At 30.1% G+C, this 62,316-nt stretch overlaps 5 protein-coding genes across 5 annotated transcripts; 4 read left to right on the plus strand and 1 right to left on the minus strand.

The window, feature by feature from the left end:
* The first annotated feature begins 9,184 nt into the window (after positions 1-9,184).
* LOC107642569 (plasma membrane ATPase 4) lies at positions 9,185-15,220 on the plus strand. Its single transcript, XM_016345967.3, has 15 exons — positions 9,185-9,500; positions 10,751-10,870; positions 10,970-11,206; positions 11,376-12,137; positions 12,243-12,365; positions 12,458-12,562; positions 12,655-12,964; positions 13,050-13,288; positions 13,383-13,415; positions 13,511-13,592; positions 13,697-13,857; positions 13,952-14,119; positions 14,206-14,388; positions 14,490-14,671; positions 14,807-15,220. Exons 1-15 carry the CDS (start codon positions 9,453-9,455, stop codon positions 14,901-14,903), a joined length of 2,850 nt encoding a protein of 949 aa, XP_016201453.1. The 5' UTR covers positions 9,185-9,452; the 3' UTR covers positions 14,904-15,220.
* An 11,911-nt stretch (positions 15,221-27,131) lies between these two features.
* On the plus strand, positions 27,132-28,194 carry LOC107642579 (transcription factor/transcription regulator). Its single transcript, XM_016345978.3, has one exon. It carries the CDS (start codon positions 27,280-27,282, stop codon positions 27,757-27,759), a length of 480 nt encoding a protein of 159 aa, XP_016201464.1. The 5' UTR covers positions 27,132-27,279; the 3' UTR covers positions 27,760-28,194.
* A 945-nt stretch (positions 28,195-29,139) lies between these two features.
* LOC107642589 (uncharacterized) lies at positions 29,140-30,195 on the plus strand. The gene is made up of 3 exons (XM_016345989.3): positions 29,140-29,342; positions 29,422-29,610; positions 29,699-30,195. Exons 1-3 carry the CDS (start codon positions 29,212-29,214, stop codon positions 29,946-29,948), a joined length of 570 nt encoding a protein of 189 aa, XP_016201475.1. The 5' UTR covers positions 29,140-29,211; the 3' UTR covers positions 29,949-30,195.
* A 23,750-nt stretch (positions 30,196-53,945) lies between these two features.
* Positions 53,946-57,425, plus strand: LOC107642600 (ras guanine nucleotide exchange factor Q-like protein). Its single transcript, XM_016346000.3, has 3 exons — positions 53,946-54,879; positions 56,118-56,368; positions 56,688-57,425. The coding sequence occupies exons 2-3, from the start codon at positions 56,120-56,122 to the stop codon at positions 57,240-57,242; spliced, it is 804 nt and encodes a 267-aa protein (XP_016201486.1). The 5' UTR covers positions 53,946-54,879; positions 56,118-56,119; the 3' UTR covers positions 57,243-57,425.
* Positions 57,426-58,356: 931 nt separating this feature from the next.
* LOC107642613 (Peroxidase superfamily protein) lies at positions 58,357-61,376 on the minus strand. The gene is made up of 3 exons (XM_016346022.3): positions 61,054-61,376; positions 60,557-60,920; positions 58,357-58,874 (listed from the first exon to the last, which is right to left on the minus strand). Exons 1-3 carry the CDS (start codon positions 61,267-61,269, stop codon positions 58,468-58,470), a joined length of 987 nt encoding a protein of 328 aa, XP_016201508.1. The 5' UTR covers positions 61,270-61,376; the 3' UTR covers positions 58,357-58,467.
* Between the last annotated feature and the right edge of the window lie 940 nt (positions 61,377-62,316).

Raw genomic sequence — 62,316 nt, forward strand, 5'->3', positions numbered from 1 at the left:
AATTTTCATGTAAAGTTAATAATAGTTGAAAATAGTTAGGTGAATTTATATATAATTATTAACTGCATATGAATATATATATATAATATGCAGTTAATAATTATATATATATATATATATATATATATATATTACAAAATATATAATAAGATTGGAAAATTTTTAAACATATCGGTATATTGGTGTTTCAATAATTTTTAACCGTTGATCTTAATTATAAAAAATATATATAATATATATAATTAAGATGAACAGTTAAAATTTACTGAAATACTAATGTATGTATTGATATACTTAAAAGTATGATATACTTAAAAGTTTTTCGATAAGATTTTTTCATAACTTAACCGGCAAAAAAATAAAAAAGGAAATGACCAAAGTATCCTGAAGGTGAGAGCACGTGATATACCAGCAATACCTGATGAGAGAATAGATAACATCTTAATGGGAAAAGCTCTTTTATGATAGATTCGATTATTGGTATGATCATGAACAGCACTCAAAGCTTTAAAGGGTAGTTGGAAAAGATTTATAGAAAAAATGCCCCTGCATGCGTTTGTCGTGTGAACACTATTAGTAAAATGATCATTGGTCATGGCTCAACGGTCTTTGTTTTCATTTTGCTGCAGTAATTTCATTCTAACAATTCTCAACTGGTTTGGCTCGATATGTATTATTTGTTATAATAAGATTACTAAGTCAATCTTGTGCTGCTTAATATCCAGCTTGACCAGACACGCAACTTTCACACGACTTTCATAAGCAGGATTAAGGGATAATATCGTAATAAACACCAACATAATAAAAGATTAAGCCGTCATCATTTCAAAGCATGCAAACTTTATTGACCACTTTTCTTCACTTCAATAATATAATAAATTAAAGAATAAATTACCATTTGTATTCATGAAAGATACAAACGCTGATAAATGTATCCATATAAGAATAAAACGACAATTGTACCTACGGAAGATAACTTCAGTGTGCCAAGAATTCCTAACGGACCAATTGTGTAACCAACGTTTGAGTACTCTTGGCACACGGAAGCCACCTTCCATGATTATAATTGTCGTTTTATTCTTATATGCGTACATTTGTCAGCATTTATATCTTTCATGATACAAATGATAATTTATTCTAAATTAAACCTATCTTTGCTTCTTCTATTAAGACCGAATTCGTCTTCTAAAAAACTGTATATAGTTTTAGACTTTGAAGCAGTTGATACTTAGCCATCAAATCAAGTACTGAGAGAAGTTAAGAAAATAAATTAAAAATAAAGAAATAATTTGGATAGTCTTGGTTGTTGGACTATTATTACAGGAGACAAAAAAAATGCAACAATGGTCTTGCTCTCAATGAACCTGTTCAACTCCATTCATCAGCAGCCAACTAGTTTTGTCAATCTAGTGTTTTTGGGTCAACTATTTTCATGATTGAGTGTTATCCTAATTCCCTACCATTTAATGTTGCCAAATTGTGTAAGTTCCAAGTCTCGTAATTAAGGGTGAATTGATGTCCAAAGTAACATCTGATAATGTATTACAAAAGTGCCCACCGTGTTGTGTGATGTGACTTTTATTTGTGCCCTCTCAGCTCCCCAATGGGTAATTCTTCAATGCCTTCCTTTGAGTTTTGAGGCCAAAACATTATGGGATTAAGGGAGGCGCAAAACCCTTTTTTTAATGGTATTTTTAACTGGATAAATTAATATTAATTAATTTGTTACGGACGGAGTTCTATTTAAAAGTTTATTATTGATCAATGAATTACTATATGCACATACACAAGGTAAAATTTAAATCTTTTAACATTTAATTAAATAGATGAGTGAGCTGAATCCAACTAAAAATTAAAACAAAAATATAGAAAAACTACGTTTGTTTGAATAACATAAACAATAATTAAAAAGAGAGTTAATTTTAATTTTAAATTAATTAAATATAATCCTTATTTTAAATACAAAAAATTAATTTTAATTTTAAATTAATTAAATATAGTCTTTATTTTAAATGGTTAGTAAACTATTGTTAACGTAATTCGCACCTCTGATTGCTTTTCTAATTTTGTTAACAATCCCACTACGTTTTCAATAATATATCTGCTAATTTCTATCAACTCTTATTTATAATTATATTTAATAGAAGTGTTTTTATGAATGTATCTAATAAAAATATTTTTTTTATGTTTATGTCTAATAAAAATATCTTTATATATATTTTTTGAATATGTCTTCTTAAACATATATTTAAAATATAATAATTAATTATTATTGATAATAAGTTGGCATACCTATACTTTTCCTTTTTACTAAACAATATCCCACTAAACCCGGCCCTTGGAATTATCTTACATTCTTACATGTATTTTTCATCTATTTTGGCATTAATTTAAATAAAAGATGATCTAAGCTCATCAAAATTACATTAATTCGATTTCTGATTTGAATATCAAAAACACTTCATGACCAGATATTTGTCTTAACTATAACCGAATGACTTAAATAAAAAAATTAATTATTTTTCAGTAATACTATAGAGATAATATATATTTTTTTATCAATAATTAATTAATAATAATTAAAAATATTGACTAAAAATATGATGTTGAGCAAACTACCATATTATAACAAATGTATCACCTTCTCTCCCTTTACAAGAATTTCTTCTTCTTTTTTTAATTATCATTAAGGTATAGTTTTAAATAATTTACAACTCCAGCAAATATGCACTTAATTCCCACGTCAATATTTATATATAATTTATAATCCATCCAATAATATGGAGTGTACGTGGAAAGTACAAATAATTATTATATATGAAGTGGGATTATATTCACTAATTTACCCAAACAATTAATTAAAGGATAGCTAGCTGTGTGAACGTACATCAGCGTCTCATATCTTTCCACATGCTAACATGTTAGTCTGTTTCTTAATTCTTCTACAAATTCAAATTGATTGACCTACATTTCTCACCACAGCCGTCAAACTTATATAGGATAACCCAAACTTCTATGGGACACCAAACAGATCATTACCTAATTTTTTGTTGTAATACAAATTAAAAATTATTCTCCATACACAAGTATTTTTTTAATATAAGTCTTTACAAATCATTTATATTCACACGTTTCATACATATTATTATTGCAAGTTCTTCTTCTTTTTATTATTATACGTTCTTCTTCTTTTTTGTTATTGTCGTCATCAACACCACTTCTTATTCCTCCTTCTCTTCCTCCTTCTTCTTTTATTAGAATTTCTTCTCCTCGTTTCTTTTTCTCTTTCTCCTCCATCATCAGTTATCTCGTTGTTGAAGATAATGAATAATTCAGTTTCAGATTGTCAATTGAACTAGAACGAAATTGATTATTGTTTTGAATCCAATCAGGTGGTTGAAATGTGGTTCAATTCAGAAGAAAAAATATAGCATTAGAGGAAACATTTTTCTGTATTTGCAGCAAATTTAGGTATAACACAAATATATTTGGGTGTAACACAAAGATATTTGGGTGTATTTTTATTCTGATAAGTTCTGCATAATTCAAAACTCTTCCTCTTCTTCTTTCTCATCTTTTGCTGTTTTTTTTTTGTTTTACCTTCTCAAGTTCCTTCTTGTTTTACTCTCTTAACAAGAATAAAAACAAAAAAATTAAACAAAAAAGAAGAAGAAACACATAATGTTGCAAAATTAATTGGAAGAGGATGTACTTACATTCATTTAACTAAAAGAAAGAAAGAAATAAGAAAAAAAAATAAGAAGAAAAAATGCAGCATTAGAGAAAATATTTTTCTGTATTTGCAGCAAATTTGGGTATAACACGAAAATATTTGAGTGTATTTTTATTCTAACAAGTTTTGCATAATTCAAAACTCTTCCTCTTCTTCCTTCTCATCTTCTACCGCTTCTTCTTCTTCATCTTCTTATTTCGTTTTCTTATAATTCTTCTTGGGAGAAAAAATCAAATAAAGAAAAAAAATACATAATGTTGCAAAATCAATAAAAAAAGGAGGAGAAAAAAATGCAACAACAATAACAACAATAAAAAGAACTATTATAAGGATGAAAATACGAAGAAAAAGAAGAAAGAATGCGAAGAAAAATGAGGAGGAATGCAAAGAAGAAGGAAGAGAAGAAGAAGGAGAAGGAGCAGGAGGAAGAACGTAGAATATAAACGTTGAAGAAGAACTGTTTCTCATTTCGTGCTATTCAAAGTTGAGAAAGCGCGTGTTTACACGCTTTTTAAATTGAAAGTTGTTTTTGTTGGACTTGGACTGATTTGTATAGACTTGTATGCCAAAAAGACTTGTATGTGTAGCAAGTCTCTGATATTAAATGTTGCAACAAATGTTTTTAGTAAAGTAATACTAATACATCTTGCGGGGTTTAAATTAGAGGTGTTCAAATCCAAACCGATTTAAATTAAATCGTTCATTCCATTTTAATCTAAACCGAAAATTGATTAAAAACACACTAATTCGAATTTGATTGGATTCAATTTTTTGCAAACTACTGAATCGAATCGAATTTCAAATTTACTTTTCATAATCGATTCAATCCAATCCAAATCACACAATGTGTTATAATATTATTATTTTATTATTATATTTATAATTATACTTATAACATGTTTAATTTGTTATACATTTTTATATTATTTATGTATTATTATTATCTAATAAATATTTTATGTTCAAATGTTATTTATTTTAACTAACCTATAATTTTATTTCTATTGTTATGTTATCGTTAATTTTTTAAGATATTGTTAAAACTTGTTATGTCATTATTGATTATTTAAAATTTGATGTTAAAATTTGTTATATGTATTTAATTTTTTTAATTTATAAAATTACAAATCAAATCTAATCCAAACCTCTTGAAATTGGATCGGATTTTTTTTTTTAACATTATCCAATTCAACCTATATTGCAAGTAAAATTAATGAACTAAGTTATTATTTTCAAATTATATGAAATAATTCTATAATGACATCTATGATTACATCCTAATAATAATAATAATCACTAATTGAAATAGTGATTTTCTTGTAATTTGTCATAATACTTGATGAGCTGCAGCCATGTGATGCTCCAGTTGTTGTCTACAATTGTTTATAATATATAGTATCTCTCGTTTTAAATATCGCTTATTTTAGAGAAATTTTATTGGTTTAAATAAATATCTAGCTATATCATATATTAATGCAATATTTATTGAATATTTTCTTTCCCTCAATGCCCTTAAAATATTCATCAGCCTTGTTCCTTTTTATCTTTTCCACGTTGAAATCCTTTTACATTTTACCGCAATTAAGCTGGAATTAATCGTTTAATTAGTAAAATTTAGGTAAATCATAAAAAAATGCATTCGAATTATTTTATTATCAATACAAATATTTTTAAATTTTGTTATTAATAAAAATATTGTTAAATTATATAAAAACGTGATAAAATATACAACCTGAAACGTTTTACATTATTGCAAAAAAAAAATGGTATAATAAATAAAATTTTTTATGTGATAAATAAAAATCTACAAAAATACTATTTGTACATTAAAATTAGCCACTAAAATTAGTCACTAATGTATTTTTATATAAATACATATGTGGTTTAATTTATTTTCAATGTGTATTTATATTTCAACATGTATTTTATACTGATTACTGATTTTAGTGTGACTTATTTTGGTATACATATAACATTACTCAAAAATATAATATTAATAAGTAAATTACGTTATGTTTTGTTAATAAAATATTGAACATAATTAAATATTTTTAATACATTTTTAAATTATTTAAATATTTTTATTAATAATAAAATTTAAAAATATTTTTGTTGTTATTAAAATAATTTAAGTGTATTTTTAATAATTTAGACTAAAATTATTTAGATAATAAGAGTATATGTCCTAATCCCTATGGAAACCCCTTTTATTATTTTTTTTTCTTAAATTAGTACGGACGTTGGACCTATGTGAGCATAATTACATTGACTTTCGTCATATAAGATGGCACAAAAAAAGAAAAGAAGAATTTAGGGGAAGCCTGTGACAATTTAATTAACTGCATTAATAAAACTGTTGACGTGGCAAAGTTTTACTTCCTAGAAATTGCAAATAAATTAGCATACGTATGCATGTGACATCAAACATTTGTTAGTTGTGAAAAGAAAAACCCAGAAGCAAGTTAAAAAGGAAAAGAATCCGTCTTAAATTCACTCAATAATGATATTCCTTAAAGAAATAAAAAATCAATCAGCCTAACAGAAATCGAAAGAATCTATCCGTTCAATTTACCGTTTGGCATTTGAACGCATGCAATGCAAGTTTTATTACTCGTTTATCTTGTGCCTTTATTTTTAGGAAGGTGGTTCTTTTTAATCTTCTTCCTATTTTTTTTTATTGGCTATTCAAACGTGAAAAATAAAAAATCTCAAGTTTGAAATAATAATAATTTTTTCACTTTATTATAGTTAACTAAATATAATTTATGTATATATTAAATATATTTATGTATATTTATATATATTATTTTATATATTTTTAACTAAATATAAATCATTAAAATAATTAAATATGTCATAAATAAATAATTAAAATTATTTATAGTAATATAATATTTTTTATCAAATACTAAATACATACTTATTTTATACCTAATGATTAAATTTTAGTGAGTTAATATTCATATTAATATTTGAAATTATATTTATATTTTAATTTAGTTCACAAATTAAATTTGGATTCATTCCATTTGGTTTTTCAACTTAGTATTTATAATCAAAGTTGATACTTGACCTTATTTTTGTCATAAAATCATAAATAGTGTATTGAAATGGACTAGCAGCTTAGGACGTTAGACTTTTTAACGACCATTTGATTTGATAATTGAAATTTTTTTACTTTTACATTTTCTTTTTGAAGCTTTTAAAACCCTAATCCAAATTTCACATAAAAGTTTTAAAGACTTTTTAAGTAAAAAATTGAGGTCAATTGTCACATAAATTAGTTATTAAAAAGTCCAATGTGATAATCATTGATTAGTCTATTTTTGGATATTATTAACGATTCTGTGATAAAAATAAAGTCAGACATTAATCGTGAGTCATGAATCTTAAATTAAAAAATTAAATTAAATAATTAAAATTTTAAATATCAAATTAATAAACAAATATAACTTTAAGGTCCAATCGAAATATTAGGTCGATTTTTGGTGTATATATATTCATGTTTAATAATAAAAAATAATTAGTTAAACATAACTAAAATTTATTTTATTTAATACTTATTAATTATTATAATAATAATAATTAATAAATTTTAAATAAGATAAATTATAATTATTTTTTTGTTTTTCCTAACATGATATATATATATATATTAAGAAGATTTAATTATTAAAAAAAAAATTTACTACTAAAATTATTAAGAATGACTAAATTTTTTTATAATATTTAAAAAAAAGAATCAAATTTTTTTATAAAAAAATAAATATATCTTTAATTATTTTTTTATTTTTTTTTATAATCTTTATGTTGATAAATTTTATTTCTTTTAAAATTTTAATAATTTTTATTAATTATTTATTTATTTTTATTTATTTTTTTATTTTTGTAATCTTTATCCAACGAAAAAAAGACAAAAGATCAGAAAAATAAATAAATAAATAATAAAAATTACTAAAATTTTTAGGAAAAATAAAAATGTTTAATATAAAAATTTTAAAAAATAAATAAAAATATTAAAAATATATTTATCTTTTTATAAAAAATTTTATTTTTTTATTAAATATTATAAAAAAATTTAATCCTTCTTAATAATTTTAATATTAAAAATCTATTTTAATAATTAAATCTTTTTAACAGTCTTTTACAATAATTTTTTCTAACAACTAAATAAATAGTAAAAGAAGCAAACTCCCAAATTAAAGGAATTAGAGAAAGGGTTAGTTAAAGATTTGTGTCAAAGTCAAAAAGGTTAAGTATTAGTACGTGTTTTATAAGTAATTTCCCAAATTTATATATTATATAGGGTTTGCTTTGACCGGGTTTGGCACCAAAGGGGGTGGGGAATGAAGCCGCCGAAGAGGAGGCTAACCGTGAGCTTGACCACATGTGATCCCTAGTATTAGTCAATCGCAGACGTTGGAAAGATCAACGGTGTGGAAGAAATGCAAAATTGAGCAACCGGCAAGTGGGTAGCGCGAGCAGAAAGCTGAAACTGAGAACACCCGCAGGCAATTTTCATCAGGATTTCTGGGGCCTTATTGCTAACTATATCTATAATTTCAAAAACATTTTAAAATATAAACATTTCTTATATGGAAATTTGTCGATTTTTATTGGAACCTGAATTCTCAGCCCAAAGTTCCTAAATCCCATTCCTATTCCTATTGATATTGCTTTTAACGTTCTTTTTTAATCATATTATTGTGGGGCTCACGTACTTAAAGTCTTTTTCCTTTTTTTTTTCCCTCATAATAATCAAAATATAATTTTCATGAACAAAAAAATGAAAAAGAATGAGGGAGGCTTCGAGGTTCTCTACCTGTTAGCGTGTTTTCAGATTTGTTTGTCCCGCTTATTTTGTCCACCGATATGCATAATATATTCACATCTAAAATTTTAAAATGAATCAAAACATAAATAATGTATAAAATGAAAAGAGATCAAATCTAGTTAAAATGTTAGAAATATATGACATATATAATTTGCATTAGTTTTTTTTCTTCAAGTATAATATTAGTATCTTAAAATTTAATAAAAAAATCTAATAAAATCTTATCCTTAAAAATAGTAGACTAAAGAGTGATTGTATTAATATTGTAGAAATATAGTTTTAAAATCTCATAGATATTTTCATTTATTTCGTGAGATTCACAAGAATTTTAAAACTTTTCAACATTCAATTATGATAAGATAATAATGATAATATGGTAAATTGATTATATATTAATATATAGTAACAAATCCCAGGACATAAATGTAGAATATAAAATTACAATCATCCTATAATTATTCGGGGGAGAAAGCAGTAAAAATAAACTATATAAACATTTAATTTTGTTCTAAAAAGATTTTTCCTTTTTGAGAAGAGAAAAACTGAAATACAAAAAAAAAAAAAGTCTAAATAAGAAATACGAATACAAGTAGTACAAGTTATAACTAAGAAAAACCCTAGTGACCTGAAGTCACAACTCACAACTCATGTGAGGTAATGAACTACAAGAGAGTCAAAAGGTGTGGACCCCATCAGCGTCAACCAGGAAGCCGCAACCGACAAGTCACCGGTATAGAGGAGAGAGAAACACACACCCGTTGGGCTTCGCATTCGCAATTTGCATTCGCCACTCACCACTCACCAGCGTATATATATAAAGACCTTTGCATTCTGGGTTAGCTCACAATCCTCCTTTAATTTTGCTTCCTCCAATTCCTTCCTTCAATGGCGGCAATCACCCTAGAGGAGATCAAGAACGAGACTGTTGATTTGGTATATTCATATATTCTTTCCTTCACATACTCTCTCCTTTTGTTTTCTGCATTTTCTTTTTCTCTGCAAATTCTGTTACTGCTATGTGCTTTTGAAAATTTCAAGTTTCAACGCAAGTCTCTGAGAACTTGAGATTTCTTAACGATTATTATTTTCCTCGCTCCGATCTGCATCCGTATAAGAGTTGTAGAGCTGACGTACGTAGGTCGTAGGCAAATGCATACATACATACATACATACGGTGTGAAAGCTAAGCGAGCGTTGATTCCAAAAGCAAGAGTCCATAACCGTAGAGATAGATGGAGTAGTTGTATGCTCTTTCCTTTTGTTTGGATCGATGAGGGGACAGAAAGTATACGGTTTTGAATACGAATCAAATTTTCTCATTCGTCCAAGCTGTGAAGATTATTTTTCGTCTGTCTCTTTCTGTGTCTGCGCCTTGTTTGGTTTTCAGGAATTTTAAAAGTACTTTTCCGTGGTACTTTCACCTTTTCCTCATGTCTGGCCGCCCCTCCCACCATCTTTATTATTAACTCTTTTTATTTAACGCCCCTCAGTCCCAGTCAGGGACCACAGCTTTTTCTATATTTATTTATTTATTTATTTTATTCACTAATTTTCCCGTTATTTTTTATTTCTCCACTTTGCCCTTTAAAACTCCTATATTATACAATTCTCTTAATTCTCAATATATTAAATTCGTACTAGTGGGTTAATTATGGACTGTGTTAATTATTCGTGAGATCTAGGGAATAGGGTAATTGATTCAAGGTGTGGTGAAGTAAAATGTAAACCAAACAGGTCCTTAGTGGTGCAAGCTGTTGGAGGCACTTTTTCACGTGGAGGCCAGGGACGGTTGCTCTGTCTCGTCTGACACTGACACAGTAATAGTTTAGGGTGCTCTATAGTCAACGCTTTCAATTCTTCGTTCATAACACCGTCTTCACAGCCAAATACATTTTCTCATCTATTCACATCTTATTCATTATCATTAAAACGTGACACACTGACACATGCCTATGTACCAATAAGTAAGGGTTGATATAAGTAAATAGAAAGCTTAAAGCTATCATGTTATGCATGTATATTAAAAACTAGAGTATGCAATTATGCTTGTATAATCATGAATCTTGAAGTGACTAAGAATGTAGCATTATTTGTTGAGGAGGGGGACATGCAGATGCAGGGTATCTGTTTAAGGAATCCAATCCAATTTTATAACATCACTTGTTCGCTTATAATCATTACAGGAGCGTATTCCTATTGAGGAAGTGTTCCAGCAACTGAAATGTTCGAGAGAAGGTTTGTCATCGGACGAAGGAGCCAATCGGCTTCAAATATTTGGCCCAAACAAGCTAGAAGAGAAGAAGGTTCCTTCCTTATGATACATTTGCCTAAAGTAATACTTTTCTAACACACAGTTGCTAAGTGCATTTGCTGATGGAAGCAAATTTCAATGTTGTATGTAGGAAAGCAAACTCCTCAAGTTTCTTGGGTTCATGTGGAATCCCCTGTCATGGGTCATGGAAGCTGCAGCTATCATGGCTATTGTACTTGCAAATGGTGAAAGCAAGCCTCCGGATTGGCAAGATTTCGTTGGTATCATTTGCTTGTTGTTTATTAACTCCACCATCAGTTTCATTGAAGAAAACAATGCTGGAAATGCTGCTGCTGCTCTTATGGCTGGACTTGCTCCCAAGACTAAGGTAATCAATTCAAATACTTTCATGCTTATTGAATTTGTACTCCGAGAGATACGTTTAGTTAATGTGTCTATTTAAACTAACCATACTCATGAAAAGGAGAGCTTTTACATCTCAATTGTTGAAAAATAAATATAAATGATTATGAACTCTAAATGCAATGTGGTTGCAGGTCCTTAGAGATGGAAAATGGTGTGAGGAAGAAGCGGCAATTCTGGTCCCTGGAGACATCATTAGCATCAAACTAGGTGATATCGTTCCTGCTGATGCTCGTCTTCTTGAGGGTGATCCTTTAAAGATCGATCAATCCGCTCTTACCGGAGAGTCCCTTCCGGTCACCAAGAATCCAGGGGATGAGGTTTTCTCTGGCTCAACTTGTAAACAAGGTGAAATTGAAGCCGTCGTCATTGCAACTGGTGTCCACACATTCTTTGGCAAGGCGGCACACCTCGTGGATAGCACCAACCAAGTTGGACACTTCCAGAAGGTTCTCACAGCAATTGGAAACTTCTGCATATGTTCCATTGCTGTTGGTATGTTGGCTGAGATCATAGTCATGTACCCTATTCAGCATCGCAAATATAGAGATGGAATTGACAACCTGTTGGTCCTCTTGATTGGTGGAATCCCCATTGCTATGCCAACTGTGTTGTCTGTCACAATGGCCATTGGCTCTCACAGGCTCTCTCAGCAGGGTGCTATCACCAAGCGTATGACTGCCATTGAAGAAATGGCCGGCATGGATGTCCTCTGCAGTGACAAGACTGGGACACTCACCCTGAACAAGCTGAGCGTTGACAGGAACTTGATTGAGGTTTTTGCAAAGGGTGTGGACAAGGAACATGTTATCCTTCTTGCTGCAAGGGCTTCCAGGACTGAAAATCAGGATGCAATAGATGCTGCCATTGTTGGAATGCTTGCTGACCCAAAAGAGGTTTGTGAGTTGTGACTGGTACCAATACCATTGAGTTCCTTGTTAGAAAGAAAATGTTGATGTCAATGCTTATATAATATTTTAACAAATATATTCCTTCTGCAGGCAAGGGCTGGGATAAGAGAGGTGCATTTCTTGCCATTCAATCCAGTTGACAAGAGAACAGCTTTGACTTACATCGATTCTGATGGAAATTGGCACAGGGCGAGCAAAGGTGCTCCTGAGCAGGTAATCTCATTGTTCACACTTATGGAGATTTGTCAATTATTACTAGTAGGCAGTAGCTCCATTGATGCTGATCTAATTTTCTTGGTATACAGATCATTGCCTTGTGTAACCTTAGGGAAGATGCTAAGAAAAGGTGCCATGCTATTATTGACAAGTTTGCAGACAGAGGGCTTCGTTCGCTCGCTGTTGCTAGACAGGTTAGGCCATATATGATCTTCATGTTTAATTTTAAGTAGGTTCTGAGGTTTTGCATTCTCTTTTGCTAATCCCCTTGGTGCTACTTCTGCAGGAAGTCCCAGAGAGAACAAAGGAAAGTGCCGGTGGTCCATGGCAGTTTGTTGGTTTGTTGCCATTGTTTGATCCCCCAAGACATGATAGTGCTGAGACTATCCGACAAGCTCTTAACCTCGGGGTAAATGTCAAGATGATTACTGGTGATCAACTTGCCATTGCTAAGGAGACCGGCCGGAGGCTTGGGATGGGAACAAATATGTATCCGTCTGCTTCCTTACTTGGTCAAGACAAGGATGCAAGTATTGCTGCACTTCCAGTGGAAGAGCTGATTGAGAAGGCTGATGGATTTGCTGGAGTATTTCCAGGTTCACACTTTACCATTTCGTTAAAATTTTCCATTTCCTTCTTTTTGAGATATGTACTTATCAACTCCTATCTATATACATACAGAGCACAAATATGAAATTGTCAAGAAGTTACAAGAGAGGAAACACATTTGTGGAATGACCGGAGATGGTGTCAATGATGCTCCTGCTTTGAAGAAGGCTGATATTGGAATTGCTGTTGCTGATGCCACTGATGCTGCAAGAAGTGCTTCTGATATTGTCTTGACTGAACCAGGATTGAGTGTTATTGTTAGTGCAGTCTTAACCAGCAGAGCTATTTTCCAAAGAATGAAGAACTATACGGTTGGTTGCTCTCTTATTTCTTAATTAACATAATCTCCTTTGCTCTTGCTTTATATAAATTGATTTAATTTGTTTTGTTTTCTTTGCATTTCAGATCTATGCAGTATCTATCACCATCCGTATAGTGGTAAGTGGATAGTAATGTTATTACCATATGTATTTCATATGAAAAGGATTGAATGAATATTAATCAATTTCGGTTCTCTTATTTTCTGAATGCAGTTTGGCTTCATGCTCATTGCACTTATCTGGAAGTTTGACTTCTCGCCTTTCATGGTTTTGATCATTGCCATTCTAAATGATGGTAAGGCTTCAACTAGATATTCCTTTCGAAATAGACTTGAATTCTATTAATGCCTATGCTTATTGACACTGGAGATCTAAACATATTCATTTTCATACTATTAGGAACAATAATGACAATTTCGAAGGATCGTGTGAAACCATCTCCCTTGCCTGACAGCTGGAAACTGCAAGAAATATTCGCCACTGGGACTGTTCTTGGAAGTTACTTGGCATTGATGACTGTCATATTCTTCTGGGCAATGAAAGAAACTAGCTTCTTCCCTGTAAGAAATATATAACTGCCATATATTCCAGCATTTATCTTGTTAGAGTTCTATTTCGAACCAAACTTATAGCCCCCATGATTATATTTTTCAGGACAAATTTGGAGTTAGACACCTTAGTCATGATGAAATTATGTCTGCTCTGTATCTACAAGTCAGTATTGTTAGCCAGGCTTTGATCTTTGTAACTCGTTCGCGCAGCTGGTCTTTCGTTGAACGCCCCGGATTGTTATTGGTCTCTGCTTTTATTATTGCTCAGCTGGTAAGTGTGATGCTGATCCAAATAGAATGTAACTAGTTTCTTTCTAGGGAATAACATTTCTAGCTTGTTGCATATTGTCTTTGCAGATTGCTACAATCATAGCAGTATATGCGGATTGGGGATTTGCAAAGGTGAAAGGAATTGGTTGGGGTTGGGCTGGAGTCATCTGGCTCTACAGTGTTGTCTTCTATATTCCTCTGGACTTCATGAAGTTCGCCATCCGCTACATCTTGAGCGGCAAGGCTTGGGTAAATCTGCTAGAAAACAAGGTATTTTCTTTGCTCATTCAGTTATTCCTCTTTGTGCAATGTTGAAATGAGAATTTCCAAGAGTAGATTTTGAACTCTTGTCTAAAAAATGTGCATGGCAGACTGCCTTCACCACCAAGAAAGACTACGGTAAGGAAGAGAGGGAAGCTCAGTGGGCTCTTGCTCAGAGGACTCTGCATGGTCTTCAACCACCGGATACTTCCGGCATCTTCAATGAGAAGAATAGTTATAGGGAACTCTCCGAGATTGCCGAGCAAGCCAAGAGAAGAGCCGAAGTTGCAAGGTTAGCAACCTCACCCTTTACTGAATACTTTTGCATGCATACTCATGAGGCACGTTTAATGCTTGTTTCATTTTGGTTTTTGTTTGCATACAAATACATGAAAATTTTCTTTATAATTTCACCTATGTTTTACAGGCTTCGTGAGCTTCACACACTAAAGGGACATGTTGAGTCAGTGGTGAAGCTAAAAGGTTTGGACATTGATACAATCCAACAGCACTACACTGTCTGAACAACACTCCAAAATTGTAGATAGAGTTCAATTCAATGGCATACCTACAACAAAGAGAAGAGAAGAAGACGTAACTTTTTTTTTTAAATGGTTACTGTTGTTTACCTTTTTAATCTGAAATGGGGCGGGTGTTTTTATTTGTCTTCTTTTTTTATTCGATGACAAGGGCAAAGTAGTTTTAGATTCAGTCCTTGATTTCATATGGTTTAGGGTGCTTTTGGTCAATTACCTGTTGTTCGCTTCAACTGTATGTCGTATTTAGGTGGCTATTACAAGAGAAATCATAAATGTGTCAATATTGGGATTCTTTTTCTTCATATTGGAGAATAACTGTTATTCTTAGCTCCTATCCATCCATCCACCATCATGCAAAATTCATTTGTTCAGTCTCGCTTTAATTTCTTACTTCTTTCCTATCAAAAGAAATCATCTGAATTCAGACTAAATCAAAATATAAAATCTGATTAGTGAATAACTACTTCTGAAAAGGACGAGGGTACCAAACCATGCTACCGCTCTTTAAGAAGAGTCATGTGTTACAATAATAATAATAAATTAAGAGTAAAGGACAAATAGATTCTTGACTTTTTTTTTGTGTGGATATTTTCGTTCTCAACAAAAAAAATATATTTAAGTCCCTCACCCCAAAAAACGTGGACATTTCAATTCTTCCGTTGAGTTTAGGCGTTTGGACTGGATGGAAAAGTCTGACCTGGCAGAAGTGACGCTGACCTCGCCGTCATGGAGGCCACGTGGCAGGGATTAATTCGAAACAGGACATATAAGTCCCTGCAACGAAAACGACGCCGTTTGGTAACCTCCCCCAATCTTTCAAATTTTTCTGCCATTTTCTTCTTCCTTCGTCCTTTTTTTCCTTTCATTCTTCTTCCTCAGCCCTTGCTTCGATCACCGCTGCGCCTCTGTCAGCCACCATCAACGTCGGCGACCTCCTCCTTCCTCTCTTTTCGCGTCTTCTTTTCTTTCTCACTCCCTTACTCCCATTAGTCTCTCTCTCTTCTCACTCTCCTTCCACCCACCGTTCGTCCACGACAACCTTCTCGGCGACCCACTACCGCCGCGCCGCCGCCTCTCTACCGGCGCACTACTAGGGCCCAACCATCATTTCCTCTCTCTCTCTCATTACCACCCCCGTGCTTCCCATGTCTTATTTCTCTTTGTTTAATTCACTCTGTTATTGCAATTAGTTAATTAATATTGTTTAGTTAGTTTTGTTTAGCTAATTTCAATTATGTTAGATTAGTTAGTTACATTAGGTTGTTAGAGAATCTGGCGTGGATAGTGGATTAGGTCTTGCTTGCTTAATGCTGTTGTCTGTGCAATCATTGTTTGTAGTTCATTATATTTAGTTTGTTCAATTGTTCTTGAGTTGTTAGGATTAGGGTTGGTTAATGGAAATTGCTGAGACTGATGTTTTACATTGCTGCTGTGTAAATTCTCATTGTTAGGATTATTAGTTAGTTTCTTAATGCATATTGAACTTCAATTTTGATTCCGTGAGACTTGATTATTTGATCTACACTCTCTACCTATAATTGACTGTTGAATTCATTGGAAAGAGTGTTGACTGAGTAAATTACATGTTCTTTGTACTGTTTGTTGCTGCAACTTGGATTGTTAATGCTGTTTTGCTGCTAGAGCGATGTGCTTTTCTTGAAATTTTAACTGTCAATTGCTCAAGCTCAATCACCCACTTTGTTGTTGCTTCATGTTTAGCTGCTGCTGATTTTTCATCACATGTTGGCTTGTCCATTCCCTCCCTATGAGTGTACATATAAAAGAGATATCACCAAAATCTTTCATTTCGGATTTGTTCGATAGAAATTTCTTAGTTTCATGCAATAAGCCTATATCGTTACTGACAAGTAGAACGTCATCAACATGTAAGACCAAAAAGATGTATTTATTCCCACTGAACTTGCGATATACACACTCATCTATGATATTTACCTCAAAACCATGAGGTAATGACTTGATGAACTTGTGATACCATTGACGGGAAGCTTGTTTGAGACCATAGATGAATTTTCTCCTTTCTCTATTGGATCTCCTTAATGACACTTCTTGAGGTTGTTGAGCTTGCTGTATGGATTGGGGTTGAGGAGGATTCTTATTATTTTCTGGTACTGTAGCAGTATCTTAAGTAACAACAATATTCTTATTGTTCTCTTGTACTGTAACTAGATCTACAGTAGGATTCTCATTGTACTCTTGTACTATAACTGCATCTTAAACAATAATAGGTACAAGGTCCTGATCATTGTCAGTTATAGAATCCTCATCAAAAGCAACATTTCTAATATTTCCTTCCCCCCAAACTCAACATCCTCAAGAAATCTCGCATTTCTCGTTCAAAAATAGACCTTGATGCAGGATTGTAAAACTTGTACCCCGTGAACGCTCGACGTAACCAACAAAGTAGCAACTAATTTTTCTTGAGTCCAATTTTCTTTCATGCGGCCTATAAGGTCGCGCCTCCGCTAGACATCCCCAAATATGCAAATGCTTTATACTTTGCCTTTTTCCAGTCCAAATTTCATATGGGGTTTTGTTAACTACTTTGCTTGGCACCCTATTAAGGATGTACATTGCGGTCTTTAAGGCTTATCCCCAGAGTGACTCAGGCAAGAAAAAATGACTAATCATACTTCTCACCATGTCCTTAAGAGTTCGGTTCCTTCGCTCTGCAACACCATTCATGCTAGGTTTGCCTGGCATGGTATATTGCGGAACAATACCACACTCCTCTAGGAAAAGAGCAAAAGGCCCGGGACGTTGCTCACCTGAACCATCATATCTTTCGTAGTATTCACCACCACGATCAAATTTGACAACTTTAATTTTCTTTCCAAGTTGAAGTTCAACTTCAGCTTTGAAAGACTTGAAAACATCCAAGACTTGAGACTTTTCATGAATTAAATATAGATACCCGTAACGAGAGTAATCATCTATGAACGTAAAAAAGTACCGTTGTCCATTCCAAGAGACAGTAAAGAATGGGTCACATATATCGGTATGTATTAGTTCTAAGACATCTTTAGCTCTATCGGCACCTAATTTTCTTTCGTTTGTCCTTTTTCCCTTTATGCACTCAATGTAGACTTCAAAGTCCGCCAAATTTAGGGGTCCAAAAATTTCATCCGACACGAGGCTCTGAATTCTCTGTTTAGAGATGTGACCTAGGCATTTGTGCCATAATGATGCCGAATTCTCATTTAGTTTTTGTTTTGTACCCGTTTGCAGTACTTCATTATTATAAGAATTTAAGTCAAGCCTATATAGATTATCCACCAAATGACCAGAGCAAATATTATTCGAATTATAGAAGACACTGACTTTATTGTCTCCGAATGAACAAAAATAACCTGATTTGTCCAAACGAGAAACAAAAACCAAATTCCGTCTAAATGAAGGTACATAAAATGTCTCTAATAAATCCAAGTAAAATTCACTCGTGGAACATAATCTAAAGGTTCCTATAACTTCGACTGCAACTATATTGCCGTCTGCCACATAGATGTATCTTTCAGCATCACTTGGCGGTCTGCTCCACAGGCAACTTTGCATAGTAACACTTACATGAGTAGTAGAAACAGAATCTACCCACCAAGTATCAACAGGTGCATAACTTAAACTAGCCTCAGAACAAACGAAAGTAAGAATTATACCATTCTTTACACGTCAGGTGGCATATTTGGTACAATCCTTCTTCATGTGTCCCACCTTCTTATAGAAGAAACAAGTTGAAACTTTATCCTGTTTCTTATCTTTTTTTTGCTGAGAAGGCACATTCGCAGTAGTATCACGCTTTCTTTTATACTGAGGAGATGAGGCCATGTGAGCACTTTCACTTTTATCTTGCTGTAGCCTCTCTTCTTCTTGCACACAGTGAGATATAAGCTCATTTAAGGACCAAGTGTCCTTCAGAATGTTATAACTCACTTTGAATTGCCCAAAGTGTGCAGGAAGGGAGATCAAAATGAAATGCACGAGTAAGTCTTCAGACAACTCTAATTTTAGTGCTTTCAATTTTGAAGTAAGATGAGACTTTTTCATAATGTACTCCCTTATGTTCCCTTTACCTTTATACCTCATGGAGACTAGTTTGCTAAAAAAGCTACTTGTCTCTGCCTTTTCATTCTTAGTAAAGAATTTTTCAACATCCTTTAGGAACTGTTTGGCATCTTTATCCTCAGTAATTAAGCCCCGAAATGCCTCAGGAATTGAGTGTTTCATGATCATAATACTCATTTGATTGGATCTCTCCCACTTCTCTATTTTAACCTCATTAAGGTTTTCCGGAGTGGAAGTGGGTTTATCCTCTCGAAGAGCTATATCTAGATCCATACAACCGAAGACAATCTCCACGGTATCCTTCCAAACTTTAAAGTTTGAACCATTCAGCATAGGAATACTGCTAATTTGTGCAGAAATATTGGTAGCTAAAGTCATAGTTTCTGGATTAGAACAAAAAGAACATGCAGTAAACATTAATTAAATAGTGAGAAAAATTCATATTGAGATATCTAGAACAACATTAATTTTCAATCTTTGGATAAAAAAATTAAATGTAAGTGATACTCTCATTGCAGTAATCAAATATTGTCAAAATTCCTATCACACATTAAACCTTTCTTTGGACCAACTTAATGCGCACATGGAGACTTAAACTTCGCAACCTATTTATTACCGCATATATTTTCTATTAATTGGCCAAACAATAACCTTCTTCCTTTGGCCGATTATTGACCGCATAATTAATAAAAAATAAACAAAAGTGTAAAATGCTTATTATTTGGCCAAACAATAAACTTCCTTTGGACTGATTATTGTCCGCATAAATAACAAGCATTACTTTATTCTTAATTAGTTACCGAAATATTTATTTACCATCAATATGTGTATGTAATTCGGTCAAATATAGGCCTTTCTTTGGGCTGATCAATATTTGCATGAATTCCATATCACCATATTCCTAATATTTTAAATAAATCAATTTTCACAAAAGATGCTACTTTGACAGCATAATGCTCAATCAATTTATACTAAAAACCAAATCTTTATAAAATAAGTGAGTATAATAATTTAAATTGTTACTGATTTTCTTATGTAACAATAAAAAAATATTTAAATCTAAAAAAAAATTAAATCTTAATAGTATCTTTTCAGACCTTAAAAAAAACATGATTATAACTCATGTGCCAAAAAATCTTGATCCATTGAAATTAATGAGTATTATCTTCTATTACTCAATTTTTTTTATTATTAATATATACATATAATTTGGCCAAATATAAATCTCCTTTTGGATCAATTAATATTTATATAAATGACATATACATATTAATCCTTATATCCTAAAAAGATAATCAATTAATTTTATACCAAATTAATGACACACACAATTAAATTTAAAAAAATTATAATTCAATAATACTCAATTGATTTAACAAAAGATGAAAACCGTATATAAATCATTAATTTATAAACATCATTCTATATATAAAGAAAAATTAACCAAAATATGCTTCGCTTACATTATAAGCACGCAACAAAATATATATATATATCCAAAGGATCAATAATATATGTATGTAAATGGTCATGTCAGAATGTATATAAGAGCACTATAACCCAAACAACATCCACAACCGTATATATTATATAAGTGCAACAATAATTGTGAGGATCGTAGAAGAATAGTGTTCATCCATAATATATATAATTTTGCGGTGCGATAATGTTAACGTAAGCTACGCAATATTAACATGTACCGAATAAAATAATAATAAAATTAAATATTTTCGGTGCCCAAATTATGAATGATTCTGATATCACTTGTTAGAATAAATTATTTTATTACCTATATTATTCATATTGAATCACCAAAAATATATCATAATGCGAAACCGTACCTTTATTTATAAAAGTCAAAAATTGATGAAAGGATTTGGATCTTGTGATTCTTTCGATCTTCATCAACCAAAGGCTTCTGTATCTTTAGGCGGCTGAATTGCAACTCTATTGATGGGGAAAGAGTAACAAAAGGCGGCTTTGGTATATTGGAGACCGAAACCTTGAAGGCCTATTTATATTTAAGCATGGCATCCATTAAACCCTAAAACCCAAATAAAATAGTATCTAAAGTCCAAAAGATAATATATCTAAAATCCAAGGCCTGCTACACATACAAGTATTTTTGGCTTACAAGCTATACAAGTTGCTCCAAGTCCACGCGCCCCTTCCACAACACGTTCACTCTTCCTCTTCTTCCTCAATCAAAACGCAAACCATCAAGATTCAAGGGACATTCGAAACAAATTACTACGATTCTGCAGAAACGTTCCAACTCCTCGCGAAGAGTAGAAGAAATTAAGAAGAAAAGATACAAATCTCCATAAAAATTTATCAGAAAAAAGGAAGAAACATTATTCAAGGTACTGTTTTACTGTTCTTCTAGGTTTTTCTTCTAGATTATTGTCTCTGCCATGTGTCTCATCCTTAACCAGTAAAACATTAAAAGATTTCAAGAAGAAATATACTGTCTCCCCTTGTTTTGGGTTTATTTCTTAAATCATTTGGGTGTATTTCTGTAATCTTTTGGGTGTATTTCTGTAACCGTTTAGGTGTATTTCTGTAATCATTTCTGTAACCGTTTAGGTATATTTCTATAACCGTTTGGGTATATTTATGTAATCATTTGGGTGTATTTCTGAAGTTCCATTATCTTCAAAACAATTTCAAAGCTTGATTTTAGAAACCATGAAAATCGAAAAAAAAAACGAAGCAAAGAGAGAACGCACGAAGGAGATCCAACAAATTTGGCAAGAAACTCAAAAAAAGAAACGAAATCTTTTGAAAAATGGAAGTTATATATTTGCGCATTAATTGATTTGAATTGATTTAAAATTCTGTTAAAAAGGCACGTAACATAAGCAGCGCGTTTTATGGATGGGTTTCGTTCAGACTTGTAAAGCTTGTAAATGCAAAACACTTGTATGTAGAGATTAATCCTTATCTAAAGAACAAAAGATAATATTTGGTTTTATTCTCATTTAATTCAAAATCAAAAGTAATAATGACTTATTCAATTTAGCATTTATAACAACAAATGAGATCACCATTATATAAGTCATTTAATTTGAATTATCATAATTTATTATTATAATTAATATATGTATTACCCACAAACAAATTAAGAAATTAAAATAATTTTCTAACATTAAACTGGTGCGATATATTGATTTATATTTTAATTTGGTATGTTAAATTGAAAATAATATTCTTTAATAATAACTTTTCAAACTATCATCCTCATAATATTCTTGAACTATAAAGAAAAAAACCTAAAAAAGAATAACATATATTACTATAATAGTAACATGTCAAATTTATAATAAACTTTATATAAAAAAACTAATAAAAATTTATCGACAACCTGGTATTGTACTAATCTCATTAAAAAAACAATTGGCATATAATATTGTGCTCTCTATTACACATTTTATTTCAAATTTAAAAGTAAAATTACAGATAAATTAATTATATCTATAGTAAATATTTATACAAAAATATAAATCATAATATGTTATTAAAATAAGAGAATGATGACTAAGTTCATGTCAATATTTTTTTTAACATACAATTAATAAATATTTAACAATTAATTATAAAAACAACTATATTTTTATATAGGTATATTAAGAATATTTATATATGAATAATATTTTTTTAAAATAATCTTTAAAAAAACACCCACTTCGTTGTTGAACTGAATAGATCAAATTATCTGTAATATCGATGAGAGAGAAATAAGATTCAACGTTTTGGTTGAACTTTGCCAAGGAGCAAAGATCAAACTCAACATGTGATATCATTTATGATTTATGAACAATTTTGACTATAGTTTTGACTTTTGACAAGCAAGCAATCAAGCATGTTTTCGTGATGCAACACAAAATGAGAAATGTTAAAATCTATCAGAATTTAATTTTTTTATTTAATAATCAAATAATATATTTTGTTCTATAATTTTTAATATTAATAACTAATTAATAATAAAAAATAATAAATTTTAATGATTATTTGATATTTCTCACCCAAAATATACAGCATGTATGTATAATCACATGAATATAAATAATTAGGTTCTTGTGAAATCATTGATTACATACCAAATCAAAAGTAAGCATAGCAAAATATATTAATAAACCTGGTTTTGTGGCCTCTCATCATCATATGAGCATCAGCTAGTGGGCTAATTTTTTTTGTTATGAGAGTAGGAATGGTAATATATCTTAACATTGTAATTTTTGGTGTTTTTTAAAATTGTAGAAAGTACATAAATCGAAGGGTCCGATTTTATTGCACGGAGAGAGAGGTACAAATCGGATCCAGAATTTTCTGTCAGTACACAAATCGGACCCAGAGTTTTTTGTCAGCACACAAATCAGACCCAGAATTTTCAATACTTCTAATTGGACGGTCCGATTTCTCTTAGACAACCACCATATACTAGTGAATCACTATACACCCCCATAACTCAGGTATATACCATTCCTTTCATCATATTAAAAATAAAAAATTCTCAGCTAGTGTGACAAAGCAAAACCTGGGGATTGTCGTTCTCAAATGTCATCCACCAAAACTCAAATATCAAAAATGAAGAGTTGGAATCCGTACGGACAGCTATCTGAATTGTGATGCAGAAATAGTGAAGGCCGTGGAACAATGAATGCCTATCGTTTTTCTTTAAGCATATTTTTTTATTTTTCTAAAAATAAATATACATAATATTGAAAAGAGAGATGCTAGGGAACAATAATTTTTATGGTTTGTAATCATCAAATAGCCATGATGATTTTAATGGTATGAGATTAGTGTAAGATTTCATCTAATGACTCATTTTTCTTTGCTGGTTACATGCTGATCAAAATTTAACAAAGTTGCTGGCTCTTTAAACTTTTTCTATTAAAAATTGAAATGACGATATTTTTGGGGTAATATTGGTGCGACTTATATGTGTGTATGTGTAGCTTCCACGTCATGCATGGCCCTGTTACACGTCACACCACCAACAAATTAAGCTAAACTACAAAATCCAACTGCATAATAACCAAAATCCCCATGTGGTGCCCCTCAAAATCCAATCGTATCTTGTAACTATTTTCCTCAAAATATGAAAATAATAGTCATTGTTGGTATTCTTTAACACTATTCATTCCGATCCATACATAATATACTCCAAGTCCAAGATTCAATTAATATCGACGACACCTGACAATGATAATTGCACGCTTGCCCTTCAATATTGACATGCATGGCTATTTCTGTATAACAAGAGACCCTATCCTGTGCAAATTAATGAATTATTACACACTACTGCGAGAAGAAACAAAAAGTAAATGTACAATCATAATGTATGTCTATTCTATGTGTTTCAAATAGATTTTTCATTATAGTATACAAATCTGAATATTATTACTACAAACCATGAGAGTCACAAGCTACCTGCTAGAGTACCCTAATTAGTGGTGGCAATGAGTAGAATAAGTTAGGATTTGGAGTCAACCTTAATTCTATCCGTGAGTTGAGATTTTTATATAAACTCAACTCTATCCTACCTACGGGTTGAGAATATCTCGATCATAACCCTATCCGCTCTTAACCCGCAAGTACCCGACCCTACCCGTGGGTTACAAAAAAAGATGCAACATTATTATATAACTTGATGATAATTTAAAATAGAACTGACTTTTATGTAAAAAAAAGTTTATTAAATTATCAATTAATAATCTTCTTTTAATGAATAAGGATCTTTTACATTTAGTGAGAGGTCTTTAATTCAACATCTATTTAAAACATATTTTTATATAAGTATATGACATATACATATATAGGGTATGGATTGGTCAGATAGGGTTGAGGCTCAACCTGTACCCTATTCGACTCGCACGAAAATCCTACCTGCATCCTATCATATCCACTGCGGATCGGATTGGCAACTCTACCCAACCGGATAGGATCAAGTTAGGTACTCGTGGGTAGGGTATATATTGCCACCCCTAACCCTAATCTATGTGAACTGTGTGTTCAATAATAATAAAAAAAGGTTATCATATGTATAACGAATAGAAAAAAGTTTATTGTTTGATTATCATTTAACTGTAAATTTAATTTCTTTAGTTTAGTAATTTAATAATATATTTTATTTTATATTTTTAGATATTAGTGACTAATCGATAGTTATCTAATATTTTTTAAATTATTAAAATAATAATATTTTTGAAACACTTAGATTTTTTTCTAATAATAAATATTTCAAGAAATAAAAATATGTTTTAATTGTGAGATTTATAATAAGTAAATATTGAAATAAAAATGTTATTTGTACATTAAAATTAGTCATCAATATATTTGTGTATAAATATAAGTATAGTTTAATTTATTTTTAATATATATTTATATTTTAATATATATTTAATACTAATAATTAATTTTGATGGTTGATTTTGGTGTACATGTATCATAATTCATATTAAAAACGTGGTTGGCATTAATTTTTGCTATAGACTTGGAATCCATGAGGTGGGACAGTGGTACGGGATTGGTCCTCTAAAATTAGAGAATCGGAAGACTTCTAATAATCTAATCCCATAGCTCACACTTTTTCTTAGCTTGTGGATTAGCTTAAGTATTATATATTCTTATTCTTCTTCTTACTATCAAGTTAGTTACCTGATTATGATGATGAAACGTTTTGTTTTCGCTTTTCTCAATGAAGACAAGATTTTGACTTTGTTTACACCGCTCCAAGATTTTTCATCATTGCTTTAGTTTGTAATCATCATCTCACAAGAATGCAGACAAATGATATGTTGGATTTTGTGTCTCACCCAAATGTATATTTATCTTCAATTTTTATGACAAATTAGTAGCTGGTCCCATATACATTTTGTAACATATAATAAATGTATATATTGTTGGTTGATTTGGTGAGGATTGTCCATTGAAAACACTAGTAACATAAATATTATTGTAAACGGGTAAAGGGAAGAAAGTGTAATGATATGAGGCAAAGAAACGGATAAGATAAAGAGAATAATGGAAAGTAAAAGAACTTTAAAGAGAGGGATGAGCTGGTTGATTTGAAATGAGGGGAAGGAAGGAAGAGTGAGTCATGTGAGGAGCATTTAGTGAGTGAGTGAGTGTGTTTGTAGTGTAGCGCACATGCTGAGAGTCCGTTCTGTTTTGTGGGCAGTTGTGAAAAAGCAAAGCTGCCATGTGACTCCATGTGCTTTTTTTCCCTCACTATATGTCTTTCTTTCCTTTTGCCTTTCTCACTGCTCACTCACTCATCATTAACGGATATTATACGCTACATCCATAGAAAAAGATATTTCTTCATTTCTCACATGTCTAGCTATATTTTCTTTAGAGGGAATATATTCAATAATGCTCCGTTTATAAAATATGTAACATTGTTTAAGTTTTTTTTTTTGAAAGAGCAATATCATTATTGCTTGGCTGGGATGCTAGTAGTATTTCTGTTCTCGTAAACCCACCAAATTATATTAGCTTGTTGCCTTAATTAATTATAACTTGAATTGAATAACCTCATTTTTTGTTGTATGTTGAAGACTATCAAGATTTATTATTTTAATTTTGGTTATTATTTTTAATTATTAATTTAATTTTTTTATTTAATAATTTAATAATATATTCTATTTTATATTTTTAAAATTAATAATAAAAAATAAATTTTAATAATTTTTTAATATTTTTTATATTAAAAAGCATGGCTTCTTTCGTTCATTTTTCTCTTCTGTTTAATTTTTTATATACTCGACTGATATGAAATTATTTTTATATAAAGACGATAAATAAAAATTTTAAATAATTTAATATATTTAACTAAATTATTATTTAATAATTTTTAATTATCATTTTTATATAAAAAATATTCATATATATAATCACTGAATGTTCTAGTTTCTATTATTATTATTATTATTATTATTATATTAAAAAATCAACAAAATTTATTACTTTTAGTTCTGTAACATCCTTCTATATTATCATTGCTTTGCTTTGTCCTTTTCTTTTTATCTTCTTTATTTATTTGCACATTGCTTCGCTTTTTTCTTTTAGCATTATTTTAATATTACTATTATATATATATATATATAACACATGTCGATGTCGTTCGACTGCAACCAACAAGAATCCTTGACGCTGCTTCTTCTTCCTCTTCTTTAATCCTTTCTTTTCGCTACACTCAATCTCATGAGTGCAGCATTATTATAACAGATAATAGAATAGGATTAAAATTAATTAATTAATTAATTAATTAACGGTAATGGAGGGAAATGCAGCAGGTAATAAACGCAGACGTGTTTATTCTGTGGAAGCAAAGAAAGTAGCACAATCTGCATTCACCAGAAACTATGTCAACTATCTTATTCCAGCGTTGACCAAGATCAAGAACCAGAACAGCACCACCACTTCCTCTGATTTCAAGAATGTTAAGTATGAAGTGGACATGGCTATGGCCTTCTCAGCTCAAGGTTTTGCGTGGAGCCATGGTCTGAAACTCAAGCTTCTTCAAAGAGATGAAGACGAAGCACCTACCACTACTGAAAAGGCTTCTTCAAACCCTAGTTTAAAGACATCATCAGATGAAGATGAGAAGATGAAGAGTCAGTTGAGTAGCCTGAGAAAGCTGATACCAGGAGGAGAAGAGATTGTTGATGAAGAAATGGTTACAGAATTAGAGAGTTATATAAGCTGTTTGGAGATGCAGGTCAATGTTCTTCAATGCCTGCTTTCTCTCTCATAGTCTCAATTTTCAAACTGCTTCTTCATTTATTTGTTAATTAATTTCTACTTGTTGCTTCTTCTTTATGTTCAAATTGAATTCAAGATATATATTTATTTTCTATAGAACTAATTAATTTAGATTCTTTTAACAAATTACTGTAATGATTCTTCTTAATCATATATATCTCGCACAATGGTGCACGGTTTAATTAAGGGGATGATAATATCACGCATCAGTTTGGTTAAATTAAGTTCCTTAGTAGTCATTTTAGATGCGAAGGACAACATGTATTTACAACAGTTTATGATGGTTGAAAATCATTTGCCAAATTAGTTAGGGAAATACATGGAGCCAATGGAATATTAGTACAATGTGTACAATTGAGGTTTAGGGATGTTCGATTCAGTATTAGAGATATAACTATTAGTATTACCTTTTTTTATCAGTTTAAAATTTTGGGATGAGTGGTTTCATGACATGGTATCAAAGCTCTAAATTATTATTCCTAGTACTTGAATGATTATTCTAGATAGTATAGATGATGTTCGTTTTTTAATTCATAGTCCATTATATACATTGTACAAATATTTCATTGGTTTTCTAGCGGGATTCAATTAGTTAACATGTATTTATTTATGTATATTGACATATATTATTTTACATACAATAAAAGCATCATAATCGATGCTTTTAAAGCACAGAGCTTTTAGGAAAAGTTTTACAAAGGAGTATATATAGTCATGTATTTTATGAAAACAGAAATAAAAATAAAAAATACTAATATATTATTATTTAAAATTTAGAGAAGCTCGTCTTATGATTTTAGAAATAAACGAAAATTTAGGAGTTTACTAAATTCAGTGAGATATGTGCTTAATCTATTTTATATATATAAAAACAAACTTTGTTTGACTTTGATATAAAACCTATATTTGTTCAAATAAATAAATTCAATATAAATCAACTTAGATCTGTGGAGATGTCGAATGATCCACTTAAACTAAATATTGGAGGATTCGTATTTTCGTCTTATATATTAACAATAAATTTTTAAATAAATTTTAAATTGAAAGTGAATTAGTTCTTAATAAAAATTTAAAAATATTATTTTTATATTAAAATTAACCATCAAAATTAATATATATATATTTGTGCACAAATATATGTAAAGTTTAATATTTTGAGGTCACGGCTATATATGAATTTACTTTTTTTTATTTGGACCCGTATCAAGGCTTCGTTTTGCTATAAAATGAGGTACCTAAATGTGCAGGCCCATTTAAGAATGGGCCAGAATTGGGCTTCAATGATGCCATGTCAGCAGCGGGGAAGTGTGCCGCGTGGAGAAACGAGAACCAGAAAGTAGATGAGGAAGTAAGTTGATATCCACAAACTAAACAGGGCAAAGATGGTAGAAACTAGAAAGAAAGAAAGAATAAGGGAAACACAAGAAAGGAAGAGTGTGCAGAAATGTGCAGCATATTGCAGCAAAGCTTCCTGACTCCATTACCTCTCAACTTCACCAAGCCAGCTACTAATACTAATTCTACCTTCAGGACTCTTACTCCCAAATCTCTTAAAATCCCTCCTCCAACTCCAAGGTATTTATTTATTTATTTATTTATTGTTTCAGTTAATTCAGTTATTGATGTGGATTTGACTGTGTTATTGAAAAAACAGGAAGAATAATAATGAGAATAATAAGTTAGCAAAGTTAGCAATGGTTGCCCTCACCGCCGGGATCTTAACATTCGGCGCCGTTAATGTCAACGATGCTTCAGCCGCCAAGACTGGTGGCAGAATCGGTGGTCAGGCCTTCAAGTCTGCTGCTCCTCGTTCCGCACCAAGAATCAACAACAGAAATTCTAGGTTAACTTCATTCAATCCTTCTCCTATTCTGTTCTTAAGGTCAAGCTTCAAATTCTTAATAATATTATTATATTATATGAATTGACAGGACGAATATATATGTGAATCCTCCGGTGGCGCCTCCCCTAGTGGGTGGTTACGGTTACGGTTACGGGATTCCGTTCTATGGTGGATGGGGATGGTCTCCGTTTTCTTTCTTTGCGCCAGGTCCATCGGTTGCCGTAGGCATCGGAGGTGGATTTGATACAATACTTGTGTTTATGTTGATTGGTGCCGCTGCTGCAGTTTTCAGGAGATTTTTTGGAACTAGAAATGAAGACGACGATGATGACTATTAGCTAGGGTTTCAGATTTTCAGATGCTATGAATTATGAAATGGAGGTTTTATTTGTGGAGTGGTATATATACTTATATAGTGACCATAACTTGATATAATTTTTATACATGAAACAGAAAAGCAATCTTGTGCTTCTTCATATTTTTGGTTTCTACTCTTTAATCTGCATCATTATTGGTTAGAACATGAAAGTAATGAAGAAAACATGTGAGATTGCAATGCTCAATCCACATCCTTTTTTTTTTTAACTTGTTGATGACTCTTCTTTATGATTGTTTTTTACATGTGCTTATGTGAATAGTTATCGCTAAATAATTAGACATTATAATACATGTTAACATATTAATTATTATATTTACATAAAGAATCAAAATGTGTGGCAATTATAAATGAGAATGATAAAATGTAACAGGAATGAATTCTAAGATTGCATAGCAGGCTCAATATTAAAAGAGTATTATTGTTTTTTTTTTTAATTTAAAAAAGAGTATTATTGTATTGGAACTGAGACAACACTTTGTAATAGTAATGGTTTTTGTTCATATTTTTGGTTGGACTTCTTTAACGAGGCCCATGTTTCCTTATACCCTTGCTTTACAAAACACTATTTTTTTTAATGGAAAAAAAAAGGAAGAGAGGACTATTTACTTTGAAAAATATAGTAGTTACCTAATAAAAGTATCTAATATTTTTTACAATTATGCTATAATTATACCAAAATCAGTCACTAAAGTTAACTATCATTATAAAATACATATTAAAAATAAATCAAACCACACATGTATTAATATATATATATTAATGACTGATTTTCGTATACGAATAGCATTTTTGTTATTATCAAATCGTAGTAAACTTTTATTATATATATAAGAAAAATATTATATTGAAGATAGGTGATAAAATTGTGAAAGAATAAGAAAAGAAGAGAGGAAGAATATTATATTTTATATTTCTTGATTGATTGAATTGAATTTTGTAAACTATGAAGGTAAAACTAAGTATATATAGAGCATTGACCTATGAAAGATAAAAGCAAATAAAGATAAGATAAGATAAAGACTAAAATTGTAATTGAATTTGTGTATTCTATTGGGCTGAATTTGTGGGCCACGAGACTTCTTTATTGTTGTCATGGGCTAAGGTAGAAGAGTAGTTTAATACGCTCCCACAAGCTGGTGGATGGAAGATGTCAATAATCCACATCTTGGATAAGTTCCGATGAAATTGTTGAGCGTCTGACGTGGTGATGCAAAGGTAGATGTGTGCGGCGGAGCTTGAGCTGCCGGCGGCAAAAATATAAAAGAAGATGCTGTGCTTGAGCAGCAATCTTCAAAAAATGCGTGCGGCGGAACTTGAGCTGTCGGCGGTAAAAATATAAAAGGAGATGCTGTGCTTGAGTAGCGATCTTAAAAAAAATAAAAAAATAAGCGCGTAGAGCGCAATAAGATTGATCTTTAGAGGGCGCGTATGGCACAATAAGAGTGGTCTTTAGAGGGCGCGTAGAGCGCGATAATAAAAAAAAAAGGGAAACTGTTGCATTTTCTAAAGACTAAGAAAGTGAAGGACATGAACAGTGATCATGCTTGTATGAAGTTACAAGATTTATGGGAAGAAGTTGAGATTAGATTTGATGATTTGAGTTGGTTGGAACCACATGTTAAATCTTCTTTGAGCTGATTTGAGAATGCAGCCAAGGTGAAAAAGCTTAAGGCTAATGTGGTTGATTTAGAAGAAAAAACCAAGACCTTGAAAGCAGAGGTAACTGATATAGATGATGATCTTAAAACAACAAATCAAATCAACAAACGTCAGTACAATTCAATCAATCAACAATCAATAAAAATTTTGTCTTTTATTTTCCTATTCTTTCGCTCATATATATATAAAACTAAGATTATAACTCGGCACCCTTACTTCTCAACATAACGAGATGGAGGTTCAAAATAATGCAATGGTGGTAACAACTGTGAAGTTCACATGGACCGTCAACAACTACTCTAAACTGATCAACAGTGAGAAGCGCTACTCTCAAACATTCTTTGCTGGTCCTCATCCCTGGAGGATAGTTATATTTCCGGAATTTGATGACAACAACGCAGAAAAGGATAAGTATGAGGACGATTTATTTTAGTTCGACTCAGAAGAAGAATGTGTATGTTTGTCAATTTATTTGGCTGCTCTGAATCCTGCTAATCTTCCTGATGACTGGTTCCGATTCAAACATTCAAGCTTCAAGTTGTCCTTAATTAATCAGTATGATGAAAAAAATGACAAGAACAATGACAAATGATGATTTCACCGTCAACTTAAACAGTAGCAATGCTACAATTGGTTGTTCATCGTTCATGGATATCGACAAATTTTTTCACTCCGAAAATGAGTTTCTTGTAAACGACACATGCATCATTGTTGCCGAAATTTATCTCAATGACAATAATGCTTCATTTGATAGTAAGTTAGTAAGTTTCAAGGGATTATGCAAAATGAAGAAAGACTATGTTCAACTACTAGAGAAATCATGTTCAAATACCCTTCTCTTATTGAAAGTCATAGAAAGAGAAAAAGGAGCCAAAGGTTCAATCAACTTTCATTCACAATTTTATCATGGTATCAGAAAAATGGATCCTCTCCAGTGAAAAAAATACTTGAAAGAATAAAGTGTGATCTTTTACTTTTAATTCTCTAAGTGGGACCAAAATTAAATAGGAGAGATAAAGCAATTAAGGGTTAGATTAAACACTGGATAGCATTCAGTTTTTTTTCCATTGGAGAGGATTCACTCCCTGGTACCAGAGCCCATGACAACAATAAAGAAGTCTCGCGCCCCACAAATCCAGCCCAACAGAATACACAAATTCAATTACAATTTTAGTCTTTATCTTATTTTATTTTTATCTTATCTTTATCTTATCTTTATTTGCTTTTATCTTTCATAGGCCAATACTCTATATATACTTAGTTTTATCTTCATAGTTTACAAAATTCAATTCAATCAATCAAGAAATATAAAGTATAATATTCTTCCTCTCTTATTTTCTTATTCTTTCACAATTTTATCATGGTATCAGAGCTTTGGTATCCTCCTTGAAGAGGATACATAAGCTATCATCTTTCCGGTGAAAAATCACCCTACTTTTTCAACCTCCTCCCTCTTTTATTGCGCTCTGATACCATGATAAAATTGTGAAAGAATAAGAAAAGAAGAGAGGAAGAATATTATACTTTATATTTCTTAATTGATTGAATTGAATTTTGTAAACTATGAAAGTAAAACTAAGTATATATAGAGCATTGGCCTATGAAAGATAAAAGCAAATAAAGATAAGATAAAGATAAAGATAAGATAAGATAAAGACTAAAATTGTAATTGAATTTGTGTATTCTGTTGGGCTGAATTTGTGGGCCACGATATTTCTTTATTGTTGTCATGGGCTAAGGTGGAAGAATAGTTTAATAATAGGAAAACGAAGGTTGAAGTTAGGGGTGTACATGGGCCGGGCCACACCGGGTTTGATTTAACCAAGACCCGACCCGAAATATAGACCGGACCTAATTTTTAGACCCTAACCCGATCCTAGACCCGATGAAACTTATGCACCTTCGGGCCGGGTAAAAACCGGGTCTTTAGCATGTAAAAATCACTTAATCTCCAACCATTATTTCACAATTCACATAGTAAAATTCACTTAAAAATATATAACAAGAACCAACAATTCTCTAAAATTAAAGCATAACCATAATCAATACTAATATTGTCTAATAACACCAAATATTTAAATCAATACAAATAACACAATATTATGCATTAGTCTAAAGTCTTATGCATTTTAAACATAAAACATTAACTTATAATTTTATAATGACTAATAACACAAAATATTAGGGTTTATAATGTTTAAATTCCACATAAGAATAGTCATCATCAATCACTAATAACACAAAATATTAATTGTGTATGATGACCGAGCCACCGGACCGAGTTCGGGTGGCTCGAGCTATGACCCGGATCTGACCCAAAATAATAATCGGGTCTATTTTTGAGACCCTTACCCGACCCTAAACCCGATGAAATCACACTAAATTAGCCTCTAAAATGTTCGGGGCCGGACTAAATTTTCGAGTCGGGCCGGGCCATGAACACCCTAGTTGAAGTGGGAGACCAAGAAGAAGAAGTGTGTAGTTGAGGTAATGGAGGGCAGGACCGTACAGCACTTAGGTCGAAGCTAAGGCACAAGTTGAGTAGTTGAGGCACCATTCTGGTTTGCCACAAACCATAATGGACCTTCACACTTGATTCATTTTCTGTTTTATTTACCCCTCACATTTCACTATCTAAGTCAGGTAACAACATTTCTAGCCTCATTTCTCTTTTTGACCAACAACATCAAAGCAATCCTATCCTTATCTTCTAGTACCATAAAGCAAACTCTTTTCATTCCCCACTCCTTTTCTTCTTTTATTCATTTATTATTTCTTTTCTATACTTTCCCCTTCCTTGTCATCTAAACTCCTTTTCTTTAATATTGTTTGTTAAGATCTTCTATATTGTCATTTCGGTCTGTCTTTGCAAAGTAAAAGGAAGGCACTAATCAATAACAATCCTAAAAGAGTAAATTTTTTGTATGTTTCTTTTTTTTTTAATCCTGCTAGGTGTATATATATTAAAAATATGTATTTAATATCTTATAACTTTTTTTTATTATACTACTATAAATAAATTTAATTATTCTATTATGTCAGGTTTAACTATTATGGTAACTAATTATTTAACTAAAAAAATATATGAAGTAATATATATAAATATATACAAAAATTACATAATAATAATTAACTTTTAGCATACATATAACAATTTTTGTTAATGTCTCTAAGTTGTCGTTATTTTTTTCCTTTTCAGTTATGGTGAATAATTTTATGTTATATTATCTGGATTACAGTATCGATGTCTCTGTATGTCTATAGTTTGTTATTTATTTAAGTAATCTTCAGTTTCAAAATATTTCACCTCTTTCTCGTACACACAAATTATGTTAATTAGATTAGGAAAATACCCGCGCAATCTGCAGATAGTTAAATTAATTATATTATATAGTTTAAATGTTATATATATATATTATTTAGAGATATATTAGATCATATATAAATTAATATTAAACTTAGAAATTAATATATAAAAAATATTATACAATACATTTATTTAATTTGGTAATTTATATATGATTTGATAATATTATTATTAAAAAAATATATAAAAAATATACTGTTTTAATATAGATAAAAATTATACTTAACCATTATTTTATAATTCAATTGAATAATAATATGAATTAAATTTAATTATTTAAAAAATTTAAAATTTTGTTTAGTAGCATATCAAAATTATTTTAAATTTTATAACAGTCGTTGATAAATGATAATTTTAAATAAAAAATTAATTCAAAATTTAATAATTATAAAAAATAAAATTATACATAAATTAGACTATAAATAATATTAATATTCAATTGAAGTTTATTCACTTGATTTTATATAATTATTTTTTATTTTTATTTTAAATAATTACTTTTTTTATTTTTTATCTTTTTTTTAGGTTATATTTAAATACTATGGTACAATAATGAAACTATTAGATAAAATACAAGTATGAATATTATTAATATCTAGATAATTAAACATGATATTCAATTTCCTAATTTTATTTTTCATGAATCATGACAATATGTATTTTTAACAATTGTAACTAAATGATATTTAAAAAAATGTAAATTGTTGAAAAAAAGAAGTGATATATATAGGCGATAAAGACACTATATAACTTATGGATACAATTACACAAAGAAATAGAAAAATTAATGAATACAATTACAAAATCACCTAATACATATGTTTAGCAAATAAAAAAAATAAAAATAAAAACTATGATCATCAACCAAATTCCAGTAGTACAAAAAATTAGTAAGAATGGAGAGGGAGATAAGAAAGAGAAAGAGAAAGAGGTATGAGATTATGTGAGAAGAGATAAAGAAAATGTGCGAAATGAATATTGATTTATATAGTAAATATAAGAATGAGTGATGAGTATGAAAGGAGAAGAGAAAGAATTAGATTTTAATCAAATTTATACCTATTAAAAAAATTAATATTAAAATTAAAAGTAATAATATAACCTACTTTAAAATAAAATGTAAGAAAATACGAAAAATTAAAGTTAAAAAAGAATCTTATAACATATAAAAATATGTTATTATGAAGAGATAAAAATACAATGAAAATTCTAACGTAATGTAAAAATAGAAGATTATATTCGAGTGATATGAATTAGTCACTTAATTTGATGTGATATTATACTAAAAAATTAAAAAAATAATAATACATTTAAAGACTATCTTTAATTTTATTTTAATATATTACTAGGAGATGGAATAGGAGGCTAACCTAAACATTCCTCCTCTTCCTAAAATCATTGCAATTGATGAGTAAGAATGAATATATAAAATGTTTTTAGTATATAATTTTTTTTGTGTCTATTTTTAGTATATAATTAAAGATATGGACAGAATGTGTTATGATAAAATGAATTAATTTGTTTGTTTGCCCCCATAGCGAAGAACAATACAATCAGTACTTGAGATTTTTGTCTGTTGTTCCCCCTTTTCTAAATCGGAATCCAGATTCATCCATGTGATGCTAAATTATCACCAACTTTTGTGGATCATTGAGGTACAAATTAATAAGAGCATTATTTGAAAATGCTAAACGAGACAAGAAACAACCTTTTCTTATGCCTCGCATTTCTCATTAATGCCAATAGCAGCGGCATCCACTAACCTTATTGATTTCATTATCTTCATTTCATAACACAAAATAAAACAAAATAATGGAAACATATGATGCAGTGCTAGTTTATATTGTCCATTTGTTAGTGTTGCAAGTGTGAGAAGTGTTGAAATTAGTCCTACATCAAAGAAAGCAAGAAAGAATGAGGAGTTTATAAGATAAGAGATCCATTAACTTAATATCTTAAAGTTTTGAGTTGGATGTTCTCATCTTATATTCTCTCGTTTAATTCCTCCTTTAAGTCTCTCCGGTGGTCGAGAGCTCTCTGCGGTTGGCCCAACAAGTGTGTTTTGCGACGGTGTAATAGGCGAAGCAAGAGCGGTTGGCCCAACACCATTATCATGTTGTTAAGGATCTCATCCCAACTAATAGGAATGACTCACATCTCTCACTTGGCTGTGTTTATTTTTTTTTTGTAAAGGGATTAATTACAATCACCAATGTAATAATATTAGTGATAAGTTGTCGATGACAATACCAAAAATAATTATAATTTAATTTTCTGTTGTTAATTAATAATTTTATACTTTCTAGCGGTTCTACCTTATTGTGTTGAATTTTTTGTTTTAAAAAAAATCTTTTACAAGTAGCTACATTACGTGTTTTTTTTTTTTTTGAAATATAGGTCATCTATCAAAAATATATTTCTTTTGTAAAAAGATAAAATTCAGCTTTAATTATTGGACAAGTTATACCTAAAAAAATTCATCACACTGAACAATAACTAGAATAATTCAAGGAGCTTACACAATATTATCGAGAAGAGGGCACAATTAAAAAAAAGAAAATTATATGGTACAGATCTATACAGATTTAAAGATTTACTTATTTAAATCACACTTTTTAAAGCCATACTTTTCACTTAAAACCGTAGCTCTTCACAAAGAAAAGCGTCACCTAATGAAAAAAAGTAAATTAGAAGATTTAAGAGAAGAAATAATTAAGTTATCAAAATTAATAGATCAAAAATTAATGATTTTAACTAATGTTAACTGTAATGACACCGAATTCTTAAAATCAATACAAAATGATTTTTCTCAAAATCTTTATTTTATTATAAGTTTTATTGAAGGACTTCAAAAACCTCAAAAAACTTATTTTTCACACGGAATTTCTAAAAAATGTTACCATGGAAATGATTCCCCACATCTTTATCATACTTTTAACCCACAATTAAATTCTATAGTAGATATGCTTGAAGAAATTTTAGTATCCATAAAATTTCAAAGAAATAAGAAAAAAGAGAATCCCAAAGAAGAAAAATTTCAAAATATAATCAACATAACAGATTTAAAAGTAAAACCACCACTAAAATTATGAATATTGAAGAAAAATTAGAAGAAGTTACAATGCTTTTTAAACAATTAAAAATGGCTCAAGAAAATAATATTATGGAACAGGATTTTCAAATAGAAGAAGAATTAGTAAATTCTGAAAATATAGAAAATGAAGAATACATTCTAGATTATTCAAGTGACGAAGAACCAGTAATTCCAATACAAGTAAAAAATGAAGCTGGAACATCTAAGGATAATCAATCTCAATTTAAATGGGAAACAGGTTTTGATAATTATGCTTTTAAAAAAGGATTTATAAATAAAGATTCAAAATATACAAAAATACCATCAAAATACGTTCCTAAAATCCAGGAAATGGAAGGAGAAAGAATGCTCGATTTAGACTGTAAAAATAATGAAAAAAAAATTTTCGAAAACTGGTTGAATTCCTTCTTATTAGAAGCCTTTACTAATCCAAAACTTAGTGAATTGTCTGGAAGAGACATTTGGAATTACATAGGGTTTCATACTAAAGGAACTATAAGAGATTATATGACATCAATAGAAAACCAAATAATAGAAGAATTAGCAACAAAAACCACAGCTTATGATAAGATATTATATATAATGATGATTCTATATAAAGAATTTTTTGGAAAAAATATTATAGATCATAGACAAGAAGTTTATAATAAAGAATATCAAGAAGCAAAAAACCATTTAGCTAATATTCAGATATATGATCTATGTAATGTGGAGTCTTATATATGTGAATATAGAATACATTATTACAAATTAAAAGAAGAAGATAAAAATCATTATCTTAGCATGTATATAACAAAACTTCCATTTCCTGCTAATGAATTTATAATGGGAAGATTTATAAGAGAAATAAATAGAGGAACAATTGAAAATAACTTTGGTGGAGCAACCTCTGCAATAAGAGAGGAAATAAAAGAACGTTGTATGCAAGAAGCAACTCAAAAAAGATTTGCAAATATAAGTAGAATTTGCTGTCAAGATAATGAAGAAATACCTCAAAAATATGGTTTTAATAAAAATTTTCAAAGAAAAAGAAAATATCAATTTAGAAAAAGAAAATACTATCCAAACTAGAGAAAAAAGAGATATTTTAGAAAGGAAAATAATAATAAAAACAAAAGACAAAGAAATAATTATTGCCCGAATAAAAAAGAAAATTGTAAATGTTGGTATTGCCAAGAAGAAGGACACTATGCAAATGAATGTCCGAAAAAGAAAGATAAAAAGGATCTTACTAAACAAATAGAAATTGTTAAGTCTTGTTTCATGGAACCTTTAGAAGAATCTGATGATAACTTAGACTATATTTTTGAATATGTTTCGGAAACAGACTCAGAGACTGAGTAATAATGCTACATTTATTACTATAAAAATAACAGAAAAGTTTATAAATGCTTTCATAGATTCTGGAGCAACACAATGCTTTGCTAATTCAAATATAAAACTTGATTGGAAAAAATTAAAGAAACCATTAAGAGTTAGAATAGCTGACAAATCAATACATAAAATTGACCAAAAAGCAGAGATGGTTGAAATTTTTATTCAAAATTATAGGTTCATTGTTCCATCTATATATATGTTAGATTCTGGAATGGATTTTATCATAGGAAATAATTTTTTAAAACTATATCATCCATTCATTCAAGAATTAACATATATAGTTTTAAAAGCTCCATACGATTCTTCAATAAATCAAAAATCAAAACGTATAAAAATACCGACTACTACTATAGATAAGATCTTAAAATTTAAAATATTTTCTATATTAGAAACATGTTATTTAAATTTATACTTTCAGATAAATATCCCAAAAAATAATCTTGAAATAAAGATAGAAGAACTTTTAGATGAAATTTGTGCTGAAAATCCTTTAGATATTAAAAATACAAATAACGAATTAGTAAGTATTAAATTAAAAGATCCTACAAAAGAGATAAATGTTCCAAATAAAATTCCTTATTCCGCAAGAGATAGAGAAAAGTTTTCACTAGAATGTAGAGATCTTTTGGAAAAAGGAATTATAAGATTAAGTAAAAGTCCTCATGCGGCTCCAGCTTTTTATGTTGAAAACAATAATGAAATTAAAAGAGAAAAACGAAGAATGGTTATTAACTATAAGAAGATGAATGAAGCAACTATTGGTGATGCTCATAAACTTCCAAGAAAAGATTCTATTTTAGAAAAAATCAAAGGAGCAACTTGGTTTTCATCTCTTGATGCAAAATCAGGATATTGGCAACTTCGTTTAGACGAAGAAACAAAGAAATTAACTGCTTTTACTTGCCCAACAAAAGAATCAACAAGTGTGTTGCTCTATGAATGGAATGTATTGCCATTCGGATTAAAACAAGCCCCAGATATTTATCAAAGATTTATGGAAGAAAATCTAAAAGAGTTAAATGAATTTGTTTTAGTGTACATTGATGATATACTAATTTTTACAAAACAGGATAGAGAAAATCATCTTCAAAAATTATTAATAGTTTTAGAAAGATGTAAAGAAAAAGGATTAGTTCTTAGCAAAAAGAAAGCAAGAATAGCAAAACAAGAAATAGAGTTTCTTGGATTAATTCTATCCACTCAAGGAAAGCTAAAACTTCAGCCAAATGTCCTAGAAAAGGTAAATTTATTTCCTAGTAAAATAGAAGATAGAAAATAATTACAAAGATTTTTAGGGTGTATAAATTATATTTCCGATAAAGGGTTTTTAAAGAATATAACAGAATACACTAAAAGCTTATTTCCAAAAATAAGTACTAAAAAAGAATGGAAATGGGATGAAAAAGATAGTATGCAAATTCAAAAGATTAAAGAATTATGTGAAAAACTTCCAGAACTCTATATTCCAGAAGAAAATGAGTACTTAATAGTAGAAACAGATGCTTCAGACATAACCTGGTCAGGATGTCTAAAAGCTAAGAAAGCTATAAAAAGTTTGGAACAAGAAAAAGAATCACTAGATTCTAAAGATTCCCCAAAGGAATTACTTTGCAGGTATATTTCAGGGACCTTTACTCCAACAGAACAGAGATATACCACTCATGAAAAGGAAACTCTAGTAGCAATTAAATCTCTTAAGAAATGGAAAATTGATTTACTACCCAGAGAATTTACATTAAGAACAGATTCAAGTTACCTAACAGGTTTCATACGATATAATTTAAAAGTTGATTTTAATCATGAACGATTGGTAAGATGGCAATTATTTTTGTTACAATATCCAATAAAAATTGAATATATTAAGGGTGACAAAAATGTTATTGCAGATACATTAACAAGAGAGTGGAGTTCGTCTACAACGCATTAGATCAAAAAATTCAAAAATATGAGCAAGAATTCGAAAAATGCAAGCATTGTCAGCAAATAAGGACACAGATCCAATCTCTCAAGAAGGCCATCGAAGCAATGAAATCAACACAACAAGCAAAACCATCAGAGTTTAGCCAGCTAAGCGTGGTGGACAAATCAGGTGAAGAAAAAATTTTAGAAAATAAAACAATTGCTGAAATCATTAAAAAATCCACCCAAGATAAAAAATATTATGTAATTTATAATGGCCCCATAAAAGGAGTATATGATGCCTGGGAAAAAGCAGCACCATTCACACATCAATCAAGGATAATTCATAAAGGAGGGTTTCTAACACTGGAAGAAGCAAAGGAATCCTTCAGGGAATATGAAGCTCTCCATCCAGAGCAAACCCTAAAAAGAGCAGATAAAGCTCCAATTCAAACCCAGAGAACAGGAATAATCAGAAACATTCCTACAAGGGCTGAAATCAAGGAAAAGAAAAGGGTCTGTAGATCAAATCTCAGAGAAACCCTTAACATAGTCCTGAATTGGACTGAAGAAAAAAGGACAATTTTGGGATATTATCCTATTGCCAAAGAACAGCTAACAAAGCTGGTTATATTTCCAGATGCTTTCCCATCTGACACCTATCAGTTTTTTCAGTATGGATTAATTGATACAATCTTAATTTTTAATGATCTAAAAATTATTAGTGAGTTTCCTGCAGGATTCGTTGATGCAGTAAAGAGATTTAAAAATATGATTGACAATGTAAATCCAAGGGATATATCCCTAAAATTTACAAACAGTCAACCTATTTTTAATGAAGAAGAAGAATGCTTGGTTCCAGCACACCAAGTAATATTCATGTCCGTCTTCCCAGGAAATTTTCAACCAATTGATCAGATTCAAGATTTAACAATTTACAGTCATGAAGGAAGGCTAGCCAGCACATTAGCAAGGGTCTTTGAAAGAACTCAAAAAATAACGAAGAAATCTCACACAAGAATTAATTATAAAAGTAGAAATACTCTGCTTGTGTCCAGTAAAAGAAATGAAATTGAAGAAAGAGAGATGAGACTCTTGGTGGAATTTGAATCAGCATTCTACAACTTATCTGGACTTTTAGAAAAGCTCCCTGAAAGGATAAAGAGGAATCTCTGCTATTTGATAAAAGACAAAGAAGACCACAAGTGCCAGCTATGTGCCTTAGAGATATCTGAAGAAAGCAATAATGAAACGGAATCAACTCACATGATGAAGGAAGAAGACAATGCATCTGACGGTCACATGATAAAAGAAGAGGACAGCGCATCTGAAGCATCTCTCAACATTATTGCATAGTGACGTAAGCACTTAGGTCATAGAGCACCAACAATGTAGTTGGTGAAAGAGAACAAACAATGACGTAAGCAATGACGTCATAAGAAGGGTAAGGATGAGAATTGTCCATCAAACCCAACTACTATAAATAGGTTGCTTAGGCAATTGTAAAGGCATCAGACAATAGGAAGCAGGAGGCTAAGAGTACTCATATGCTAGGAGAGCAAGGAGGAAGCTGCCGAGGCGATTCTATAGTCTGAGGAAGAATCCCCTTAGGGAAAAATAGTTCTAAACTCCCTTCTGGAGTTAGTATCTACAATCTCCCCTCTGGAGATAAAAACCCCTTATGTAAAATATATTGAATAAAGGAAGTTTTTCTCCAGAAAGGTACATCTTCATTCTAGTCTTTCAATTATGAATTATTTACAAAGTTTAGAATTAACAGAAGAATATGATTATTATAGATTAACTGCTTTATTAGATAATGAAAAGCAGGCTGTTCTAAAAACAGAATTAAATCTCAAATCAAATGAAAATTTTAATAAACAAAATCTTTTAAAAGAAGTTTTTAATAGAAAAAATATAATATACTATGGAAAAATTCAACTTGAAGCTCCTATAAAGATAAAATCTGCCAATGGAGAACTTGAAATAGCTTTGATAAATAATGAATAATTAAGTAAACAGATTGAGAAAATTAAGGATCAACAAAAAAGATCTAAAATTGGATGGATTCATATTAGTACTATACAAGTCTTAATCAAATCTACATATATGAAAAGAATTAATTCACCAATAAGTTTAGCAATCTGTGACAAAATAATTACTGATAACCCGATAGATCAAATAATTGGACTTGTTCATGGAAATTTGGCAAACGTAAATGTTAAATTTAATGCCCATCTTGGATATGCTATACCTTTATCAACTGAAAATCTTGGAAGATCTATAAGTTTGGCTTATAAATTTCATAGAAAGAATCTAATGGAACAAGATGATGAACCATTTTCAATAACATATGCAATAAATTATGCTTTAACAAATAGCCATCATAGTATAATATTTAAAAACAGAGAAAGAATTTATGTCGATGAACTATTTCAGAAAATTGTAAAAACAGAAATACCAAAATATAAAGCTATTGAAAACTCAGTTCTATTATTAAAAGAACCATCAGAAAAATTGGTTTCATCAAATTTTCAAATAAGAAAATCTAAAATTAATAGCCCTTTAAGTTTATCTAAGTTAAAGATTAAAGAAGAAAATTCTGAAATAAAAGAATTAACAAAAAAGGTCGAAAAATAAATGAAACCCTAAATACTAAATTATGACAATAAATAAAGAATAAATATATGTAACTTATCAAGATAAGAAACAAGAGCTCTTTGAAAGAGAAAATCGTTTGAATTATTTGCAGTTTTCTGAAATAAATCAAAGAGCATTTGAAGCTCTAAAAATAATCTATGACAAGTTAAAAAGAGAAGTTGAAGAGCTAGAAAAATTAATAGAATCTCTAGAAAATAGTGATGAAGCGATGATAGAGTTTGCAGAAATTCTAAAATAAATAATGAAGCATACAAAAATTGAAAGACCAGAAAATAAAATAAAAAGAAAAAGAGCGAAAAAATTAAAAAAGTAAAATAAAAGAGTATAAAAGGGAATTAAATAATCTTCAGATCGAAATTGATGACCTTATAATAAAAAGGATAGAAATAAGAATAAATATAAACAAGTTGGAGTTAAACTTAAAAAATTTATAAATGCCTGGAAAACCATATTATGACTTAAAAGAATTAAAGCTGTTGAAAGAAAAAATGGAGAATGAGGTTGAAAAATTAAAAAGATATTTAGAAACAACAGAAAGTGTAGAAATAAAAAGAAGTTTTTGAAGATTTGAGAAATTATATTAAAGAAAAAGACAAACAGATAAAAGATTTTATATACAATAATCCTTGCAAAAAAGAATATTATAAACTAAAACAAGATTAAAAAAAAAAAACTATACAAATGAAATCAGAATTATAAATACTAGTAGAAATGGTCAACATTTTTTATGAATTTGCAAATTATAAACTTATTCGAAGTAAAATATGAAGAGTAAAATTGGTATCAGAGCCAAGTTAACGATTAAGAGTAATACTTTCTCTTTAAGCAACACTTTTAGTGATACGCTTTTAAACCAAATAAAAACAAAAATCTGTAAATCTGTACCAAAATACATCTGTACACTAGATGGATCCTAAAAAAGAGTTTTGTTGACAAATTATTAAAAAGTTATAAATAAAAATTTCAAAAAGACTTGCAATTAAATAAAATACTTTTTACTTTAAATCCCTTATAGATTTTTTTTTTCTTTGAAAAAACACGTGGATGATATTACTATTTTTTTTTAATATAGTACTAATAAAGAGTGTATTATTGGATCTAGAGAAGATAAGCGTTGGTCCCAAAATAGAGAGAGATTCCATTTGAGTTTTAAATTTGGATATGATAGTGTTATTTAACCTTATCGGTCGGTGGGGATGTCATAATAATTTATAAGCTCAATGCTACGAATCTGATGCGTCTAATGTGGGAGCTGATTTGGATGTGCAATCTTTGGTTTCCCTCTTCAAACTTTTACAACCGATCTTGTTTTATTTTAATTTTCCCCTCCATATGTTAATACTTAATAAAAATTATTTTATATACATTAAAAATTAATTACTAAACTAAGTGTTTTTGTGCAATAGTATTACGAAAATATAATTTTTTTAAAATTATGTTAATTTTATCATGACATCATAGATTATAATAAAAAAGATTTATAGAATAAAATTATTTTTATAAAAGGTTATAGGGACAAAAGTCTCTATTGACTAACAAAATCAGGATCTCCGAAAATTAAAAAAATTAAATAATAAATTTTTTAGTTGTTTTTATGTAAAGAGTTTAATTTTTTACTAATATTAATTTTAATATTGATTATCTAAAATTTAAAATAATTAAATGTATATATTTTTATATTTAATTAGGTGTTAGGTTTGTTACACATATAAAATAATTAATTTTCATATTTATTATTTAAAAATATTTCTCTCTCTTTCTATATATAGTTAGATATTATTATTAAAAAATTTATATTGATAATTATAAAATTAATTTTAAATTATTTTTTTTAAATAATTAAATCTTGATTCTAATTATTAATCACAATATTAATATTCTCTTCCGATTATCTAAATATTTGAAGGAAGAGATGTAAAAGTATAAAATAAAAAGATGAATAATAAAAATTTGAAATTAAATAAGAAAAATAAAAAATATATATATAATAATATTTTTTATGTGAATAATATTATAAAATTATTTTTTAATTATATTTAATTATTAATTTAATGTATTTATTATAATTTTATAAATTTATTTAAATTATATTATTTTATTAATTTTATTTTTTGTAAAATATAAAGATAGAGAGATAGAGAATGAGAGAGAAAAGAGAGAGAAAGATAAGGACACAAAAACAACTGAAAAATAAAAAACAGCATTAAAAACAACACACTCTGGAGGACAGGCTTATTGGCGTTTAAACGCCAGTAAGAATACTAGAATGGGCGTTTAACGCCCAGCCTGGCAGCATTTAACGTCAGAAATGGGCAGTAGAGTGGCGTTTAACGCCAGAAAAGGTAGCTGGATTGGCGTTTAACGCCATGAAAGGTAGCAGAGCTGGCGTTAAACGCCAGATTTGGCACAGAATGGGCATTTGAACGCCAGAATGGTGCAGGGACTCAGATTCCTTGACACCTTAGGATCTGTGGACCCCACAGGATCCCCACCTACTCCATCCCTTCTTCTCTCCTCTTCACACCTTTCCATAACACTCTTCCCCATACACCCTTGACCAATCACCTCAATACCTCTTCCCCAAACACCCGTCACCTATCAAATCCTACCCTCTTCCCGACAACCTCTTCACCACTCACATCCATCCATCATTAAACCCCACTACCTCACCATTCAAATTCAAACAATTTCCCTCTCAAACCCACCCACACATGGCCGAATACCCTCTCTCCTTTACACTATAAATATCCCTCTTTACCACCTTCCATTTCACACAACATACACACTATTACCCTCCTTGGTCGTAACTTTCACTACCCTCCATCTCCTCCATTTCTTCCTCTTCTACTCCCTTCTTTATTCTTTTGCTCGAGGACGAGCAAACATTCTAAGTTTGGTGTGGGAAAAGCTAAAACTTTTTGTTTTTCTATAACTGCTAATGACACCAAAGGCCAGAGAAACCTCTAGAAAGAGGAAAGGGAAGACAATTGCTTCCACCTCCGAGTCATGGGAGATGGAGAGATTCATCTCAAAGGTCCATCAAGACCACTTCTATGAAGTTGTGGCCAAGAAAAAGGTGTTCCTCGAGGCCCCTTCAAACTCAAAAAGAGTGAATATCCGGAGATCCGACATGAAGTTCGAAGAAGAGGCTGGAAAATTCTCACCAACCACATTCAACAAGTCAGGATCTTAATGGTTCAAGAGTTCTATGCTAACGCATGGATCACTAAGAACCATGACCAAAGTGTGAACCCGAACCCAAAGAATTGGCTCACAATGGTTTGGGGGAACTACTTGGATTTTAGTCCGGAAAATGTGAGGTTAGCATTCAACTTGCCAATGATGCAAGGAGATCCTCACCCTTTCACTAGAAGGGTCAACTTTGATCAAAGGTTGGACCAAGTCCTTATGGACATTTGTGTGGAAGACGCTCAACGGAAGAGAGACTCAAGAGGCAAGCCGGTTCAACTAAGAAGGCTTGACCTCAGACCCGTGGCTAGGGGATGGTTGGAGTTCATCCAACGCTCAATCATTCCTACTAGCAACCGGTCTGAAGTTACTATAGACCGGGCTATCATGATCCATAGTATCATGAATGGAGAGGAAGTAGAAGTTCATGAGATTATATCCCTAGAACTTTACAAGGTGGCGGACAAGTCCTCTACTTTGGCAAGGTTAGCCTTTCCTCATCTCATTTGTCACCTCTGCAATTCAGCTGGAATTGTCATAGAGGAAGACACCCTCATTGAAAAGGACAAGCCCATCACTAAGAAAAGGATGGAACAAACAAGAGAGCCCATTCATGGACCTCAATAAGAGCATGAGGAAATTCCTCATCATGAAATCCCTGAGATGCCTCAAGGGATGCACTTTCCTCACAAAACTATTGGGAGCAAATCAACACCTCCTTAGGAGAATTGAGTTCCAACATGGGACAACTAAGGGTGGAGCACCAAGAGCATTCCATCCTCCTCCATGAAATTAGAGAAGACCAAAGAGCCATGAGGGAGGAGCAACAAGGGTAAGGAAGTGACATTGAGCAGGTAAAGCACTCCATAAGATCTTCAAGAGGAAGAACTAGCCGCCATCACTAAGGTGGACCCGTTCTTTAATTTTCTTGTTCTTTATTTTTCTGTTTTTCGTTCCCTATGCTTTATGTTTTATTTATGTTTGTGTCTTATTACATGATCATTAGTGTCTAAGTATCTATGCCTTAAAGCTATGAATGTTCTATGAATCCATCACCTTTCTTAAATGAAAAAATATTTTAATTGCAAAAGAACAAGAAGTGCATGGTTTTCGAATTTTATCTTGAAGTTAGCTTAATTATTTTGATGTGGTGGCAATACTTTTTGTTTTCTTAATGAATGCTTGAACATTGCATATTTTTGATATTGTTGTTTATGAATGTTAAAATTGTTGGCTCTTGAAAGAATAATGAAAAAGGAGAAATGTTATTGATAATATGAAAAATCATAAAATTGATTCTTGAAGCAAGAAAAAGCAGTGAAAAGCTTGCAGAAAAAAAAGAAGAAGCAAGCAGAAAAAGCTAATAGCCCTTTAAACCAAAAGGCAAGGGTAAAATAAAAAAGGATCCAAGGTTTTGAGCATTAATGGATAGGAGGGCCCAAAGGAATAAAATTCTGGCCTAAGCGACCTAAACCAAGCTGTCACAAACCATGTGTTTGTGGTGTGAAGTGAGAGAGAGAATTTGTTAATTTTTGAGGAAAATATTTTATTTTGATTGTAATGAAAGAATTTTTTATGACATATTTTAGTTTGTCAAATTGGTAATATAAAATTTAAATTATAAGTTATATATAGAGTGAAAAGTGAAAATAGTAGAGGAAAAATAGAGAAAATGAGAGAGATAGATAAGGCGATGGAGAAAGAGAGTTTATTAATTTTGGAGAAAAATATTTTATTTTAATTTTAATAAGAGAGTGTCATGTGACACACTTTGGTTATTAAATTAGTAATATAATATAATATAGTTATATTTTAATTTAGTAATAATTAAAAGTTTTATGTTATATATTTTAATTGTTAAATTCGTAATTAGTCATTGATAATAATATATATGAAAGATAGAGTGGATAATTAGATAAAAAATGAGAGAGATAAAAAAAAGATAAGAGAAAAAAGAAGAGGAAACTCTTTAATTTATAAAAAAAATTTAATTTTAATTGTAATAAAAAAATAACTTACAGTGTATTTTAATTATAAAATTAATAATATATAATAGATTAATTATTATAAATTTGTATATTTATACATATAAATAAATAATTAAATTTATTTATAATAATTTAATAACAAAATTTATAAAATATTAAATACTTAATTCTTAGTCGATCGCCGATTAATAATTGATTTTTTATTTACATGTAATTGCTGCTTAATTAATAGCAGCAGCCAGCAAGTACTTATATTATATCACATTGATACAAACGTACAAAAAGATTTATCTATCTCTCATATATTTTAAACAATACATTATTAATTTATTATATTGGTATCATCACTTTAATTAATTAAGATAAAGGTAGGCATGATGTATTGGATTCCTTTATCCGAAGCAGTGTGCTCCATTGTCCTTAAGCAATCATCGAAAAGGAAAGTAGGTTTAGCTTTAACCTAAGCATGCTTAAGCCAAAAAGCCACAATCTAATTTCAATTGCTCCTTTAATCAACCCCTTTGGCAAAAGAATCTTAACTGATTAAACAACAACTGATCCCAAAAACAGGTCAAGTCACAAAGTGACCACTAGATCCTCAACACACCTTTTATTTATTTATTGAATAATTGGCATTTAATTTGAATGAGATATCATATAAAAATAACCAAAATTTTTATTTTGTTTTGGGTTAAGTATGATTTTGGTTTTTAAGGTATAGGTCGAAATTTTTTTTGTCTCAAACATTTTTTACATACAAAATCGTTCTTAAAGTTTAAAACCAAGTTTTAAAATTATAATTTTTATTTAAATATTAAAAATTTGGACCAAATTACTCATAACAAAAAAATTATAAAATTAAAAAGAGTAAAGTATCGTTTTTATCCCCAATGTTTGGGGTAAGTCCTTGTCCCTAACGTTTAAATCGTTCTATTTGTATCCTTAACATTTATAAAAGTAATTCAATGTTATCCTACTATCAATTATACTAACAAATCAGATTATATTTTTCAATTATTCTCACTTGGATGTATTCATTTTCAATTAGGTCTTATTTGGATGTGTTCGATTTTAATATTATACTCACTATTTGTGTTTAGATTCAATTATGTCCCTAGAAAAGTGAATTATGTAAATGTTGTAGGAATTAGTTTCAACATTTGATGAGCTATTTTTCGAAGTAAATCATCGATTCTATCCCAAACATTTGTATTTTAACTTCAAGAAAGGATTTTTAAAACTTAAACTAAAGCGCTCATGATGTGTAATTGACGGCATGATAATATTGAATCTCTTTTACAAACGTTAGGGATAAAAATAGGACGATTTAAACGTTAGGGACACAAATAAGATTTATCCCAAAGGTTGAGGACAAAAATGATAATTTACTCAATTAAAAAAATAAAAAGTAAAAGAAAGATAGTGTTTTGAAGGGGAAAGGAAAGAAAAAAGAAAAAGATGTCTATGATCCACCTCTGCTTCTGCTTCCACTCTCGCTACTTTTATACGATTTTGGTCTCTAAAATAAGATAAAGACAATTTTAAAATCAAGTTAAATTTTTAAAACGATTTTATATCCAAAAAAATATTAAAGACAAAAAAAAATTTCTATCTATATTTTAATAACCAAAATCATACTTTACCTTTTTTTTTTTTTTTCACTTCGCATTCTAACTTGATATATCTTGTTAAAACATAAATACACCCATCACATATTCACATTAATCAATCTCATATATTATTGTACACAAGATGGAATATTGGTACTACTACTAGTAGTAGAGTACTAAGAAGATATTGTATGGTTGGGTGAGTGACAAGTGTCACTAAAAGAATTGTTGGACCCCATAAGAGGCACAACCATTATTCTTGTCATTCCAAATAAATCTTATCAACAAGCCTTTTGCAAACATACATGTGATTGAGTGAGGATGTGACTTTCTTATGAATCCATGGATCATGACACCACTTAAATGTGCCAACCATTTGTTCATCAAACATTGAAACTAAAGCAACACATTCCAAGGCACCAATCACATTTCAAGTAATTTTCTTTTATTTTAATATACGGTTGGACCCATCTTGATCGTGAAGATGAAAAATAAAAAACAAGTGCCTGTGTTGCTGATAAGATCCAATTGTACATTTATTTATTATCATGGTCATGGGACTGTTATCAGATCGATAGTGTGCATCTTTTAATTAAGTTATATTTATTTTCAGGGTAACCCATAAATAGATTCTGATTTTTTATCTCAAAAATAAATAAATTATTAATTAATTAAAAATTAAAAATATTTTTAATTTTTTAAAATATAAAATATTTAATTTTTTTAAAGATCAATTTAATTTTATATATTTTAGTATTTTTAATTAATTAATAATTTATATGTATTCGTCTCTTTAAATTAAAAAATTAGGATTTATTTATTTATTTATTTTTTTATTTTTTGAAAAACATTTTCGCCCATTAGAAGACGGAGGTTCCAAATAATTAATAAGAGTATGAGACAGACAAAGTCCATTAATTGAGATTTAAGTTATTTACGGAAACATGACATGACCTGAAGTAGTTTAAAAAATATTAACTAATACAGATAGAAGCCAAGAAAATCAAACAAGACAAAAATATAGAAATTAATTATTGAATAATACTATATATTAAAATTTTTTGTTAACTAAATTTAATTAAATTGGTCTAATATAATAAAAATTAGTTATAATTAATATTATTTTAAATTTTATTTTTTAATTTAATTATATTTGGTTCATAACAAAATTTGGATGTGTAGCACTATTTTTAATTATTAGGGGCAAAGATGAGAATAGGTTAATTAATGTGACAATGTATACACATTACATATATATAATATAAAGTATCAACCACTAGCTCCTTGGATTTATTATGAGAAAAGAATATGTTTTAGGTTTCATTAATGGTTATTTGATAAGTAAAGGGAGTGTCGGTACTACTATATATATATGTACTGTATTTCACTATTTAACAGGACTACTATTCAAGTGTAGAGAGTGAATTATTAGAAACAAGATGAAGAATCAATATATTTTGTACACTTATTTTATTATTAAATACGGTGTAAGATCAAATTTTAAGTAAATTTTATGGTGGTGTTATATGATCAAATTATTTTAATAATTAAATTTAATTAAATTAATTTAATAGTTTATTGATATAATAAAAGTTAATTAAAAAAAGATTTATTTAAATTTGGTTATAAAAATAATTTATTTTTAATATTTTTATAAATTTTAAATTTTTTAATTAACGCTAAAAAATACGGATTTAATTTTGATACACTTTATAAAATATTTTATACAGTTATTTTATTATCGTTCTTTTAGATAATTATTTATATAATCACTGTTTGGTGAATACGCGTTCATATGAAATTGATAGTTGAAAATCGTTAAATGATAATTGATTTAAAGTGGAAACTCAGGTGCAGTTGACTTCATGTGAAGTTAATATTTGAGAGTCATTAAATGATTTGACTGATTTGACTAAATTTTTATCTAACGACGTGAAGTCGACTTCACCTAAGTTTTTACCTTTATTTAAACTTATCAAATTATCTAATGATTTTCAAATATCAACTTCACATAGAGACAAATGCGCGCGAGCTTTCAACTAATGAAAGTAAATTGAAAAGGCATAGTAGGATTGAGTGCGGAAGGGTGGGTCTACTTTGTTACGGCTTGTGCCTTTGAAAGGGTACAACGCGTGCCTTGAGTGACCCAAATTTTGAAGAAACTACTGCAAGTTGAAGTTGAAGCATATGTATGAGCCATTCATTCATTCATATATATTATATAAAGAAAAATGGCAGCACGCACAAGCTGGGGTTAATATATACATACATTTGTGCGGTGTAAAATGGTGATTTATGTGTAGGCCATTAGGTAGGTAGTTCAATGAGAACATATTGAATAAGATGAGTTATGTGTAGGAATAATGTTGAGCATTAAACTTTGGTGTTTCGCACGCACATGTATGTAGGATCTTACAATTTGAATTATTTGTGGTTATAAATAGTGAGAGAGAATAAACCGTGACAGATGAGAGAACAAATTAAAACTCCGTTTACAACCGAAGTTGGAGGATATATTAATTTCTATCTTTAATTTTGATTTTGACAACTTTTCATCTCCACCACACCACCCACCAAGATATTTTAGTTTTGGATTTCACCCTCATAATATTATTTAGCCTGCACGTAACAATGTTTTTATACGAAGATGATAGTTAAAAATCGTTAACTAGATTAACATGTTTGATTAAACTTTTTACTTATCTATATTTTAAGGGTGAAAACTCAGGTGAAGTCGACTTTATGTGAAATTAATATCTAAGAGTCGTCAGATAAAAATTTAGTCAAATCAGTCAAACCATCTAACAGCTTTCAGTATCAACTTCACGTGAAGTCGACTGCAACTGAGTTTCCACCATATTTTAATTATGATTTTCTAGATATTTTGTTACTGTATTATATGAATAATATATTATTATGCAGCATAATTCTGAGTGCATGTGTATACACACAATCTATAAGGTTGGAATGAGTCACTATCACAGCTTGAAATCCTAGCAAAGTTCCATGGCTGGCAAGGGAAATTCACATGGAATCCAAATAATAACAACATACACCTAAAATTGGCATTCTGATGAAATCTTCTCCAACACCAACATACAGATAAGTTGATATTTTATTGTTGTTGTGCATGTACGGAAAGAATAATATAAATGTAATCAAATTGTAAAAACAAATGTGTAGTGAAGAAGCAAGCACTAATTTTGATTGGTGATATATGATGCATTATATGATGAATGATGATGATGATTATAAGAAGCTAAGGAGTTTGTCTGGAATATCTTGTTCATTGCACTGCACTCCCATGCCCTACCATACATTGGCTCATGCTTAGGACTGTCACTTGTTTTTATTATACAACCCTTTCTTTCTGTGGTCCCCTTTCCTTTCTATCCTTTCAATTCAATTCATTTCCCACATTACACTGATTGATGAACCACAATATTCAATCAACTAAAGTAAATGTTACAACTACACTAATATTATTATATTATTATCATTCATACATATTCTATTATATCATCACACACACCTCTCTCTCTCTCTCTCTCTCTCTCTCTCTCTCTCTCAATATCACTCTTACTCAAACTTATACAGACACATTACTCTACTACTCCATTTTAGTTTTTTTTTTTTTTTTGAATCTTGCTTAGCTTCCTCTTCTCATCACAGCCTGTCATAACCTAAATTATTGTTACATTTTTAAATCTGAGCTTGTTTTGTTTCATAGTGAAGGGTTGAATGAATGTTTATTCTTGATTGGTTATTACATGTGCTTATAGAGAGATATAGATAGATAGATAGATAGATAGAGAGATAGACAGATAGATAGAAAGAGATTTCTTAGCTTGTTGTCTATGAGCTATACTACTTTTTGATCTCTCCTTTGTCTCAAACAAGATTCAAGGATAGTAATTATGACAGAATATACTGTTTCAACTACTCTTAAGGCTGATTCATGGCTTAAAATGCTGGCATGAAGGAGGAAGATGTTCAATGACCTTCTTCATCAGAGAAAGCTGCAATTTTGCTACTTCTTATTACAGGTATACATAGTCCATAATACAAATATATATGGCTTTTCATTGTTTTTTAGTTAAGGCATATGAGTTATGATATGATATATATCCTAATGAGAACAGTTTCTGATCTTTTATTTTTCTTCATAGTAGTCCATAACATATATATATGGCTTGAAAGAAGATTCTGCAGTTTGATTTAATGCTCCTTATGTTTTTCATATATGGTAGTTTTATTTGATAAGGAAATGACAATTATCAATTGTCAAACATCCATCCACAGTGACACATAAAAAATTTCAAGAGTAACATAAAAGGAAATAAAAGTTGACTTGCTTGCACATGTATTCTTGACATGTAAACTCCCCAGTGTCTTTGTGTGTGTGATAGATGTTGTGATCCTCAAATCTTGTTGAATCCTTAAGTCCCTATTTTAGCATTACCAGATGTAAAGTTCAGTTGTCTTTAGAGTAGCTCAAAAGAGCATAGTAGCTTTTGTAAAAGAAAACCATGGTGAAGTGATCACTTTTCTGAGGCATAGATAGGCATATAGAAAACAGTAGAATATACAAATTTATTTAAAGACAGATATATAAACAAACAGAATGTCTCTTCTTAAGACAGATTTTTTTCGTCTCTTTTATCAGTGTTTTTATAATTTATGTTTTGAGACATTTACCAAACGGAGCCTCTAAAGATGTAATGGTGCTTCCATCACACAATCACAGACCCCCACTTTAATTGTTCTCACTGTTGCCTACATCTAATGTGTTCATATTCATGCTGCTTTAGTGTCCCGGCAATGTATGATTACACACTTTGAACATTTTAAATGCAAATTCTTTTGGTCCCCCTTTTTCTCTCTCTCTCTCTCTCTCTCTCTCTCTCTCTCTCTCTCTATATATATATATATATATATATATATATATATATATATATATATATACACTCCTACTTTTGGTTAGTAAAGTGGAAGGCCCTGTTTTGACAAGTTATCTCATGAAAAAAAAGATAGAATCTGCTCCTTTTATATGGTATGCATCTCTGCACCAAAAAGGGAAGTGGCAGAATCTATGTTTCATGATAATGTCAGCATATATGAAGTATACTATGGCTGATCATACTGCAATTTGATTGGGGTAATTTAGCCCTCAACAATTCCTATATAAAACATGAGTTTACAGTTTTCCAATTGTTATGTTGAAGTATGGTAAAAGCAGCATTGAACAAAGTTTAAAATGAACTTACTTCATGTTTCTTTTCAGGCATGGGAACCAAAGTTGAATATTCAGTAAATCTTCTAGCAACATCATTAGACAGCAACAAGTTGAGAGTGGGTGGAGTGGATGTCTGGGAGCATTATCAGAACAAAGTGCTGACCAATTATAACCTTCTCATCAAGACTATAATCAGTTCCAAAGTGCAAGATCCAATAATGGATAGGATGCTTGAAAGAAACAACATTGAATACATCAAAAGGACAATGCAGATGCATGAGGCCATCTTCAAACAGCAGGTATGTATATATATATATACTCAAAAATACATGTGATGTGATTATTGAACTACTCATCTTAACAAATATTACATCACATGAAATCCATAGGGTCAAAAGTCTTATATATCTATAGCCATATGAGAAAATTGTCATGATCAACATTTTTTATGAAACTTCTTAATCTATGTGCACTTATGTATGTGTACCTTATGCATATCTACTTCAAATATTGTTACATCTGTATTGTATCATATTCAGTACTCATATTACACTTCCATTTGTTGTCTTAGAAAGGACATGATGATCATTGATCAGCAAGAGAATATGGATTTTGCAGGTAAGAGAACTGCACAGGCTGTACAGTGTGCAAAAGATGCTGATGGATGAGCTCAGAAAGGAAATAAGACAACAGAAACTTCTGACTCCATTATTAAATGGCATAGATGAAAGGCATCCTCATTTCATTGAACAAAAACAACATCTAGTGGCACAAGCCTCATATGGACTAGATTTCCATGTTCATCAAAATTTGATGAGAGAGGAAGCTGCAGGCTCAAGTAGAGGTTTTGATCTTGAAAGGCCTGCTTGTGAGGAAGAAGTATTTATGGGAGGTGAGGCAGGTCCTAGCAACTATGGTGGTTGTGATAATGAAGAAATGGAAGTGGATTTGACACTAAGTATAGGAGGTAGTAGTAGTAGTAGTAGCCATGTTAAGAAACATGATCATGTGGCTCATTTAGCATGCTCACAAGACTCATCACCAAATGGGAAAAGTAGAATAGTAGAAGAATGCAATGACCCCACCACTCCTCTGAGCAGTACCACTGTGACATTTACACAAACACAAGGAAGGAATAAGGGACCACATTGGCTTTCTCAAGGCTTAAATTAAAGATTCAATACCAGTTTCATATATATATATATATATATAACTCATCATCATTTGTTTGTATCATGTTTAACTCTACATGGACCACAACAAATTTGTGTGGTTCATTCATTCAGATATTCCTAGCAGATAATTAATTAGTTTCTACTTTATTCCAATAAAATGGATAGTTTATACTTTATAAAACACCTACCCCCTTCTCTGTGAATATAGATCGCTAGTTACTAATTATTATTGTTTTAACCTAATGCACTTGTAAAGATGACCATGAACTAAAACACTAATTGAAAATAGCTACTAACCAAAGAAGATCAACTTGTTTTGAGCATCTTACTCTTCAAAACTTTGTCAAGAGTAAAAACTCAATTTGGTCCTTATCCAATTTTACCAAGAATAAGGCATTTTTTATGCCAAAAAAGATATTTTGATCTTCAACAAAAATTAATTTTATAAAAATTTTAGAGAAAAATCCAAAACAGTACCTCACAATTACTTTAAAAGACAACGAGGTCCTTGACAAAAAAAAAACTCAATTCGGTCCCTAACAATTACCTCGAAAGGACAACAAGATCCCTGTACCAAAAAAAGGTCAACGTTGTTTTTTGTTTGGCACATAGGCTAATCAATCAAAAAAAAAAAAAATCAGAGGTCGAATTGGGTATTTTTTTTTCTGAAAGACTCATTGTCCTTTCGAGCTAATTGTGAGGGCCGGATAGGATATTTACTCAAAATTTTATTTGTAATTTTCGTAAAAAGATTGAGGGTTGAGCTGTTCTTTTTCTTTTTTGACAAAGACGCCTTGTCTTTCATGAAAATAGATAATGGTTGAGTTGGGTCTTTACTTCTCATTTAATGTGTGTCGAGAGCTGACTACAAAATTGAAAGGCCCAACAATATGCTGTAAATCTTGTTGAACCGACTATCTTGGGTTAACAAAATCCAATTGGGTCCACGAATTTGAGTTTTGAGAGTGAAGCGTTATTTTTTGGAAGATTCCTACTCTTTTTATGTGATCTCTATAAATTGAGTTAAATTTATCATATTTTTAGTAATAAAAATTAGATTAGATGCCAATGGTTTTATTTAAATAAAAAGTTATAAATATAGAATAGCTTCGTTTAAGGAATGATGATGATGCCATGACAGCATTTATTAATGGAAAAAGGAATCATCATATAAATAGTTACATACAAAATCAAAAAGGGAAGTATTACTAGATTTGATTTGTTTAGTTGGGCCTGGTGCAATCAATCCTAATTTCACCTTGATTACCAGTTAAGACACCAACCCTACCCAACTTAGTGATGGCACTAATAAAGGCATTGTTAAATGCTACTTCATTTGATGCAAACAAGTTGACCGTTGACTTAGTCCTTGGATCTGTGAAGAGCACCTGATCAGAGGTGAAGAGACCCTTTCCTTGCTGCAAGTTCTTGAAGTATTGGTTGTCAAATTTTTGGGGTGTGACTGGGTCCATGTTTATGGCAATTCTTGGATCAACTTTCAGTGGACACATTTGTCTAAGCTGGAATGCATATTGTAGATTCAATGATGGGTCAATTCTATTTCTTGGGCTGAAATTGTATATCCTATTTGAGAACTTCCCACAGTGAGAGAATCCAATTGTATGTGCTCCTGATATTCTCAAAAAAATCACATTTTAATCATACATTATACATATAATATAATGATGTCAAAGATAATTGATATATTTTTAAAAAATTAATAATCTATAAAGCACGGACACTTCGCTGAGTTGCGGTGTCTGCGCATTTTGGACACGACATTCACTGACATACGCCTGTGTCCAAACCGTGTCTTAATAAAAAATAAATTTTTTTCACCGGACACGTTTGGACACACCTAAATACCATTACGTGTCAGCGTGTCCAATCTTATTCTTAACATATATTTTTGAAATAAATTTAGATATAGTATATATTTATTATTTATTAAAACAAAAAATATTTTAAATACTTGATATGATTAAAATAAAATATTAAAAATAATTAAAAAATTAATTTATATTTTAGTATTCAATAAAATATCAAAATACCATTATGATTTATCTAAAAAATACTTTATATTTTATATGTATGCGTGTCCTATGTCTTGTAAGATTTTAAAATTTGTGTGTCAACGTGTCCCGTGTCGTGTCCCGTGTCGATGTCAGTATCTGTGTATCATAATTAATAATAGAGAAAATTACACTCCCCTCCCCTGCGAGATGTTAAAATGACACTCTCCTCCCCTCTATTTATAAAATGTACATTTTCCTCCCTTATAACTTTTAAAAAACCTCCTCTTTAATCCATTTTAAATTTTTTGTGTTAACTAATGTTAACTTTATCTATTTTTCAAAAAAAAATATTTTTTACAAAAATACCCTTTAACAAAGTTTTTTTATTATTAAATTTTACTTACCAAAATACCATTTAATAAATTATTTTTTATTAATTAAATTATATTTTTATCAAAATAATTTTTAAAAAATTTAATAATTAAATTATTTTTTTCTAAAATATCCTTCAATAATTTTTTAATTATTAAATTATTATTTTACCAAAATTTTTGTTAATAATTTTTTTATATTTTACTATTAATTTTTCGATATCAATGTATATTATTTTAACATTAAATAAAAAATCTTACCATTATTAATATGTATAACAATTAATATATATTGATATTGAAAAATAATCTTACTAAAATTTTTTTTTATATTAAAATAATATATATTGACATCAAAAAATTAATAGTAAAATATAAAAAAAATTGTTAACAAAAATTTTAGTAAAATTATAATTTAATAATTAAAAAATTATTGAAGAGTATCTTAAAAAAATAATTTAATTATTAATTTTTTTAAAAAATATTTTGATAAAAATAGAATTTAATTAATAAAAAATAATTTATTAAAGGGTATTTTGGTAAGAAAAATTTAATGACAAAAAAATAAAACTTTTTCTAAAGAGTATTTTTATAAAAAATATTTTTTTTTTAAAAAATGGATAAAGTTAACATTAGTTAACTCAAAAAATTTAAAATAGATTAAAGAGGAAGTTTTTTAAAAGTTATAAGGGAGGGGAATGTACATTTTATAAATAGAGGAGAGGAGAGTGTCATTTTAGCATCTCGCAGGAGAGGGGAGTGGAATTTTCCCTTAATAATATATAAAAGTACATATTTAGCCTTTTATAAAGATTATTCTGCTATGAACAGAATAAAACACATATATTTATACATAAAACATAACTGATTTGGTGCCCGATTTATGTCGAAACTCGAAACGAACAGTGTTAGAAAAAATGACGTACCTGACAATGCAACCAAATCAGTCTGAGAGAGGCCATTAGAGGTAAAGAAGGAAGTGAGCTGATCCAAATTGTTTTCAGGATGAGGAAGATGGCGTTGAACACTGGCTATGGTAGAGATTCTTCCATCACGCCTTCCCAATTCCACATTGTAAAATGGACCCCCTGCCAGGTTGACAACATCCCTAGTAGCAAGTGCAAGAATGTCAGCACAAGAGACTTTGTTACGGCACTGAGGGTTGCTATCAACTGCAGCCTTGGCTTTAACCACTGTGTCAAATCCATCACCAGCTAGTGATATATCATCTGGATGGTCTTTCTCTGCTTTGTTATTTGGAGATTGTATCAAAACCGATGCATCACAACCCTGTATGTATGTCCATTAACAAATATAATGTATATATATAAGTATTAAAGATATAATTATTCATGTTGTTTAATTTTAGACGAGTGGTTTCATGACAGTAAGTAGACTTTATTTGTATATATATTTTGCATACCCTGACAAGGCAATCATGGAAGAAGAGTCTAAGGGTGGCCGGAGCAGTAACAAAGGTTTGCTGGAACTTATTCGCGACGGCGGAGCGGACCAACTGCTCAACATTGGGGCATGTTTGGCTGTAGAAGTTACGGCTCAGTGGTTGAGCTGAGCTTCTGGTAACTGCTGCCACAAGGAGCAATGACAACAATACAATTATTCTATTACAACCTCCCATCACTCTCTTATGTTTTTGTTTTGGTTCTTATGTGTTCTGATGTGTGTATCTATGTTGTTTCCACCCTTGTTATATGCACTTATATATAGTTGCTAAACACATTTGACAGTTACAAAAGATATTGCTATATCTTATATTTCGAAATGTGTACAATGAAGGTTTAGGGATGTCCGATTTAGTATTAGAGATATAACCATTAGTGTTATCTTTTCTCATCAACTGAAATTTTTGGGATGAGTGATATCATGACATGGTATTAGAGCTCTAAATCCAAAAGGTCAAGAGTTCGATTTTTGGTGAACCCCAAAATTAGCTTAAGTTTTTGGGATGAGATGTTTATTATCCCTACCTAGATGGTAGATGATTATTATGTATAGTACGAATGATGTTTATTTTTTAATTCTTTCGAAATTTAAGTGCAGTTAATAACTTCATGTAAAATTGATGGCAGAATCGTTAAATGATTTGATAAATTTGACTAAATTATCATCTAACGACTCTCAAATATCAACTTTATATAAAATTAATTATACCTAACTTTTCACATTCTCTTTTTCTTTAAGACTGTATTTACTCTTATTTTATATTAATAATAATAAGTTAAATTTATACCATTTAGTTAATTCTTTATCATTATTGTATAAGATGTGGAATTCAAACACATTACGTGTGGAATTATTCAAGCTTTGTCTAATGATGATTAAGACATATGTATGTGGGTATGCTCCCTATAGTTAACATGATATATTAGTGACAAATTTGAGAGGGAGATAGATAAGATAATAATTAATTGGAGAATGATTGATGAATGATGAGAATAAGAACAAATGTGTGTTACTGTGTGACAGTCTGGCCCGTGATACAAGTATATATGGATATTGGCTATATCTATATGAGGAAAATAAAGGATGATTGGAGCGACATTAACGCCAATAAGCCAATATAAATAATGTCTATGTGGTCTATAATAAGTTGCGTGAAGCATCTAAACAACTTTGTGAATAATAGTTTGATGCCAGAGAGTTTACTATACTATATATGCATATG

The sequence above is a fragment of the Arachis ipaensis genome, chromosome B1 (assembly GCF_059453495.1).
Source record: "Arachis ipaensis isolate K30076 ecotype BB chromosome B1, ASM5945349v1, whole genome shotgun sequence".
Lineage (NCBI taxonomy): Eukaryota > Viridiplantae > Streptophyta > Magnoliopsida > Fabales > Fabaceae > Arachis > Arachis ipaensis.

Excerpts from the sequence above, each read along its gene's own strand:
- LOC107642569 (XM_016345967.3), top strand. The coding sequence starts at position 9,453 with ATGGCGGCAATCACCCTAGAGGAGATCAAGAACGAGACTGTTGATTTG. Across the intron at positions 11,207-11,375 it reads GACTTGCTCCCAAGACTAAG|GTCCTTAGAGATGGAAAATG; the intron begins GTAATCAATTCA and ends ATGTGGTTGCAG. Across the intron at positions 13,416-13,510 it reads CTATCACCATCCGTATAGTG|TTTGGCTTCATGCTCATTGC; the intron begins GTAAGTGGATAG and ends TTCTGAATGCAG.
- LOC107642579 (XM_016345978.3), top strand. The coding sequence starts at position 27,280 with ATGGAGGGAAATGCAGCAGGTAATAAACGCAGACGTGTTTATTCTGTG.
- LOC107642589 (XM_016345989.3), top strand. The coding sequence starts at position 29,212 with ATGTGCAGCATATTGCAGCAAAGCTTCCTGACTCCATTACCTCTCAAC. Across the intron at positions 29,343-29,421 it reads ATCCCTCCTCCAACTCCAAG|GAAGAATAATAATGAGAATA; the intron begins GTATTTATTTAT and ends TTGAAAAAACAG. Across the intron at positions 29,611-29,698 it reads ATCAACAACAGAAATTCTAG|GACGAATATATATGTGAATC; the intron begins GTTAACTTCATT and ends ATGAATTGACAG.
- LOC107642600 (XM_016346000.3), top strand. The coding sequence starts at position 56,120 with ATGGGAACCAAAGTTGAATATTCAGTAAATCTTCTAGCAACATCATTA. Across the intron at positions 56,369-56,687 it reads AGGCCATCTTCAAACAGCAG|GTAAGAGAACTGCACAGGCT; the intron begins GTATGTATATAT and ends TGGATTTTGCAG.
- LOC107642613 (XM_016346022.3), bottom strand. The coding sequence starts at position 61,269 with ATGGGAGGTTGTAATAGAATAATTGTATTGTTGTCATTGCTCCTTGTG. Across the intron at positions 60,921-61,053 it reads TCCATGATTGCCTTGTCAGG|GGTTGTGATGCATCGGTTTT; the intron begins GTATGCAAAATA and ends ACATACATACAG. Across the intron at positions 58,875-60,556 it reads TGATTTGGTTGCATTGTCAG|GAGCACATACAATTGGATTC; the intron begins GTACGTCATTTT and ends TGAGAATATCAG.